The sequence below is a fragment of the Oncorhynchus tshawytscha genome, linkage group LG21 (genome assembly GCF_018296145.1).
Source record: "Oncorhynchus tshawytscha isolate Ot180627B linkage group LG21, Otsh_v2.0, whole genome shotgun sequence".
Lineage (NCBI taxonomy): Eukaryota > Metazoa > Chordata > Actinopteri > Salmoniformes > Salmonidae > Oncorhynchus > Oncorhynchus tshawytscha.
Genome location: NC_056449.1, coordinates 14,748,957 through 14,821,045, shown reverse-complemented (window position 1 = coordinate 14,821,045; position 72,089 = coordinate 14,748,957). Strand labels below are relative to the sequence as shown.

Here is a 72,089-nt window from a genome sequence, read left to right as displayed (position 1 = left end):
GGAGCATGGTATAGTTCTGATAGTTTGAGCATGGTATGGTTCTAATAGTTGGAGCATGGTGTGGTTCTTATAGTTGGAGCATGGTTTGGTTTCTGATAGTACAAGCATGATATAGTTCTGATAGTTGGAGCATGGTGAGGTTCTTACAGTTGGAGCATGGTGTGGTTCTGATAGTTGGAGCATTGTGTGGTTCTGATTGTTGGAAGATGGTGTGGTTCTGATTGTTGGAGCATGGTGTGGTTTTGATGGTTGGAGCATGGTGTGGTTCTGATAGTTGGAGCATGGTGTGGTTCTGATAGTTGGAGCATGGTGTGGTTCTGATAGTTGGAGCATGGTATAGTTCTGCTAGTTTGATCATGGTGTGGTTCTGATAGTTGGATCATTGTGTGGTTCTGATAGTTGGGGCATAGTGTGATTCTGATAGTTGGAGCATGGTGTGGTTCTGATAGTTGGAGTATGGTGTGGTTCTGATAGTTTGAGCATGGTTTGGTTCTAATAGTTGGAGCATTGTGTGGTTCTTATAGTTGGATTGTGTGGTTCTGATAGTTGGAGCATTATGTCGTTCTGATTGTTGGAGCATGGTGTGGTTCTGATAGTTGGAGCATAGTGTAGTTCTGATAGTTGGAGCATGGTGTGGTTCTGATTGTTGGAGCATGGTGTGGTTCTGATAGTTGGGGCATGGTTTGGTTCTGATAGTTGGAGCATGGTGTGGTTCTGATAGTTGGAGCGTGGTGTGGTTCTGATAGTTGGAGCATGGTATAGTTCTGATAGTTTGAGCATGGTGTGGTTCTGATAGTTGGAGCATGGTGTGGTTCTGATAGTTGGAGCATGGTGTGGTTCTGATAGTTGGAGCATTGTGTGGTTCTGATTGTTGGAAGATGGTGTGGTTCTAATAGTTGGAGCATTGTGTGGTTCTGATTGTTGGAAGATGGTGAGGTGCGTATAGTTATAGCATGGTGAGGTTCGTATAGTTATAGCATGGTGAGGTTCTTATAGTTTGACCATGGTGAGGTTCTTATAGTTGGAGCATTGTGTGGTTCTGATAGTTTGACCATGGTGAGGTTCTTATAGTTGGAGCATTGTGTGGTTCTGATAGTTGGAGCATGGTGTGGTTCTGATAGTTGGAGCATGGTATAGTTCTGATAGTTTGATCATTGTGTGGTTCTGATAGTTGGATCATGGTGTGGTTCTGATAGTTGGGGCATAGTGTGATTCTGATAGTTGGAGCATGGTGTGGTTCTGATAGTTGGAGCATTGTGTGGTTCTTATAGTTGGAGCATGGTGAGGTTCTGATAGTTGGAGTATGGTGTGGTTCTGATAGTTGGAGTATTATGTCGTTCTGATAGTTGGAGCATGGTATAGTTCTGATAGTTTGAGCATAGTTTGGTTCTAATAGTTGGAGCATTGTGTGGTTCTTATAGTTGGATTATTGTGTGGTTCTGATAGTTGGAGCATTATGTCGTTCTGATTGTTGGAGCATGGTGTGGTTCTGATAGTTGGGGCATAGTGTGATTCTGATAGTTGGAGCATGGTGTGGTTCTGATAGTTGGAGCATTGTGTGGTTCTTATAGTTGGAGCATGGTGAGGTTCTGATAGTTGGAGTATGGTGTGGTTCTGATAGTTGGAGTATTATGTCGTTCTGATAGTTGGAGCATGGTATAGTTCTGATAGTTTGAGCATAGTTTGGTTCTAATAGTTGGAGCATTGTGTGGTTCTTATAGTTGGATTATTGTGTGGTTCTGATAGTTGGAGCATTATGTCGTTCTGATTGTTGGAGCATGGTGTGGTTCTGATAGTTTGAGCATGGTGTGGTTCTGATAGTTGGAGCATGGTGTGGTTCTGATAGTTGGAGCATGGTGTGGTTCTGATAGTTGGAGCGTGGTGTGGTTCTGATTGTTGGAGCATGGTATAGTTCTGATAGTTGGAGAATGGTGTGGTTCTGATAGTTGGAGCGTGGTGTGGTTCTGATAGTTGGAGCATGGTATAGTTCTGATAGTTTGAGCATGGTGTGGTTCTGATAGTTGGAGCATGGTGTGGTTCTGATAGTTGGAGCATGGTGTGGTTCTGATAGTTGGAGCATGGTGTGGTTCTGATAGTTGGAGCATGGTGAGGTTCTGATAGTTGGAGCATGGTGTGGTTCTGATAGTTGGAGCATGGTGTGGTTCTGATAGTTGGAGCATGGTGTGGTTCTGATTGTTGGAGCATGGTGTGGTTCTGATAGTTGGAGCATGGTGTGGTTCTGATAGTTGGAGCATGGTGAGGTTCTGAAATTTGGAGCTTGGTGTGGTTCTGATAGTTGGAGCATGGTGTGGTTCTTACAGTTGGAGCATGGTTTGGTTCTGATAGTTGGAGCATGGTGTGGTTCTGATAGTTGGAGCATGGTGTGGTTCTGATAGTTGGAGCATGGTATAGTTCTGATAGTTTGAGCATGGTTTGGTTCTAATAGTTGGAGCATGGTGTGGTTCTTATAGTTGGAGCATGGTGTCGTTCTGATAGTTGGAGCATGGTATAGTTCTGATAGTTTGAGCATGGTTTGGTTCTAATAGTTGGAGCATTGTGTGGTTCTTATAGTTGGAGCATGGTGAAATTCTTATAGTTGGATTATTGTGTGGTTCTGATAGTTGGAGCATGGTGTGGTTCTGATAGTTGGAGCATGGTGTAGTTCTGATAGTTGGAGCATGTTGTGGTTCTGATTGTTGGAGCATGGTGTGGTTCTGATTGTTGGAGCATGTTGTGGTTCTGATTGTTGGAGCATGGTGTGGTTCTGATTGTTGGAGCATGGTGTGGTTCTGATAGTTGGAGCATGGTATAGTTCTGATAGTTTGAGCATGGATTGGTTCTAATAGTTGGAGCATGGTGTGGTTCTTATAGTTGGAGCATGGTGTGGTTCTGATAGTTGGGGCATGGTTTGGTTCTGATAGTTGGAGCATGGTGTGGTTCTGATAGTTGGAGCATGGTGTGGTTCTGATAGTTGGAGCATGGTATAGTTCTGATAGTTGGAGCATGGTGTGGTTCTGATAGTTCGAGCTTGGTGAGGTTCTGAAAGTTGGAGCATGGTGTGGTTCTGATAGTTGGAGCATGGTGTGGTTCTGATAGTTGGAGCCTATTGTGGTTCTGATAGTTGGAGCATGGTGAGGTTCTGATAGTTGGAGCATGGTGTAGTTCTTATAGTTGGAGCCTTTTGTGGTTCTGATAGTTGGAGCATGGTGAGGTTCTGATAGTTGGAGCAAGGTGTGGTTCTTATAGTTGGAGCCTATTGTGGTTCTGATAGTTGGAGCATGGTGCGGTTCTGATAGTTGGAGCATGGTGTGGTTCTGATAGTTGGAGCATGGTGTGGTTCTGATAGTTTGAGCATGGTGTGGTTCTGATAGTTGGAGCATGGTGAGGTTCTGAAAGTGGGAGCATGATGTGGTTCTGATAGTTGGAGCATGGTGTGGTTTATAGTTGGAGCATGGTGTGGTTCTGATAGTTGGAGCATGGTGAGGTTCTTACAGTTGGAGCATGGTGTGGTTCTGATAGTTGGAGCATTGTGTGGTTCTGATAGTTGGAGCATGGTGTGGTTCTGATTGTTGGAGCATGGTGTGGTTTTGATGGTTGGAGCATGGTGTGGTTCTGATAGTTGGAGCATGGTGTGGTTCTGATAGTTGGAGCATGGTATAGTTCTGATAGTTGGAGCATGGTGTGGTTCTGATAGTTCGAGCTTGGTGAGGTTCTGAAAGTTGGAGCATGGTGTGGTTCTGATAGTTGGAGCATGGTGTGGTTCTGATAGTTGGAGCCTATTGTGGTTCTGATAGTTGGAGCATGGTGAGGTTCTGATAGTTGGAGCATGGTGTAGTTCTTATAGTTGGAGCCTTTTGTGGTTCTGATAGTTGGAGCATGGTGAGGTTCTGATAGTTGGAGCAAGGTGTGGTTCTTATAGTTGGAGCCTATTGTGGTTCTGATAGTTGGAGCATGGTGCGGTTCTGATAGTTGGAGCATGGTGTGGTTCTGATAGTTGGAGCATGGTGTGGTTCTGATAGTTTGAGCATGGTGTGGTTCTGATAGTTGGAGCATGGTGAGGTTCTGAAAGTGGGAGCATGATGTGGTTCTGATAGTTGGAGCATGGTGTGGTTCTTATAGTTGGAGCATGGTGTGGTTCTGATAGTTGGAGCATGGTGAGGTTGTGATTGTTGGAGCATGGTGTGGTTCTGATAGTTGGAGTATGTTGTGGTTCTGATAGTTGGAGCATGGTGAGGTTCTGATTGTTGGAGCATGGTGTGGTTCTGATAGTTGGAGCATGGTATAGTTCTGATAGTTTGAGCATGGTATGGTTCTAATAGTTGGAGCATGGTGTGGTTCTTATAGTTGGAGCATGGTTTGGTTTCTGATAGTACAAGCATGATATAGTTCTGATAGTTGGAGCATGGTGAGGTTCTTACAGTTGGAGCATGGTGTGGTTCTGATAGTTGGAGCATTGTGTGGTTCTGATTGTTGGAAGATGGTGTGGTTCTGATTGTTGGAGCATGGTGTGGTTTTGATGGTTGGAGCATGGTGTGGTTCTGATAGTTGGAGCATGGTGTGGTTCTGATAGTTGGAGCATGGTGTGGTTCTGATAGTTGGAGCATGGTATAGTTCTGCTAGTTTGATCATGGTGTGGTTCTGATAGTTGGATCATTGTGTGGTTCTGATAGTTGGGGCATAGTGTGATTCTGATAGTTGGAGCATGGTGTGGTTCTGATAGTTGGAGTATGGTGTGGTTCTGATAGTTTGAGCATGGTTTGGTTCTAATAGTTGGAGCATTGTGTGGTTCTTATAGTTGGATTATTGTGTGGTTCTGATAGTTGGAGCATTATGTCGTTCTGATTGTTGGAGCATGGTGTGGTTCTGATAGTTGGAGCATAGTGTAGTTCTGATAGTTGGAGCATGGTGTGGTTCTGATTGTTGGAGCATGGTGTGGTTCTGATAGTTGGGGCATGGTTTGGTTCTGATAGTTGGAGCATGGTGTGGTTCTGATAGTTGGAGCGTGGTGTGGTTCTGATAGTTGGAGCATGGTATAGTTCTGATAGTTTGAGCATGGTGTGGTTCTGATAGTTGGAGCATGGTGTGGTTCTGATAGTTGGAGCATGGTGTGGTTCTGATAGTTGGAGCATGGTGTGGTTCTGATAGTTGGAGCGTGGTGTGGTTCTGATAGTTGGAGCATGGTATAGTTCTGATAGTTTGAGCATGGTGTGGTTCTGATAGTTGGAGCATGGTGTGGTTCTGATAGTTGGAGCATGGTATAGTTCTGATAGTTGGAGCATGGTGTGGTTCTGATAGTTGGAGCGTGGTGTGGTTCTGATAGTTGGAGCATGGTATAGTTCTGATAGTTTGAGCATGGTGTGGTTCTGATAGTTGGAGCATGGTGTGGTTCTGATAGTTGGAGCATGGTGTGGTTCTGATAGTTGGAGCATGGTGTGGTTCTGATAGTTGGAGCATGGTGTGGTTCTGATAGTTGGAGCATGGTATAGTTCTGATAGTTGGAGCATGGTGTGGTTCTGATAGTTCGAGCTTGGTGAGGTTCTGAAAGTTGGAGCATGGTGTGGTTCTGATAGTTGGAGCATGGTGTGGTTCTGATAGTTGGAGCATGGTGTGGTTCTGATAGTTGGAGCATGGTGTGGTTCTGATAGTTGGAGCATGGTGTAGTTCTTATAGTTGGAGCCTATTGTGGTTCTGATAGTTGGAGCATGGTGAGGTTCTGATAGTTGGAGCATGGTTTAGTTCTTATAGTTGGAGCCTATTGTGGTTCTGATAGTTGGAGCATGGTGAGGTTCTGATAGTTGGAGCAAGGTGTGGTTCTTATAGTTGGAGCCTATTGTGGTTCTGATAGTTGGAGCATGGTGCGGTTCTGATAGTTGGAGCATGGTGTGGTTCTGATAGTTGGAGCATGGTGTGGTTCTGATAGTTTGAGCATGGTGTGGTTCTGATAGTTGGAGCATGGTGAGGTTCTGAAAGTGGGAGCATGATGTGGTTCTGATAGTTGGAGCATGGTGAGGTTCTTATAGTTGGAGCATGGTGTGGTTCTGATAGTTGGAGTATGGTGTGGTTCTGATTGTTGGAGCATGGTTTGGTTCTGATAGTTGGAGTATGGTGAGGTTCTGATAGTTGGAGCATGGTGAGGTTCTGATAGTTGGAGCATGGTGATTTTCTGATAGTTGGAGCATGGTGTGGTTCTGATAGTTGGAGTATGGTGTGGTTCTGATAGTTGGAGCATGGTGAGGTTCTGATTGTTGGAGCATGGTGTGGTTCTGATAGTTGGAGTATGGTGAGGTTCTGATAGTTGGAGCATGGTGAGGTTCTGATAGTTGGAGCATGGTGTGGTTCTGATAGTTGGAGCATGGTGAGGTTCTGATAGTTGGAGCATGGTGTGGTTCTGATAGTTGGAGCATGGTGTGGTTCTTATAGTTGGAGCATGGTGTGGTTCTGATAGTTGGAGCATGGTGAGGTTCTGATAGTTGGAGCATGGTGTGGTTCTTATAGTTGGAGCATGGTGTGGTTCTGATTGTTGGAGCATGGTGTGGTTCTGATAGTTGGAGCATGGTGTGGTTCTGATAGTTGGAGCATGTTATAGTTCTGATAGTTTGAGCATGGTTTGGTTCTAATAGTTGGAGCATGGTGTGGTTCTTATAGTTGGAGCATGGTTTGGTTTCTGATAATACAAGCATGATATAGTTCTGATAGTTGGAGCATGGTGAGGTTCTTACAGTTGGAGCATGGTGTGGTTCTGATAGTTGGAGCATTGTGTGGTTCTGATTGTTGGAAGATGGTGTGGTTCTGATTGTTGGAGCATGGTGTGGTTTTGATGGTTGGAGCATGGTGTGGTTCTGATAGTTGGAGCATGGTGTGGTTCTGATAGTTGGAGCATGGTATAGTTCTGCTAGTTTGATCATGGTGTGGTTCTGATAGTTGGATCATTGTGTGGTTCTGATAGTTGGGGCATAGTGTGATTCTGATAGTTGGAGCATGGTGTGGTTCTTATAGTTGGAGTATGGTGTGGTTCTGATAGTTTGAGCATGGTTTGGTTCTAATAGTTGGAGCATTGTGTGGTTCTTATAGTTGGATTATTGTGTGGTTCTGATAGTTGGAGCATTATGTCGTTCTGATTGTTGGAGCATGGTGTGGTTCTGATAGTTGGAGCATAGTGTAGTTCTGATAGTTGGAGCATGGTGTGGTTCTGATTGTTGGAGCATGGTGTGGTTCTGATAGTTGGGGCATGGTGTGGTTCTGATAGTTGGAGCATGGTGTGGTTCTGATAGTTGGAGCGTGGTGTGGTTCTGATAGTTGGAGCATGGTATAGTTCTGATAGTTTGAGCATGGTGTGGTTCTGATAGTTGGAGCATGGTGTGGTTCTGATAGTTGGAGCATGGTGTGGTTCTGATAGTTGGAGCATGGTGTGGTTCTGATAGTTGGAGCATGGTGAGGTTCTGAAAGTTGGAGCATGGTGTGGTTCTGATAGTTGGAGCATGGTGTGGTTCTTACAGTTGGAGCATGGTGTGGTTCTGATTGTTGGAGCATGTTGTGGTTCTGATAGTTGGAGCATGGTGTGGTTCTGATAGTTGGAGCATGGTGAGGTTCTGAAATTTGGAGCTTGGTGTGGTTCTGATAGTTGGAGCATGGTGTGGTTCTTACAGTTGGAGCATGGTTTGGTTCTGATAGTTGGAGCATGGTGTGGTTCTGATAGTTGGAGCATGGTGTGGTTCTGATAGTTGGAGCATGGTATAGTTCTGATAGTTTGAGCATGGTGTGGTTCTGATAGTTGGAGCATGGTGTGGTTCTGATAGTTTGAGCATGGTGTGGTTCTGATAGTTGGAGCATGGTGAGGTTCTGAAAGTTGGAGCATGATGTGGTTCTGATAGTTGGAGCATGGTGTGGTTCTTATAGTTGGAGCATGGTGTGGTTCTGATAGTTGGAGCATGGTGAGGTTGTGATTGTTGGAGCATGGTGTGGTTCTGATAGTTGGAGCATGGTGTGGTTCTGATAGTTGGAGCATGGTGTGGTTCTGATAGTTGGAGCATGGTATAGTTCTGATAGTTTGATCATGGTGTGGTTCTGATAGTTGGATCATGGTGTGGTTCTGATAGTTGGGGCATAGTGTGATTCTGATAGTTGGAGCATGGTGTGGTTCTGATAGTTGGAGTATGGTGTGGTTCTGATAGTTGGAGCATTGTGTGGTTCTTATAGTTGGAGCATGGTGAGGTTCTGATAGTTGGAGCATGGTGTGGTTCTGATAGTTGGAGCATGGTATAGTTCTGATAGTTTGATCATGGTGTGGTTCTGATAGTTGGATCATGGTGTGGTTCTGATAGTTGGGGCATAGTGTGATTCTGATAGTTGGAGCATGGTGTGGTTCTGATAGTTGGAGTATGGTGTGGTTCTGATAGTTGGAGCATTGTGTGGTTCTTATAGTTGGAGCATGGTGAGGTTCTTATAGTTGGATAATTGTGTGGTTCTGATAGTTGGAGCATTATGTCGTTCTGATTGTTGGAGCATTATGTCGTTCTGATTGTTGGAGTATGGTGTGGTTCTGATAGTTGGAGCATAGTGTAGTTCTGATAGTTGGAGCATGGTGTGGTTCTGATTGTTGGAGCATGGTGTGGTTCTGATAGTTGGGGCATGGTTTGGTTCTGATAGTTGGAGCATGGTGTGGTTCTGATAGTTGGAGCGTGGTGTGGTTCTGATAGTTGGGGCATAGTGTGATTCTGATAGTTGGAGTATGGTGTGGTTCTGATAGTTGGAGCATTGTGTGGTTCTTATAGTTGGAGCATGGTGAGGTTCTTATAGTTGGATAATTGTGTGGTTCTGATAGTTGGAGCATTATGTCGTTCTGATAGTTGGAGCATGGTATAGTTCTGATAGTTTGAGCATGGTTTGGTTCTAATAGTTGGAGCATTGTGTGGTTCTTATAGTTGGATTATTGTGTGGTTCTGATAGTTGGAGCATTATGTCGTTCTGATTGTTGGAGCATGGTGTGGTTCTGATAGTTGGAGCATAGTGTGGTTCTGATAGTTGGAGCGTGGTGTGGTTCTGATAGTTGGAGCATGGTATAGTTCTGATAGTTTGAGCATGGTGTGGTTCTGATAGTTGGAGCATGGTGTGGTTCTGATAGTTGGAGCATGGTGTGGTTCTGATAGTTGGAGCATGGTGTGGTTCTGATAGTTGGAGCATGGTGAGGTTCTGAAAGTTGGAGCATGGTGTGGTTCTGATAGTTGGAGCATGGTGTGGTTCTTACAGTTGGAGCATGGTGTGGTTCTGATTGTTGGAGCATGTTGTGGTTCTGATAGTTGGAGCATGGTGTGGTTCTGATAGTTGGAGCATGGTGAGGTTCTGAAATTTGGAGCTTGGTGTGGTTCTGATAGTTGGAGCATGGTGTGGTTCTTACAGTTGGAGCATGGTTTGGTTCTGATAGTTGGAGCATGGTGTGGTTCTGATAGTTGGAGCATGGTGTGGTTCTGATAGTTGGAGCATGGTATAGTTCTGATAGTTTGAGCATGGTGTGGTTCTGATAGTTGGAGCATGGTGTGGTTCTGATAGTTTGAGCATGGTGTGGTTCTGATAGTTGGAGCATGGTGAGGTTCTGAAAGTTGGAGCATGATGTGGTTCTGATAGTTGGAGCATGGTGTGGTTCTTATAGTTGGAGCATGGTGTGGTTCTGATAGTTGGAGCATGGTGAGGTTGTGATTGTTGGAGCATGGTGTGGTTCTGATAGTTGGAGCATGGTGTGGTTCTGATAGTTGGAGCATGGTGTGGTTCTGATAGTTGGAGCATGGTATAGTTCTGATAGTTTGATCATGGTGTGGTTCTGATAGTTGGATCATGGTGTGGTTCTGATAGTTGGGGCATAGTGTGATTCTGATAGTTGGAGCATGGTGTGGTTCTGATAGTTGGAGTATGGTGTGGTTCTGATAGTTGGAGCATTGTGTGGTTCTTATAGTTGGAGCATGGTGAGGTTCTGATAGTTGGAGCATGGTGTGGTTCTGATAGTTGGAGCATGGTATAGTTCTGATAGTTTGATCATGGTGTGGTTCTGATAGTTGGATCATGGTGTGGTTCTGATAGTTGGGGCATAGTGTGATTCTGATAGTTGGAGCATGGTGTGGTTCTGATAGTTGGAGTATGGTGTGGTTCTGATAGTTGGAGCATTGTGTGGTTCTTATAGTTGGAGCATGGTGAGGTTCTTATAGTTGGATAATTGTGTGGTTCTGATAGTTGGAGCATTATGTCGTTCTGATAGTTGGAGCATTATGTCGTTCTGATTGTTGGAGTATGGTGTGGTTCTGATAGTTGGAGCATAGTGTAGTTCTGATAGTTGGAGCATGGTGTGGTTCTGATTGTTGGAGCATGGTGTGGTTCTGATAGTTGGGGCATGGTTTGGTTCTGATAGTTGGAGCATGGTGTGGTTCTGATAGTTGGAGCGTGGTGTGGGGTTCTGATAGTTGGGGCATAGTGTGATTCTGATAGTTGGAGTATGGTGTGGTTCTGATAGTTGGAGCATTGTGTGGTTCTTATAGTTGGAGCATGGTGAGGTTCTTATAGTTGGATAATTGTGTGGTTCTGATAGTTGGAGCATTATGTCGTTCTGATAGTTGGAGCATGGTATAGTTCTGATAGTTTGAGCATGGTTTGGTTCTAATAGTTGGAGCATTGTGTGGTTCTTATAGTTGGATTATTGTGTGGTTCTGATAGTTGGAGCATTATGTCGTTCTGATTGTTGGAGCATGGTGTGGTTCTGATAGTTGGAGCATAGTGTAGTTCTGATAGTTGGAGCGTGGTGTGGTTCTGATAGTTGGAGCATGGTATAGTTCTGATAGTTGGAGCATGGTGTGGTTCTGATAGTTGGAGCGTGGTGTGGTTCTGATAGTTGGAGCATGGTATAGTTCTGATAGTTTGAGCATGGTGTGGTTCTGATAGTTGGAGCATGGTGTGGTTCTGATAGTTGGAGCATGGTGTGGTTCTGATAGTTGGAGCATGGTGTGGTTCTGATAGTTGGAGCATGGTGAGGTTCTGAAAGTTGGAGCATGGTGTGGTTCTGATAGTTGGAGCATGGTGTGGTTCTTACAGTTGGAGCATGGTGTGGTTCTGATTGTTGGAGCATGGTGTGGTTCTGATAGTTGGAGCATGGTGTGGTTCTCATAGTTGGAGCATGGTGAGGTTCTGAAATTTGGAGCTTGGTGTGGTTCTGATAGTTGGAGCATGGTGTGGTTCTTACAGTTGGAGCATGGTTTGGTTCTAATAGTTGGAGCATGGTGTGGTTCTGATTGTTGGAGCATGGTGTGGTTCTGATTGTTGGAGCATGGTGTGGTTCTGATTGTTGGAGCATGTTGTGGTTCTGATTGTTGGAGCATGGTGTGGTTCTGATAGTTGGAGCATGGTGTGGTTCTGATAGTTGGAGCATGGTGTGGTTCTGATAGTTGGAGCATGGTGATTTTCTGATAGTTGGAGCATGGTATAGTTCTGATAGTTTGAGCATGGTTTGGTTCTAATAGTTGGAGCATGGTGTGGTTCTGATAGTTGGATTATGGTGAGGTTCTGAAAGTTGGAGCATGGTGTGGTTCTGATAGTTGGAGCATGGTGTGGTTCTGATTGTTGGAGCATGTTGTGGTTCTGATTGTTGGAGCATGGTGTGGTTCTGATTGTTGGAGCATGGTGTGGTTCTGATAGTTGGAGCATGGTATAGTTCTAATAGTTTGAGCATGGATTGGTTCTAATAGTTGGAGCATGGTGTGGATCTTATAGTTGGAGCATGGTGTGGTTCTGATAGTTGGACCATGGTGATTTTCTGATAGTTGGAGCATGGTGAGGTTCTTATAGTTGGAGCATGGTGTGGTTCTGATAGTTGGAGTATGGTGTGGTTCTGATTGTTGGAGCATGGTTTGGTTCTGATAGTTGGAGTATGGTGAGGTTCTGATAGTTGGAGCATGGTGAGGTTCTGAAAGTTGGAGCATGGTGTGGTTCTGATAGTTGGAGCATGGTGAGGTTCTTATAGTTGGAGCATGGTGTGGTTCTGATAGTTGGAGCATGGTGTGGTTCTTATAGTTGGAGCATGGTGTGGTTCTGATAGTTGGAGCATGGTGAGGTTCTGATAGTTGGAACATGGTGTGGTTCTTATAGTTGGAGCATGGTGTGGTTCTGATAGTTGGGGCATGGTTTGGTTCTGATAGTTGGAGCATGGTGTGGTTCTGATAGTTTGAGCATGGTATAGTTCTGATAGTTTGAGCATGGTATGGTTCTAATAGTTGGAGCATGGTGTGGTTCTTATAGTTGGAGCATGGTGTGGTTTCTGATAGTACGAGCATGATATAGTTCTGATAGTTGGAGCATGGTGAGGTTCTTACAGTTGGAGCATGGTGTGGTTCTGATAGTTGGAGCATGGTGTGGTTCTGATAGTTGGAGCATGGTGTGGTTCTGATTGTTGGAGCATGGTGTGGTTCTGATAGTTGGAGCATGGTGTGGTTCTGATTGTTGGAGCATGGTGTGGTTCTGATAGTTGGAGCATGGTGTGGTTCTGATAGTTGGAGCATGGTGTGGTTCTGATAGTTGGAGCATGGTGAGGTTCTGATTGTTGGAGCATGGTGTGGTTCTGATAGTTGGAGCATGGTGTGGTTCTGATAGTTGGAGCATGGTGTGGTTCTGATAGTTGGAGCATGGTGAGGTTCTGATAGTTGGAGCATGGTGTGGTTCTGATAGTTGGAGCATGGTGAGGTTCTGATAGTTGGAGCATGGTGAGGTTCTTATAGTTGGAGCATGGTGTGGTTCTGATAGTTGGAGCATGGTGTGGTTCTGATTGTTGGAGCATGGTGTGGTTCTGATAGTTGGAGCATGGTGTGGTTCTGATAGTTGGAGCATGTTATAGTTCTGATAGTTTGAGCATGGTTTGGTTCTAATAGTTGGAGCATGGTGTGGTTCTTATAGTTGGAGCATGGTATAGTTCTGATAGTTGGAGCATGGTGTGGTTCTTATAGTTGGAGCATGGTGTGGTTCTGATAGTTGGAGCATGGTGAGGTTCTGATAGTTGGAGCATGGTGTGGTTCTGATAGTTGGAGCATGGTGTGGTTCTGATAGTTGGAGCATGGTGTGGTTCTGATAGTTGGAGCATGGTGTGGTTCTGATAGTTGGAGCATGGTGTGGTTCTGATAGTTGGAGCATGGTGTGGTTCTGATAGTTGGAGCATGGTGTGGTTCTGATAGTTGGAGCATGGTGTTGTTCTGATAGTTGGAGCGTGGAGCGGTTCTTATAGTTGGAGCATGGTGCGGTTCTGATAGTTGGAGCATGGTGAGGTTCTGATTGTTGGAGCATGGTGTGGTTCTGATAGTTGGGGCATGGTTTGGTTCTGATAGTTGGAGCATGGTGTGGTTCTGATAGTTGGAGCATGGTGTGGTTCTGATAGTTGGAGCATGGTGTGGTTCTGATAGTTGGAGCATGGTGTGGTTCTGATAGTTGGAGCTTGGTGAGATTCTGAAAGTTGGAGCATGGTGTGGTTCTGATAGTTGGAGCATGGTGTGGTTCTGATAGTTGGAGCATGGTGTGGTTCTGATAGTTGGAGCATGGTGTGGTTCTGATAGTTTGAGCATGGTGAGGTTCTGAAAGTTGGAGCATGGTGTGGTTCTGATAGTTGGAGCATGGTGTGGTTCTTATAGTTGGAGCATATTGTGGTTCTGATAGTTGGTGCATGGTGTCGTTCTGATAGTTGGAGCATGGTATAGTTCTGATAGTTGGAGCATTGTGTGGTTCTTATAGTTGGAGCATGGTGAAATTCTTATAGTTGGATTATTGTGTGGTTCTGATAGTTGGAGCATGGTGTGGTTCTGATAGTTGGAGCATGGTGTAGTTCTGATAGTTGGAGCCTGTTGTGGTTCTGATTGTTGGAGCATGGTGTGGTTCTGATAGTTGGGGCATGGTTTGGTTCTGATAGTTGGAGCATGGTGTGGTTCTGATAGTTGGAGCATGGTGTGGTTCTGATAGTTGGAGCATGGTATAGTTCTGATAGTTTGAGCATGGTTTGGTTCTAATAGTTGGAGCATGGTGTGGTTCTGATAGTTGGATTATGGTGAGGTTCTGAAAGTTGGAGCATGGTGTGGTTCTGATAGTTGGAGCATGGTGTGGTTCTGATAGTTGGGGCATGGTTTGGTTCTGATAGTTGGAGCATGGTGTGGTTCTGATAGTTGGAGCATAGTGTGGTTCTGATAGTTGGAGCATGGTATAGTTCTGATAGTTTGAGCATGGTTTGGTTCTAATAGTTGGAGCATGGTGTGGTTCTGATAGTTGGAGCATGGTGTGGTTCTGATAGTTGGAGCATGGTGTGGTTCTGATAGTTGGAGCATGGTGTGGTTCTGATAGTTGGAGCATGGTGTGGCTCTGATAGTTGGAGCTTGGTGAGGTTCTGAAAGTTGGAGCATGGTGTGGTTCTGATAGTTGGAGCATGGTGTGGTTCTGATAGTTGGAGCATGGTGTGGTTCTGATAGTTGGAGCATGGTGTGGTTCTGATAGTTGGATTATGGTGAGGTTCTGAAAGTTGGAGCATGGTGTGGTTCTGATAGTTGGAGCATGGTGTAGTTCTTATAGTTGGAGCCTATTGTGGTTCTGATAGTTGGAGCATGGTGAGGTTCTGATAGTTGGAGCATGGTGTGGTTCTGATAGTTGGAGCATGGTGTAGTTCTTATAGTTGGAGCATGGTGTGGTTCTGATAGTTGGAGCATGGTGAGGTTCTGATAGTTGGAGCATGGTGTGGTTCTGATAGTTGGAGTATGGTGTGTTTCTGATAGTTGGAGCATGGTGAGGTTCTGATTGTTGGAGCTTGGTGTGGTTCTGAAAGTTGGAGCATGGTGTGGTTCTGATAGTTGGAGCATGGTGAGGTTCTTATAGTTGGAGCATGGTGTGGTTCTGATAGTTGGAGCATGGTGTGGTTCTTATAGTTGGAGCATGGTGTGGTTCTGATAGTTGGAGCATGGTGAGGTTCTGATAGTTGGAACATGGTGTGGTTCTTATAGTTGGAGCATGGTGTGGTTCTGATAGTTGGGGCATGGTTTGGTTCTGATAGTTGGAGCATGGTGTGGTTCCGATAGTTTGAGCATGGTATAGTTCTGATAGTTTGAGCATGGTATGGTTCTAATAGTTGGAGCATGGTGTGGTTCTTATAGTTGGAGCATGGTGTGGTTTCTGATAGTACGAGCATGATATAGTTCTGATAGTTGGAGCATGGTGAGGTTCTTACAGTTGGAGCATGGTGTGGTTCTGATAGTTGGAGCATGGTGTGGTTCTTACAGTTGGAGCATGGTGTGGTTCTGATTGTTGGAGCATGGTGTGGTTCTGATAGTTGGAGCATGGTGTGGTTTTGATGGTTGGAGCATGGTGTGGTTCTGATAGTTGGAGCATGGTGTGGTTCTGATAGTTGGAGCATGGTGTGGTTCTGATAGTTGGAGCATGGTGAGGTTCTGATTGTTGGAGCATGGTGAGGTTCTGAAAGTTGGAGCATGGTGTGGTTCTGATAGTTGGAGCATGGTGTGGTTCTGATAGTTGGAGCATGGTGAGGTTCTTATAGTTGGAGCATGGTGTGGTTCTGATAGTTGGAGCATGGTGAGGTTCTGATTGTTGGACCATGTTGTGGTTCTGATAGTTGGAGCATGGTGAGGTTCTGATTGTTGGAGCTTGGTGTGGTTCTGATAGTTGGAGCATGGTGTGGTTCTGATAGTTGCAGTATGGTGTGGTTCTGATAGTTGGAGCATGGTGTGGTTCTGATAGTTGGAGCATGGTGTGGTTCTGATTGTTGGAGCATGGTTTGGTTCTAATAGTTGGAGCATGGTGTGGTTCTTATAGTTGGAGCATGGTATTATTCTGATAGTTGGAGCATGTTATAGTTCTGATAGTTTGAGCATGGATTGGTTCTAATAGTTGGAGCATGGTGTGGTTCTTATAGTTGGAGCATGGTGTTGTTCTGATAGTTGGAGCATGGTGTGGTTCTTATAGTTGGAGCATGGTGTGGTTCTGATAGTTGGAGCATGGTGTGGTTCTGATAGTTGGAGCATGGTGTGGTTCTGATAGTTGGAGCATGGTGTGGTTCTGATAGTTGGAGCATGGTGTGGTTCTGATAGTTGGAGCATGGTGTGGTTCTGATAGTTGGAGCATGGTGTGGTTCTGATAGTTGGAGCATGGTGTGGTTCTGATAGTTGGAGCATGGTGTGGTTCTGATAGTTGGAGCATGGTGAGGTTCTGATAGTTGGAGCATGGTGTGGTTCTGATAGTTGGAGCATGGTGAGGTTCTGATAGTTGGAGCATGGTGTGGTTCTTATAGTTGGAGCATGGTGCGGTTCTGATAGTTGGAGCATGGTGTGGTTCTGATAGTTGGAGCATGGTGAGGTTCTGATAGTTGGAGCATGGTGTGGTTCTGATAGTTGGAGCATGGTGAGGTTCTGATTGTTGGAGCATGTTGTGGTTCTGATAGTTGGAGCATGGTGAGGTTCTGATTGTTGGAGCTTGGTGTGGTTCTGATAGTTGGAGCATGGTGTGGTTCTGATAGTTGCAGTATGGTGTGGTTCTGATAGTTGGAGCATGGTGTGGTTCTGATAGTTGGAGCATGGTGTGGTTCTGATTGTTGGAGCATGGTGTGGTTCTGATAGTTGGAGCATGGTGTGGTTCTGATAGTTGGAGCATGGTGAGTTTCTGATTGTTGGAGCATGGTGTGGTTCTGATAGTTGGAGTATGGTGTGGTTCTGATCGTTGGAGTATTGTGTGGTTCTGATAGTTGGAGCATGGTGAGGTTCTGATTGTTGGAGTATGGCGTGGTTCTGATAGTTGGAGTATGGTGTGGTTCTGATAGTTGGAGCATAGTGTGGTTCTGATAGTTGGACCATGGTGTGGTTCTGATAGTTGGAACATGGTGTGGTTCTGATAGTTGGAGCATGGTGGTTGTTACACCAGGATTGAGAGTTTGATTCTTGCTTTGGATCGCATATTGGCCTACTGAATTATATGTGAACTCTTGTATGGTCTTTTATTTGTGACTGTGATTTGATGTGCACTCTTCCTTCTCACTCACTTTGTAGCATTTACACACACAGTTTTAAACAAATGCATTTTCAGAATGCATTTAGTGTTGACCAAAACACAATTTTTACTCTCCACAGGTATAATCCTACACCTCCAGTCCTCAGAATTAGAGCCATGTGTGCGAGGGGGTATTTTGTATACAATGACCGTGAACAAACGTAGTTGAAAGCAGGTTTAATTGAATGTGTCCAAGTATGTATGAAGAAACATTCTGAGGCTTTGATTCCCAGCATTTTTATCCGGTTACAGAGTTGTACTGGCCTTCGGAGATAGGAAGTCATCTGTCATTGGAGCATAATCACTTCTCGTGGAGGATTGCTATGCCTGGAATGATTCCTGTTGTTATCGGCAGTGTAACTTGGCTGGTGGAGAGCGGATCAGGCTTTTTCCCACCCTGTTTTGATCAGGCTGAACTGATGTACTTTATTACTATACTGTATCCTGATTCTTTGTCTAAATTTTAAAAACATGCATAGATGTAACGTGTTGATATGCAAAAATTTGTGATCAGTGTGAGTTTCTCGCAATAGTTTTCTCCTGAGAGCAATTTAGACTGCTGTTATAACCTCATAACTTGAATATAGGTACCTGATTCCCCAATAACTGCAGTGTTTCTGTTCTGTGATGTTTTATAAACGTTTGAGAGATGTCAGCAGGAGGTTATAGTGGATTTTGTCAGTGTCCTCTGCTCTAGCTGTTTTTATACCTCCCTTCATCCCTTCATCCCTCCTTCTCTCCCCCTCCCTCCCTGTCTTTCTGCCATCAATCTAAGACTTCAGGTAGAACAATGGTGTTACGAAAGAGCCCGTCAACGCCTGCCCGACATGCCAAGCCAAGTATTTGCCTTTTGGGGTTCCGCCCCTCCCCTCCCCCCAGGATCCTTGAAAACAGGAAGTGTATCTTGTTAAGTGATGGATGGGCCCTCTGCTCTCGCTGAGAGGATCAGAAGAAAAGATGGTTCTTTGCCTCCAGGACAGTCAAATTAGTTTAGTAGTCTCAAAGCCCAAAGTGGATCTGTTTGTGTGAGCGCCTGGATACTTGGGAGCTTGCATGTGCAGCTTTTTGTATGTCTGGGAATGTGTATGTGTGTGTTTTTATAGTAAAAAAAGTTTGCAACTTTGCTTGTAGGGAATAGCCAGATAATTCGTTTTGAGCTAAATCTAGGGTTAACAAACGTAAATGGATCTCATGTTGAGCAACGCGCTCTTCCTGGTTTGTCCTGTTAGTGTATTTGTATTCCGGAGGCCCTGCAAGTTGTGTGTGTGTGTGTGTGTGTGTGTGTGTGTGTGTGTGTGTGTGTGTGTGTGTGTGTGTGTGTGTGTGTGTGTGTGTGTGTGTGTGAGTGTGTGTGTGTGCGCGCGTGTGTGTGTGTGTGTGTGTGTGAGGGGTCGGCAAGTTTGCGCTGGCATGCGGCCGCCACATACTTCCAGAGAGAGAAACTCAGGAAGTGTCCCTGGCACGTCCACAGTGGAGCGGAATATGCACTCCGGCGACAAACAACCACAGGCCCCGCTCCTCTGCCCCCCTCATGGGAAGGGTGATGACAAAGAAGAGAGAGCCTCTCATGTTTTTGTTCCAGACACATGTTGTCAAGCTACTCCGTCCCCCTGCGAGCATGTCCTCCTACTCACTGTTAGCTCATAGCAGGGCAGCACCAAGTTTAAGAATCTGGATGACACCCCCCCCCCTCGTGATACATCATTATTTTGTTATCCAGACTGTGGTTACTCAGGATACCTGCATAGGTCGATTTCTTTCCATTGGCAAATGCTCCGCTTTGGGGAAGCACAGACAGATTTCAAATATGTACAAATCTCTGGGCTTGAAAGTCCTTTGCATACCCAGAGCGTTTCAGCTGGGAATGTAAACAAAACGTTGAAAGGCGACAGGCTAGGCCGCTGCTTACCAGAATGTCAGACATGAATTTCCCCTCTGCCGGCCATTCTGTCTGCCTGTGCTGGGCAGCCAACCGTCCCTTTATGACATCAAGGAAGGGATTCATTAGTGTTGTGGTGAGGGAGGCTATTATGTTTGACCCTGATGATACTGTTGTGTTTAGTAACCATGTTTACATCCTGTCCAAAAATCAATATTGAGGGACTACATGCCATCCTAATCAACTAGTTCAGAGTAGGACAGCAGGCCCCTTCACCCTTTCTTTCTCTGAGAAAAAAACAAAACAATATTCTTACAGTACCTCTACTGCAAGACAACATGTTAGGACGGATATTCAGTTGAAATTCTTTCTGTTTCACATGGTAAACAATAGTTCAATTGTGCATTCATTCATCCAGTGGGGTTTTGCTATATCTTGGAAACTAGTGTATGGTGTGGACATTGATTGAATATTGTCCTGAGATAGCACACGGCCTCCATTTGGAATAATAATCTTCACGCTTGATATGAACTGAGGTAAATCGTGTAAATCAGGCCTTGCTTCAGGGCTAGTTTACCCCATCTGCAATTAATGCATGAAACTTTTCTAGTCTCAGGTTCCTAACGAGAGAAGGAGGGAAAGGGTACGAGAGAAGGATAGGTGGAAAGATGTATTGATTGATTGATTGATTGATTGATTGATGAAGACTATATCTTTGAGGGGATGTTTGTCCCAGAGCAGCAGAGACAAGAACACAGACATGACTAACAGCCCATCCCCCTCTCTTCTGTTTCCCATTTCCCAGGCTCTGATGAGGCCTAGTTCACTGGACCAGATAGTGTAAGTCCCTCTACCGGATGACTGGATAGTGTATGTCCCTCTATGATGGCACCACACAACAGGAGATCTTCACACTGCAGCTACACAGCATGCCAGTGGGCCAGGACGTGTGTCTAGATAAACTGTGACTTCAACAGAAAAGTACTTCGGAGTAGAGGTGAGACAAACCGTACCGAATATGGTTGCAACAACAAGTAGACTACAATAATAATTGTAGGGTAGAATACATAGAATATGTAGGATTTAATACACATGTTGAGTTGAATCCTAATGTGAGATCCTGGAGTGTAATTGAATTTTGCGGCAAATCTCCCATTGACATCAATGCACCTGCTGGATTTGCTCTTATGTAGCAACATTTTAAGTTCTGTTTTTTTTACATTGGATAAAAGTAGAGACTCAGAGGTACAAAATGGCATATCATACACTGCATTTAAGGAAACAATGGGAAAGTAATTCTGCTTTGAAAGTTGATCAACTTGTAAACTCACTTTTGAGAAAACCGTCTTTCAATGTTTTGGTACTACTATTGGAGAGCCCTTCTTTGTCTACACCCATTTGGCATTGTTCACACCCTCTTAAGCCTTAGCCCCACCCATCTCTTTAAGGGTTGATCCAAACGTTCTGTACTAACTTGCCAGCTACTTCCAGACAGCTCACTGAACATTACTCGCTCTATAGCTTTATCTGTGGTTTCTCGTTTAGAGTGCACACTGGACGCTCTGTCCAATAAGTAGGGTTGTTCCGAACGCTCTGACCTCACAACTACAGTCAACTCCCAAGCTAACTAGCTGACATTGGCTAGCTACTTCCAGACACATAATGAGAGAACACCCCACTCTGACCATTTTACTCATCCTAGCAGAGCTGGTTAGGCTTTTTTCATGTTATCCAGAGCGTTGATGACTGTAACTGTGCTGCTGGCAACAATTGAATTACACTTTGTTTGCCGACATTTACTGATACCAGACATATTCAACGGGTGTTGAGCGTTCAAAAATGCATCAAAAATGTTATTCTGTGCTCTGGCACACGAAGACGAGAGTCTTTTGTTCAGAAATGTAGCTAGATAGCTAGCTAGGTAAACAATGAATCCCAATGCAAGACGTAACATTAGTTAGCGAGCCAGCCAGCTAACAATAGCTAGCTAGCTAACAGTACACATTAACCTCTTGATTCTAGCCAGCCCGGATCCGGGATCGTGAATACAGCCTCAAGCTCATTACCATAACGCAAGGTTAACTAGTCATGAAAATCGCAAATGAAATGAAATAAATATGCTAGCTCTCAAGCTTAGCCTTTTGTTAACAACACTGTCATCTCAGATTTTCAAAATATGTTTTTCAACCATAGCAAAACAAGCATTTGTGTAAGATTATTGATAGCTAGCGTAGCATTTAGTGTAGCATTCAGCATGCAACATTTTCACAAAAACAAGAAAAGCATTCAAATAAAATAATTTACCTTTGAAGAACTTCAGATGTTTTCAATGAGGAGACTCTCAGTTAGATAGCAAATGTTCAGTTTTTCCAAAAAGATTATTTGTTTAGGACAAATCGCTCTGTTTTGTTCATCACGTTTAGCTACGAAAAAAACCTGTATCCAGGAGTGTAATTGTCCCCGCAGCTCATTAGCATAACACAACGTTAACTATACATGAAAATCGCACATGAAATGAAATAAATATGCTAGCTCTCAAGCTTAGCCTTTTGTTAACAACACTGTCATCTCAGATTTTCAAAATATGCTTTTCAACCATTGCAAAACAAGCATTTGTGTAACAGTATTGATAGCTAGCGTAGCATTTAGCGTTAGCATTGAGCAGGCAACATTTTCACAAAAACAAGAAAAGCATTCAAATAAAATCATTTACCTTTGAAGAACTTCGGATGTTTTCAATGAGGAGACTCTCAGTTAGATAGCAAATGTTCAGTTTGTCCAAAAAGATTCTTTGTGTAGGAGAAATCGCTCCGTTTTGTACATCACGTTTGGCTACCACAAAAAACGAAAATTCAGTCATCAAAACGCCAAACTTTTTTTCCAAATTAACTCCATAATATCGACTGAAACATGGTAAACGTTGTTTATAATCAATCCTCAAGGTGTTTTTCACATATCTCTTCGATGATATATCGTTCGTGGAAGTGTGCTTTCTCCTCTGAATCCCATGGGAAAATGCCTGCAGCTGAAGATTACGCACCAATTTAGACAAAGGACACCGGGCGGACCCCTGGTAAATGTAGTCTCTTATGGCCAATCTTCCAATTATATGCCTACAAATATGTCACAATGCTGCAGACACCTTGGGCAAACGGCAGAGAGCTTAGGCTCGTTCATGGCACATTCACAGCCATATAAGGAGACAATGGAAAACAGAGCCTCAAAAATTCTGCTCATTTCCTGTTTGAAGTTTCATCTTGGTTTCGCCTGTAGCATGAGTTCTGTGGTACTCACAGATAATATCTTTGCAGTTTTGGAAACGTCAGAGTGTTTTCTTTCCAAAGCTGTCAATTATATGCATAGTCGAGCATCTTTTCGTGACAAAATATTGCGCTTAAAACGGGCACGTTTTTTTAATCCATAAATTAAAAGAGCGCCCCCTATATCCAAGAAGTTAACTTGAAATTAAAATACGTTTGTCAATTTTAGAAACGTGTAATATCTGAAAATCTTACCAGTCTACATCATGATTAGACGTGTCTGTAACTGACAATTAACCTGTCAGTCTATGTTGTTGTTTTTTGTTTGAATTGTTTACCTGTTCGCTATGCGGGACAAATGGTATTAGAGTGGAGTCTTTTGTTAAGACATGTAGCTAGCTAGCTAAACAATGGACCATAATCACAACTCATGAATCTGCAGGTAGCTAACCAACCAGGTTCTATGGCTATACCTAGTCAAGCAAATGTGTCTGAGATACGAAGAATAAGATCATACACATAACGTTAGCTAATATCTGAAAATCTTACCAGTATACATCATGGTTGGACGCATCTGTAACTGACAATTAACCTGTCAGTCTATGTCGTTGTTTTTTGTTTGAATTGTTTACGTGTTCGCTATGTGGGGGATGTGGTAAAACAAGTGGAACTACATGACTAAGAACTGTTGTAATAGGGATTATTATCGTAGCAACACACTTTTGGAGGGAAGGCAATCCCACACTGTGTTAGCTAGGTTTTTAGTGTCTTCGGGTGTAGTTCGTAAAGGTTAGCTTCTTGCAACTCCAAACCCGTACCCGGGAGCGTAATCATAGCCTCAAGCTTATTACCATAATGCAACATTTCCTATTCATGAAAATCGCAAATGAAATGAAATAAATATATTGAAACACAAGCTTAGCCTTTTGTTAACAACACTGTCATCTCAGATTTTCAAAATATGCTTTTCAACCAAAGCTACACAAGCATTTGTGTAAGAGTATTGATAGCCTAGCATAGCATTAAGCATAGCATTCAGCAGGCAACATTTTCACAAAAACAAGAAAAGCATTCAAATAAAATCATTTACCTTTGAAGAACTTCGGATGTTTTCAATGACGAGACTCTCAGTTAGATAGCAAATGTTCATTTTTTCCAAAAAGATGATTTGTGTAAGAGAAATAGCTCTGCTTTCTTCATCACGTTTGGCTAAGAAAAAAAAAGAAAAATGCAGTCAACACAACGCCGAACCTTTTTCTAAATTAGCTCCATAATATCGACAGAAACATGGCAAACTTTGTTTAGAATCAATCCTCAAGGTGTTTTTCACAATTCTATTCGATGAAAAATCATTCGTGGCAGTCGGTTTCTCATCAGAGGCAAACAGAAAAATACTGCAGCTGGAGATTACGCAATAATTGCGACGGAGGACACCAAGCGACCACCTGGTAGATGTAGTCTCTTATGGTCAATCTTCCAATGATATGCCTACAAATACGTCACAATGCTGCAGACACCTTGGCGAAAACGTGGAAAACGTAAGCTGACTCCTAGCTCCTCCACAGCCATATAAGGAGTCATTGCCATGAAATTGCGGCACTTCCTGATTGGATTTTTATCTGGGTTTTTTCTGTAACATCAGTTCTGTGGCACTCACAGACAATATCTTTGCAGTTTTGGAAATGTCAGAGTGTTTTCTTTCCAAAGTTGTCAATGATATGCATAGTCGAGCAGCTTTTCGTGACAAAATATCTTGTTTAAAACGGGAACGTTTTTCATCCAAAAATTAAAATAGCGCCCCCTAGTTATAAAAGGTTCAAGTGTGTATGTTAGGATGGTAACGTTATAATAATTAAGGATGAAGCGTGAATTTATGCCAGGAATAAGAAGCGTGAAGTTTTGGATTTCCTCCCTTCTGTAATAAGCAGCCAATGAGGTATTTTTCCTTTATTCATGTGTTTAATCTGATACTGTTATATATCCGGCTAAACTGTTTTTATGTATGTAAGCATTTCAGAGTTATGTCAAGCTAATAAGTCACTCATAAGGCAAAAAAGTTGTCGAGTGTCCTGCAACTGTATTTTCATTTACTTTATAGTTCTCACGGGAGGTGATTATTCTGACTAAAACTACAGAATAAAACCTCCAGTTAAAATCAAGGAACAGTTGTGCTCGTGGTTACCGGAGGGAGCTACAGCATCTCCTGTCTGATGACAGGCATGGTTGCCTTAGTTTGACAATGTAATCCAGACCGGTGTTTTCTCCATCTTCTTAGCTATCATACTCGAATCCCACTGATTTCAAAACTCGTTCCTCCAGAAAGTGGAGAGCATACACATAGCGTTAGCTAGCGAGCCAACCAGCTAACGTTAGCTAGCTAACAGTACAATTTAACTTGACATTAGGTTTATGCGGTTTTACTACGTGATAAAAACATTTTTTAAAGCCACGTTCAATGCGATTACCTAAACATACTGACCAGCTCCAATAGACAGCCTTGTGCTATATGGTAGACCAATCCAAACTCATCTCTCGGTATGTCCAGCCCACTCATTATCTCAGCCAATCATGGCTAGTGGGAAGGTTGCTCACTTTTTCTGTGGCTAAACCAACTAGGCTCGTAATTTAATAATTGTATTAGTATTTACAGATGGCATACAAGTTTGATATTAAGGCACATGAAAGTTCACATGTTCGAGAAGGCATTTCTGCCAAAAAATGCATTTTGATAAAAAAATATGTTTTACGTTCAAATAGCTCTCCTGTGAAGACATGACTTGCGACATACGCCTCGTTTCCTGAATCGGGTCACATATGCAGATCTCAAGTTAGGGTTTAACCCATTGTGAATAGTATTGAAAATTTTAAAATAAAGTCCAGGAAAAACTCTTCCATTTGGTCATTTGTTTTTTTACTGGATAACAAGGTGTAACCAAATGATTGAGCAATTGAGTCCAGACTGAATTAATTCCTTCAAGTGAGATTGATCGAAAGCATCAGTCAAAAGAAGGATCGGCGATCTCAATGCGGAGACCTGGAAAGTCAAGTTCAACATGGAAAATAAAATATCTCTCAGCTCTCTCTCTCTCAGCTGTGTCTCTCTCAGCTCTCTATCAAATCTATGATGATGCAGTTAGATAATAATAGGAAAAATATTAATACTCAATGAGTAGTAACAATTAACAGGACACTACAGTAAGAAATAGTGAGAAAGACACGGGCAGCAATGTTATTGCTCTGGATGGTCGTTCCACTGGCTGTCCCTATGGGTGTGGCAAGAAGCTACATATTTTGCAGCTAATATGGCACAAAGGGGTTTTTCTCCCAATAGATACTGGATTTTATCCTTTGTTGTTTTGGTTTCAAAATGCATGATTGTTTTTCAATTTTGGGAAAGAAAATTGCCCGTAAGTCTGTATAGTTCTTGCATAGTGTAATTCTCTCTCTCTCAGCTCTCTCTCTCTTCTCATTGTTATGGTCTTAAACTCACCTTTTAATCGTTACAGGAAATACGAGAGAGGTGGCCAGCGTTCGCAAGGAGATGTTATTCGCCTTCTGTTGTGTCAGTATAATGTCTGTGCTATGTCAAAGCCCTCGTGATCTCATGGCCGGCGGACTCACAGCGGGTGCACAAACACTCCATTGTGTGACAAACTTGTCCCTTGGCATTGGGCTGGGATGTGAATCACGTTGTCTTGACAGAGAAACAGCGTGGTGCGGTTGAAGCCCTGACAAGCCCTATGTGGAGAGATATTTTTCATGATTTTGGTGGTTTAATGATGACACTTTACAGCCTTCAGGGGCTAGAAAATAGGGCTGCAAGTCTGCATGGGTTTAATGAAGAGGATTTGTCAATACTGTGTCTGACCTTTCAGCCACTAACTTCTCTCTGGCTTTTCTAAGGGAGATCTGATCAGAGGGAAAGAGGTTTTGAGGAATTTGCTTGTCTACATGAACTTTTGGGGATTTGTAGAGATCCGTTGTGTCTTATATTGTGAAAACATTTACCCCCTCCCTACCTATCTCCCTACCTCCCTCCCTATCTCCCCCTACCTCCCTCCTCCCACCCTACCTCCTTCCTCCCACCCTACCTCCCTCCCTCCCTACCTCCCTCCCTCCTCCCACCCTACCTCCCTCTTCCCTCACTACCTCCCTCCCTCCCACCCTACCTACCTCCTTCCTCCCACCCTACCTACCTCCTTCTCTCCCACCCTACCTCCCTCCCTCCCTACCTCCCTCCTCCCACCCTACCTCCCACCCTACCTCCCTCCCTACCTCGCTCCCTCCTCTTTCTTTCTTTCTTTCTTTCTTTCTTTCTTTCTTTCTTTCTTTCTTTCTTTCTTTCTTTCTTTCTTTCTTTCTTTCTTTCCTTCCTTCCTTCCTTCCATAACCCCCCCACCCAAAAGCCACTTAGAGCAGGCATACACCAGGAGACGGTCTGCGCTGGAAACTGACTCCTTTTACATCGGGGTGTGTGGGATAGAGCTTTCACCGACCAGTGGAACGTTTGCTATCTCTGTTGCCGTTCACTCTCTGTAACCCACAAAAAAAAGAAAATCTCTCTGTGAGAGATACACACTTAGTTGTTTCCAGGGCTTTTGTAGTACCTGTATGTCAGGGCATATTCCGAAGCCATTTTCATGCCCCTCAAGGCTCCAACTTATAAATAAGCCTGATAAACAGTCATATATATACACAGTAAGATATAGCAATTGGTTGAAACAGCTTGTAAATAGCTCTTGTGGTCCAGTGTCTCTTGGTGGCCATAAGGTGGGATGTATAGGTGGAATGGAGTGCTTAAAGACATCTAGTCTATACAATACTGTATTATAGCTCTCCTGAGGGTATGTGAATACTCCTTCTGGCCCGGTCATTAAAGTCTGCTGGAGTGCTATGCGTCTGTCTGAAATGCTGCTGAGCGGGGGTATTTATCTTGGCAAGGCTGCGTTTCTGCAGAGGGCGGTGAGGCGTGCCATGGTGGATGGGCATCGGTCGTGTATCAAGCCCACGCTTCCAGGGAGCAAGCTCGATGAGGAGCCCTCGTAAATCGCCCAGGCTCTTATTGAAATTGGAGGCCGGTCTGCCGAGTCAGATTTCTCTCTCTCTCTCTCTCTCTCTCTCTCTCTCTCTCTCTCTCTTCAGTACAACTGAAGTACTAGAAAGGAACCCTTGAGAAAATGAGCATGGACATTACTTATCAGTGAGTCTCACATTAGTAATCAGACTTTGTGAGGAGAGAATATGATTTTGGCTTACACTTTACATTAAGTTGCAACAGTGTCATTAAATTAATGTAAAGTGTTGCCTAAGTCCCTGTTTCATCCCTAGTCTCTTGAAATGCTTAGGGTTGAATGGATTGGGAGAGTGACAGACTGGTAGGTCTGGGGTCAGATGACTCCTCAGTCATGGCGGTTGGTCTGTCTATCTGCAGCACTGATTTTAATTGCATTTGTAGGAATTGAGACTTGTTCAGGGGAGCTGCAGTTGTGTCATCTCCGAGCCAGAAGCTTCCACTTCCACCCAGCAGGTTCCTGCCCCGCAAGTTTACACCCCACCACCCCTGTCTATCACCACTGCTCTTGCCTCCCCCACCCACCTTCAGCCGTCCCACGAAGTAACATTGGTTGGATACCGTAGTTGCTTTGTGTTGTCATAAATAGGGTTTGCTGCTAGTGCAGAGGGAAGGGTGACGCGTCTCTTTTTTTTATGATCAAGCCCTGACAGGAAGGACCTGAGGATTTATGTACCCCATCACAGGTTCCGAGTCAGAGAGAGGCCAGCTCCTCCAGCCCAGTGGAAACCTGTTGGCCCATTAGCTTTCATAGAGCAGGCGTCTTTACTAGCAGTCAACATTGTTTTCACTGCAGAGGGATGCACAGGGTGCCCGTCAAAAAGGACTCTGGAAACTTAGTTTACTTGTAAATGGGGAGAGGTGCATTGTGGGGAGATCATTTAGGGTTTCATTGTGCTTGATTAAATGGATTTCATGTATATGGAAGTTAATTTCTCCAAGAAATCTCTTGCTGTCAAAATATCCACCTCCATGTGTTGTATTCAGACGAAATGTAAAGATTGCTTGACATAACCAGCCAACCAAAACCAATGTTTGGCTCCGAAATATCAAAAGGCCACATATACTCTTTCAATCTGTAGGTGAAAAGTGTTTGAAATAATAACATTGAGATGATATGGAGGGGGAGGAAGAAAAGCACAAAACCACCATGTTCTTTTTTTTCTGAGCAGGAAGACAAATGGCTTCCTTTTAAGACCTGTTGTGGTTGTTCCTCTGGCCATGTTCCCCGCCAAAGATTTATGACCCCATATTTGTTGTTGCAAAGAGTGTTATCACCTTGGACACCCAGCAAAAATGCATCAACACAGCTGTTGCTATTTGAATAACAGTAAGATTCAATGTTAAGACTCAATGACGCAAGTGTACGTCTGGCCTACATCAGGCAAATGTTGTGGTTGTTCGAGGCCAAAATATAGGTGAGAGCTGTAAATCTGCGAGCTTGTTTTAAATGAACAGTATAATTTTGCCATAGTGAGCCACTATTGTTTTTACATTTTCTGACCATAGGAAAAATAGTACTGTATGTCAGATTTGCAATTGTCTCTGGAAGGAATAGCCGTTTACCTCACTAATTGTCTCTGGAAAGAATATCCATTTACATCACCAATTGTCTCTTGAAGGAATAGCTGTTTAAACACCTCACTAATTGTCTCTGGAAGGAATAGCCGTTTATCTCACTAATTGTCTCTGGAAGGAATTTACCTCACTCATTTTCCTCGTGAACTTTTCTTTATCCTTTTCAAGTGAGAAGCATTTCAGAGTCCTGGCTGTCAAAATGAGAGATGTATGAAAAGGAAACACTTCCAGCTCTCCATTTTTTATGTGACCTTTATTTCACTAGGCAAGTAGGGTTAAGAACAAATTCTTATTTTCAATGACAGCCTAGGAACAGTGGGTTAACTGCCTGTTCAGGGGCAGAACGACAGGTTTTTACCTTGTCTTCTCTGGGATTCAATCTTGCAACCTTTCGGTTACTAGTCCAACGCTCTAACCACTAGGCTACCAGCCACCCCATATAAAGACCTTGCTGTGGTCTCGGTCCAAGTACACGTGTGGAGCAAATTGAATTTTTCCTGGGAAATATGAACCACTCATGTGTACCCATTGTAGTGTTTCTCTTGGCTTGGAGTAGAGGCAGGAGGGAGGGAGGGTGAGCGAGCGAGAGGGAGAGAGAGGGTGGTTTACTCCCCCAGCATTAAGGAACCAGTGAAAAAACATCCTAGGACTCTTTGCCTGGAAGAGGAGAAAAGAGAGATTGAGAAAGAGAGAAAAAAAAGGAAAGAGAACCAACAATAAAGAACTCCAGGAACTAGTAAATAAGGTTATAGGGTTGGCTCCCGGATCTTCATCTCCTAACCCTGGCCTTAGGCACCATAGGCTGCTGTCAGGAGGAGGTGTGCCTGTTTTGGGGGCCCACAGGGTCCTTCAGGACAGGGGTATGCAGTTAAACACTGCACTGAGGGCCCTTTTGTTAAACAAGCAGCCAAACAGGAAGGCCAGTCTCTCGTTTAACACCTTGCAAACGACTGTGGATTGGCCACTCCTTTGTCTTGCGGCGTCATTTCCCTCTCCACCTTGAACTCTTGCTATATGGATGTATATATGGTGCAACTGTAAACCAGTAGCCCACTGTTTGGGGGGAGGTTTCCCTTGGCACTTTGTTTAGGTGTGTATATTAGGTGTGTATATATTGGGATTGCACCATTCCCCCTATTCCTAGACAAAACCACAACCAATGTCAACCAATATCAAGGTTTCCGTGACTCCAGTCAATCATCCTGAGGTTTGTGCCACACATTGGTAGTAGACGTTACCGATGTTGCCCATACAACTTAAAGCAATTTTAGAACAGAGGAGGGGCACAGATGTCCTGAACCTTGCTTACCTTGTGAGCATGACTGTACACACATATGAGCACACACTCACACACACTCAGAGTAGTGCACAAGAATACACACGCACACACAGAGCGATAGAAAGCGGTCTCCGGGTTGCTCCAGTGCGGGTATGTTTAGTAAATATGCCATCTCTTCCTTCCCAGGGCTGGGAAGAATGTGCCGCTTTCATTCGCCTGATTAACGGGCGAGGACAAATATGCCCTTTAAAAGCGAGGCCCTGTTTTCCCTCTAACATGCCACGGCTGCCTCGTCCCAGAGTCGCGACACAGGTGCTATCCCACACGGACCTTTCCAAAACAGCAGGGAGGTGAGGAGGGGGGTGAACCTTCTGAAAGAGTTTCGTCATCTCAACTGATTGGTCCGCATCATGGGTTAGCTATGACGGCGTTTGTATCGGTTCTGGATAAGCACAGTTGTTCTTAATGTGGTCCACAGAAGCCCAGTTACCACTGATTTGAAAGTTACTCTGGGGGGGAGATAGAGAGAGAAACTAACACTGTCTTGTCTTGGCAACGTTAGCACGCGCAGGTGAAACAAGCACACGTCCCACCTTTCAGCCATGTTTTTAATGGAATCTGAATTCCTTGACTCAATCACTGCATGCCAAGAGACCCTACCCATTCTCTTTATGGTCATGTGTGATGTTTCCATTCCCCCACATGACTTCAAAACCCCCCAACACACACACACTCCCCGCCGTTCTCCTCCCCCTTATCCTCAACTTAACCAGCTGCCCCCCTCTTGCTTTGTCATCTTAAATAGGTTTCACATGGGGCTGTGGTCAGGCCTTATTTCTCTTGGCAGTCTGCTGTCACTGCAGACACTTCCTCTTTGCCTTCTTGGAGGATGAAACATTTAATTTCTGGTCGGTGCTCGGGCCGTTTGATTTCTATAGTATTTAAAGTCGGATGCAGTGGGGCCTATATTTTCTTAAAGTCAATATTTTTGGTGTTGGCCTAAGAACGTCTTCAAGAGCCAATATCATCACTGGCACTAGATGTCAGCCTGATTAGAAGACATACACAGGCAAAGTGTGTGTGTGCGTGTGTACCCCTGCGTGGGGCTGGTGTTGGCGTAATGCAGAGTGCCAGGGAGCTTAGCCCAGCGCTGTTCCTGTAAATGTAGCCGTTTGTGTGGGCAGACTGGATGCAGGCTGCTGAGGACACAGGGAAGGATTGATAGTAAACACCCCATCTGGGCTCGTTGATCTGCTGCAGGAGCAGGTAGCCACCCAAAAAGTCCCTCATTAAGGCTTTTTGATACTGCGACTGAGTGGCTTTGTTGAAGTAGGAAGCGGCGGCATACTAGGTGGATTTGGCTTGAGCCCTTTGGTATGCGCTGCCAGTTAGCTAGCGCAATTTCTAACTTTTTCATCCGATCTTGAAAACATTTTTGAGCACCCTTATTGACTGAAACTAAAATGGAAAATAGAATATTATTGAATGTTACAGAGAGAAAAAGAGAGAGTTTTGTCATTCAACTGACACTTGACAAATATGAGAATCTGTGAAGATACATTTATATGTATCGGAACAGACAGAATCCCAGTGAATAAACTGTATTAGTGTGTGTGTGTGTGTGTGAGTGTGTGTGTCCAGGGAGAGGGTCTGAAGGTCTGTGAATGTGTATTGAGTGTTAGGCAGGTGTGACTTCCATTACAAGGCAGGGAATGGGATGGGCACAGCACACACAGGCAACAGCCAGTGGAGGAAGTGGTTACAGGAGCATGTCCAGAGGCCACTGACGTTTCTGGGGCTCGTGTTGTGGCCCTCTATTGACTCCGAGCATGGGAAGCAAGAAAAGCCCCAAGCCTGGAGGGAAAATGTCTGTGCACGTGCCAGTGCTCATCTCATGGCGTTAAACAGCTCCTCACAACAGCACAGAGGGCCTCTCTCGCCGCACTGGGCTGAAAAGACCAAGCTTAGCCCTCTGCCATTTAAGCTGGAGTTTTGGGAGCAACGAAAAAAAGCAGCGGAACCAGTGGAAACAAGGATGTGGTCGGAGTTCAGCTAGGCAATTGTGTGTCTATCAGTTGTAGACACTGTACTGCAGCGCCAGCTGTGCCATCAGAGACTCTGGGTTTGCGCCCAGGCTCTGTCGTAACCGGCCGCGACCGGGAGGTCCATGAGGCGACGCACAATTGGCCTAGCGTCGTCCGGGTTATGGAGGGCTTGGTCGGTAGGGATGTCCTTGTCTCATCGCGCACCAGCGACTCCTGTGGCGGGCCGGGTGCAGTGCTCGCTAACCAAGGTTGCCAGGTGCACAGTGTTTCCTCTGACACATTGGTGCGGCTGGCTTCCGGTTTGGATGCGCGCTGTGTTAAGAAGCATGACTTTCAACCTTCGTCTCTCCCGAGCCCGTACGGGAGTTGTAGCGATGAGACAAGATAGTAGCTACTACAACAATTGGACACCATGAAATTGGGGAGAAAAAGGGGTAAAAAAAGAAAAAAAAAGAAAGTGATATTAACATGTTACAGAAAGCGTATATTTAGCTTATGATCTAATTGGTGAACAAGAACTTGTGATTGGACAGATACATTTTTAAAGCTAGATTTAGAACTAATGCCCGGGCTTACTCTGTATCAACTACTCTTTACAGTTGACGTTTTTGATAGAACTGGTTCTAAGTTGTCATAAATCTGAGCGTTACACCTCAGCAAAGTGAAACACTGCTGTTTTCTTCATTTAGTTTGACTCTATGATGACTGTTGCTGCACTGCCAGGCAGCCAGGTCTCCAAAACTACCGTCCCACATCTCCAGCTAACGGCTGTTGCAATGCATCAGTTTAGTCCCTCCATATATTTAAGTGATTGCTGACATAATTTATGAAGGGAATGAAAGATAAAGTCTGCATTGCAATAAAACCCTTGATCCGTAATTTAGCCTGGGCTGCCACAGTGACGGCCCCCTTCATTTCATTTCTGTGCATTTGCAGTTTTTTCGCCCCTCTCTCTCAAGCAGGGGGCCCAGCTTTAGGGGGTTGTGTTGGCTCAGGGCCTGGAATGCCTTCACATTTCCAAACAAACTGCCTTTTGCTTATCCTGTTTTCCTTTGTGGCTTTTCGAATCGCACAAGGTAAACACACAAAAAACACTGGTGTATTCAGCAGCGTGCTGTATAAAGACCCCTCCTAAATGAGAAAGATGAATATGTCAGTCGGCAATTGTTATATGAGTGATTCTACAGAAGTGGTCATAAAAAACTACACTGCTCAAAAAAATAAAGGGAACACTTAAACAACACAATGTAACTCCAAGTCAATCACACTTCTGTGAAATCAAACTGTCCACTTAGGAAGCAACACTGATTGACAATAAATTTCACATGCTGTTGTGCAAATGGAATAGACAACAGGTGGAAATGATAGGCAATTAGCAAGACACCCCCAATAAAGGAGTGGTTCTGCAGCTGGCAACCACAGACCACTTCTCAGTTCCTATGCTTCCTGGCTGATGTTTTGGTCACTTTTGAATGCTGGCGGTGCTTTCACTATAGTGGTAGCATGAGATGGAGTCTACAACCCACACAAGTGTCTCAGGTAGTCCAGCTCATCCAGGATGCCACATCAATGCGAGCTGTGGCAAGAAGGTTGCTGTGTCTGTCAGCGTAGTGTCCAGAGCATGGAGGCGCTACCAGGGGACGTGGAGGAGACTGTAGGAGGGCAACAACCCAGCAGCAGGACCGCTACCTCCGCCTTTGTGCAAGGAGGAGCAGGAGGAGCACTGCCAGAGCCCTGCAAAATTACCTCCAGCAGGCCACAAATGTGCATGTGTCTGCTAAAACGGTCAGAAACAGACTCCATGAGGGTGGTATGAGGGCCCGACATCCACAGGTGGGGGTTGTGCTTACAGCCCAACACCGTGCAGGATGTTTGGCATTTGCCAGAGAACACCAAGATTGGCAAATTCGCCACTGGCGCCCTGTGCTCTTCACAGATGAAAGCAGGTTCACACTGAACACGTGACAGACGTGACAGTGTCTGGAGATGCCGTGGAGAACGTTCTGCTGCCTGCAACATCCTCCAGCATGACCAGTTTGGCGGTGGGTCAGTCATGGTGTGGGGTGGCATTTCTTTGGGGGGCCGCACAGCCCTCCATGTGCTCGCCAGAGGTAGCCTGACTGCCATTAGGTACCGAGATGAGATCCTCAGACCCCTTGTGAGACCATATGCTGGTGCGGTTGGCCCTGGGTTCCTCCTAATGCAAGGCAATGCTAGACCTCATGTGGCTGGAGTGTGTCAGCAGTTCCTGCAAGAGGAAGGCATTGATGCTATGGACTGGCCCGCCCGTTCCCCAGACCTGAATCCAATTGAGCACATCTGGGACATCATGTCTCGCTCCATCCACCAACGCCACGTTGCACCACAGACTGTCCAGGAGTTGGCGGATGCTTTAGTCCAGGTCTGGGAGGAGATCCCTCAGGAGACCATCCACCACCTCATCAGGAGCATGCCCAGGCGTTGTAGGGAGGTCATACAGGCACGTGGAGGCCACACACACTACTGAGCCTCATTTTGACTTGTTTTAAGGACATTACATCAAAGTTGGATCAGCCTGTAGTGTGGTTTTCCACTTTAATTTTGAGTGTGACTCCAAATCCAGACCTCCATGGGTTGATACATTTGATTTCCATTGATCATTTTTGTGTGATTGTCAGTACATTCAGTTATGTAAAGAAAAAGTATTTAATAAGAATATTTCATTAATTCAGATCTAGGATGTGTTATTTTAGTGTTCCCTTTATTTTTTTGAGCAGTGTATTTAATAAACAGTTAAGTCTCCAAATTTAGGACATTTATTTACATTCTAATTTTACCTTTGTCATTTAGCAGACACTCTTATCCAGAGCAATTATGTGCTCAAGGCACATAGACATATTATTTCACCTACTTGGTTTGGAGATTTGAACCGGCAACCTTTTGGTTACTAGCCCAACACTCTTAACTGCTAGGCTTCCAGTTCTAATTTAATCCAAGGCAATAACAAACATATTGTTACATTATTATAGTACAAAGTCATTGTTTATACACCTTGTAACGCTCCGGGTGTCGTGGGTGTGGAGTCAGACGCAGGAAACAGAGAGTGCAATGCTGTGCTCTTTAATGCACAAACGCAACACAGGGTGCTCACAACCAAACTGCCCCAAACACGGGGGACGAAAATAGTACAACCGAAATACACGACCAGGAACAAACACGTTCCTCTACTACAGAACCGAAGGTCACAATAATTAATCCCGCACAAAGAAACAGGCGGGCCGGCTGTCTAATAAAGCCCAACTAATGATTCACGAACAGGTGCTAACAATAAACATACAAGGAGGGGGAGGAAAGACAATCAGTGGCAGCTAATAGGCCGGTGACGCCACCCGACCGGGAAGGGAAGCCACCCTCGGTCGGACTCGTGACACACCTATTTCTATTGAGAGGTGGCTGTCCCAAAATCTGACTCCTAAACTTTTTTTTTTTTTTTACTTCAACAGAACATCTTAAATTGTTCTATTATTATACTGAACAAAAATATAAACGCAACATGCAACAATTTCAATGATTCTACTGATTTACAGTTCATATAAGGAAATCAGTCAATTTAAATAAATAAATTAAGCCCTAATCTATGGATTTCACCTGACTGGGCAGGGGTGCAGCCATGGTGTAACGGCTGTTGGTGGAAGAAGGTGAGGACCAAGGTGCAGCGTGGTACATGTTCATCATTATTTAATAGAACAGAACACTGAATGACAAAACAACAAATAGAACAACCGAAACAGTTCTGTCTTGTGCAGACACAAAAACAGAAAGCAACTACCCACAAACACAGGTGGGAACAGGCTACCTAAGTATGGTTCTCAATCAGAGACAACGATAGACAGCTGCCTCTGATTGGGAACCATACCAGGCCAAACACAAAAATACAAAACATAGCATGCCCACCCCAACTCACGCCCTGACCAAACCAAAAATAGAGAAATAAAAAAAGGAACTAAGTTCAGAACGTGACAGTACCCACCCCAAAGGTGCGGACTCCGGACGCAAAACCTGAACCTATAGGGGAGGGTCTGGGTTGGTGTTTCACCGCGGTGGCAGCTCTGGTGAGGGACGTAGACCCCACTCCACCTTAGTCCTGGCCCACTTATGTGGCGCCTCTGGAGTGGCGACCCTCGCCGCCGACCTCGGACTGGGGACCCTTACAGTGGGCCCTGAATAGGCCGGAGACTCTGGCGGCGCCGGACAGGCGGGAGACTCTGGCGGCGCCGGACAGGTGGGAGACTCTGGCGGCGCCGGACAGGAGGGCGGCTCTGGCGGCTCCGGACAGGAGGGAGACTTGGTTCTGGGAGTAGGCACAGGACTCACCAGGCTGGGGAGACATACAGGGGGCCTCTTCCTTGGCCGAGGCACCGGATACACAGGGCCGTGGAGGCGCACTGGCGGTCTCGACCGCATAGCTGCCCCGTCCCCCGTTCTGGCTGGATGCCAGCTTCCACCCGGCAAATGCGGGAAGCTGGCACCGAGCACACCGGCCTGTGAATACTCGGCCGAGACACAGTGCGCATCACCCCATAGCACGGGGCCTGACCTGTCACCTGCTCACCCTGGTAAGCACAGGGAGTGGGCTCAGGTCTCCAACCTGACTCCGCCACACTCCCCGTGTGCCCCCCCAATTTATTTGGGGGGGCTGCCTCTCAGGCTTCCTTGCCAGCCGTGTTCCCTCATACCGCTGGTTTCCCTTTCCTGCTGCCTCCGCTCTCCTGGCTGCCTCCACCTGTTCCCATGGGAGGCGATCCCTTCCAGCCAGGATCTCCTCCCATGTGTAGGATCCCTTGCCGTCCAGGATGTCCTCCCATGTCCAGTCCTCTCCTCCACGCTGTTAGTGAATTCAAACACAATTTCAACCAGGGACCAGGGAGGTTTTCAAATGCCTGGCAAAGAAATGCACCTATTGGTAGATGGCTAAAAAAATAAATGCAGACATGAAATATCCCTTTGAGCATGGTGAAGTTAGTCATTACACTTTGGATGGTGTATCAATACACCCAGTCACGACAAAGATACAGGTGTCCTTCCTAATTCAGTTACCAAAGAGGAAGGATACCACTCAGGGATTTCACCATGAGGCCAATTGTGACTTTAAAACTGTTACAGAGTTTAATGGCCGAGATGAGCTGAGGATGGATCAACAACATTGTAGTTACATTGTAGTTACTCCACAATACTAACCTAGAAGCCTGCACAGAATAAAAGAAAGAAGCCTGCACAGAATAAAAATATTTGAAAACATGCATTCTGTTTACGACAAGGCACTAAAGTAATACATAATTTTTTTTTTGTTGTTGTCCGGAACACACAAGTGTTATGTTTTGGGCAAATCCAATACAACACAGTATTGTACCACTCTCCATATTTTTTAAGCTTAATGGTGGCTGCATCATGGTATGCTTGTAATTGTTAAGGGCTGTAGAGTTTTTCAGGATAAAAAATAAACGTAATGGAGATAAATACAGGCAAAATCCTAGAGGAAAACCTGGTTCAGTCTGCTTTCCACCAGACATTGGGGTATTAATTCGCCTTTCAGCAGGACAATAACCTAAAACAAGAAGACAGTGAATGTTCCCGAGTGGCTGACTTACTGTTTTGACTTAAAGCTGCTTGAAATTCTATGCCAAGACCTGAAAATGGATGTCTAGCAATGATCAACAACCAATTTGACAGAGCTTGAAGAATTTTGAAAAGAGTAATGGGCAAATGTTGCACAATCCAGGTGTGGAAAGCTCTTAGAGACTTACCCAGAAAGGCTCACAGCTGTAATCGCTGCCAAAGGTGATTCTAACATGTACTGACTCAGCGGATTGAATACTTATTGTCCAGTATAGATTGATTGAATACTCGTTTTATATTTCATAAATGTTTTAGAAATGTTAGACATTAAAGAGTATTTTATGTAGATCGTTGACAAAGAAATGATAATGAAATACATTTTAATCCCACTTTGTAACACACCAAAATGTGGAAAAAGTCAAGGGGTTCGAATACTTTCTGAAGGCACTGTACTTAGGAGCAGCTCTTTTGGTTTGTCGAACTAGGGGGGCAACCGGGTGTAAACAACCAAATGATTTGATGTTGAGTCATGAGATTGAGACATGAGGCCCTTAACATGTCCCCTTACATTGGAACAAAGTAAATAAAGAAATCGAAGACGATTGTTTTTTTTTTGTGTACTTGTTGCATGGAAACGTCCCTCAATCATGTTGTTGAAGTAACATGCACCCCCCCCCACTTCCCCTCTCTTTCTTTCAACATTCTCTCTCCTTAATTGAGGCCTGTGTTGCATGCCTTCATTGTTTCACATCACCACTGACAACAAGTTCAATTATTTGAAGACAATTATCCCTGGCCTCTGTTTACAGTGTCTAAATCATGTTGTTCGGCTGGCCCCGAACAAAGAAATAGCTTACTTTCTAACATCTGCCTAGCACCTGCCTTAGCCAAGCCATCCCTGCCTTACACAACCTACATACCTCATTGTACATACTCATCTTAAACTCCTCTTCCTGTTGTCAGATTTCCAACCATGCCATCCCCGCCAAATATGTCCTGTCACTCCTTATGTATGATAGGAAGTACTAGCTACTGTAACATTTTGGTTAATTCTGTTAAACCTCTCAGGAGATATTAAATGTGTCTCTGTGTGCGACTTAAGAATTGGCTTCTCTTTCTACTCAACTGTGAAGTTGATCTTGCAAAAATAGGCAAACAGTGCAGAAACAGACGTTTTGTGAGTCATCTGAGTGGTCAGCTGGTAGCCAAAATTGATACTTATTGGTAATTGCCCTGGTGGATTCTGGTACTACAACTAATCTGTCAAAACAAGCAGAAACACTCTTACAGTACTCTCTCTCTTACACACAAACACATACACACACACACACACACACACACACACACACACACACACACACACACACACACACACACACACACACACACACATATATATACACAGGCGAAGTGGTTAAGCAGTTATGGAGTTATTTTGGTACGAAATTCTCTTTAGCTACAATTATGTTATTTTTTCTAGTTGGCCGTTGCAACCAAGCCCTCCTTCAAGGTTTTTTAAAAATAAAAAACAACATGTGACTGTATTTTCTTCATAATGGTTAAAAGATTAGGATCTGAGATCTGTACCTTTCGTCTACCATTACCTGGTAATGTCTGGCAATGGCAATAGTCTGCCATCTTGTTGGCAGCCTCTGTGCCATGGATGAGCTCAAAAGGAATCACCATTTTTATTTTCTCCCCCTTCGACCTTCCCATTGCAATAAGGTGGTTATTCCTTCTAGGAATATGTATTTTTATGCCTCCCTAGACTCCTTAATTGTAGGGTACACATTTGTTCTGTGCCCTTCTTGGACTAGGGAGAAATATACTCCTTTGTAGCTCAGTTGGTAGAGCACTGCAGTTGTAATGGGAGGCTAGTGGGTTTGATTCCTGGGACCACCCATAAGTAAATGTATGCACGCATGACTGTAAGCCGCTTTGGATAAAAGCGTCTGCTAAATGGCATATGTTATGTCATGTAAATATGCCAAGGGAATTTGTGAGGTCACCTTCCAAATGGTTCAGTTTCCTCTGCTTAAAATAAATGTAATACATTCGCAGCTCCGGCAGAGAAGGAGTGCTGATCTAGGATCAGATCCCCCCTGTCCATACAATTGTATTAATGGTGATTAAAAAGGCTAAGCTGATCCTAGATCACCATGCATACTCTGGGAGCCTTTATGAATATGGGCCCAGATGATTTGTGGAGTAGACCAGGACTGCGTGTGGGCCTCGGTTTAGAAACAGGATGGGCATCCCCGGTCCTGGAGGGCCACAATTTGTGCAGGCTTTTATTCCAACACCATACTAACCTACCTCCATTGAGATTTCCCTATATAGGTCTCATTTTCTAAACACATTGAGGCCTTTGTGGATTCCCCTGGTGTGACGGGAGGTGATGGTGTCAGCAGATCCTGTTTTACAATTTCTCCCTGAATTATGCAACAGTGACATGCCTACGGCCCGGCAACTTTTGGGGGAGATTGGCCAGCGATGGCTGATGAACGCCAGATGCCTTTCTCCCAGCCACATCACCACCTCCTCCAGAACTATCATTCTGTTCTAAGGCATGACTTGCCGACGGCGACTTATGCAATCCGCCCCCCTAAAATCTCTAACTGAACCAATCTGTATTTTCCAGTGACTGATAGCCCTGTGTGATGAGATTTGCAGGATATGCACCGTCAGGTCACTCCACGGAACGACCTGAACCCTAAGCAATGTAAAAATGTCAACTGCTGTGATGGAAAAGGATGGAAGTGCAGGATTGGGAATACTGCATGTTGGTTGAGATTAAACAGAATGCATGGCCCTCACAAGTGTTGTCATTTATTTCCCTTGAAATCAAATGTGCAATCTGAATTCATTCAACATACTGATCTGTTGTGTGTGTTATCCAAATCAGATACTTTTTTCTACTCTGTGTGTGTGTGTGTGTGTGTGTGTGTGTGTGTGTGTGTGTGTGTGTGTGTGTGTGTGTGTGTGTGTGTGTGTGTGTGCGTGCGTGCGTGCGTGCGTGCGTGCGTGTGTGTGTGTGTGTGTGTGTGTGTGTGCGTGTGTGTGTGTGTGTGTGTGTGTGTGTGTGTGTGTGTGTGTGTGTGCGTGTGTGTGCGTGTGTGTGTGTGTATAACCTTGTAATAACTATAGGCTGTATGTATTATAATATTTATTGTTTAGTATTATACATGACTTAATACAAACTGTTACAAATGTGTAAATTCATTTCTAAATATCCATATGTTGTTCCAATTATCATGATGGGGTCAACCTCTTTGTCAGGGGTGTAAAGTACTTAACTAAAAATACTTTGAAGTACTACTTAAGTAGTTTTGGGGGGCATTTGTACTTTACTATTTATATATTTGACAACTTTTACTTTTCCCTCAACGTCAACAAAATGAAGGAACTGATCGTGGACTTCGGGAGACAGCAGAGGGAGCACGCCTCCATCCGCAGGTGAAAAGCTTCAAGTTCCTTAGCGTACACAACTGAAATGGTCCACCCACACAGACAGTGTGGGGAAGAAGGTGCAACAGCGCCTCTTCAAACTCAGGAGGCTGAAGAAATTTGGCTTGGCCCCTAAGACCCTCACAAACTTTTACAAATGCACCATTGAGAGCATCCTGTCAATCTATGTCACCGCCTGGTACGGCAACTGCATCATCCGCAACCGCAGGGCTCTCCTGAGGGTGGTGTGGTCAGCCTAACACAACACCGGGAGCACACTGCCTGCCCTTCAGGACATCTACAACACCCGGTGTCACAGGAAGGCATAGAAAATCATCAAGGACCTCAGCCACCTTAGCCACAGCCTGTTCACCCCGCTATCATCCACTGGTCACTTTAATAATGTTCACATGTTGTTTTACCCATTTCATATGTATAGACTGTATTCTCGTCAAGTCCATCATATTCAACAATGGCTGTACATATACGATTCCTCAGATATACTACACATTCTATCCACATACTGTCCATAATGTCTATATATTCCATCACACACACACACACATACATATACAATTGAAGTCGGAAGTTTACATATACCTTACCAAATACATTTAAACTCCGTTTTTCACAATTCCTGACATTTAATCCGAGTAAAAATTCCCTGTCTTAGGTCAGTTAGGATCACCACTTTATTTTAAGAATGTGAAATGTCAGAATAATAGTAGAAAGAATGATTTATTTCAGCTTTTATTTCTTTCATCACATTCACAGTGGGTCAGAAGTTTACATACACTCAATTAGTATTTGGTAGCATTGACTTTAAATTGTTTAACTTGGGTCAAACATTTCGGGTAGCCTTCCACAAGTTTCCCACAATAAGTTGGGTGAATTTTGGCCCATTCCTCCTGACAGAGCTGGTGTAACTGAGTCAGGTTTGTAGGCCTCCTTGCTCGCACACGCTTTTTCAGTTCTGCCCACACATTTTCCATGAGATTGAGGTCAGGGCTTTGTGATGGCCACTCCAATACCTTGACTTTGTTGTCCTCAAGCCATTTTGCCACAACTGTAGAAGTATGCTTGGGGTCATTTAACTTCATTTAGCTTGGGGTCATTTAACTTCCTGACTGATGTCTTGAGATGTTGCTTCAACATTTTAACATAATTTTCCATCCTCATGATGCCATCTATTTTGTGAAGTGCACCAGTCCCTCCTGCAGCAAAGCACCCCCACAACATGATGCTGCCACCCCCCTGCTTCACGGCTGGGATGGTGTTCTTCGGCTTGCAAGGCTCCCTTGTTCTCCAAACATAACATCAGACCAGGGGACATTTCTCCAAAAAGTTTAATCTTTTTCCCCATGTGCAGTTGCAAACCGTAGTCTGGCTTTTTTTATGGATGTTTTGGAGCAGTGGCTTCTTCCTTGCTGAGCGGCCTTTCAGGTTATGTCGATATAGGACTCGTTTTAGTGTGGATATAGATACTTTTGTACCTGTTTCCTCCAGCATCTTCACAAGGTCCTTTGCTGTTGTTCTGGGATTGATTTGCACTTTTCGCACCAAAGTACGTTTATCTCTAGGAGACAGAACACATCTCCTTCCTGAGTGGTATGACAACTGTGTGGTCCCATGTTGTTTATAATTGCGTTCTACTGTTTGTATAGATGAACGTGGTACCTTCAGGCGTTTGGAAATTGCTCCCAAGGACGAACCAAACTTGTGGATGTCTACAATTTATATTCTGAGGCCTTGGCTGATTTCTTTTGATTTTCCCATGATGTCAAGCAAAGAGACACTGAGTTTGAAGGTAGGCCTTCAAATACATCCACAGGTACACCTCCAATTGACTCAAATTATGTCAATTAGCCTATCAGAAGCTTCTAAAGCCATGACATAATTGTCTGGAATTTTCCAAGCTTTTTAAAGGCACAGTCAACTTACTGGATGTAAACTTCTGACCCACTGGAATTGTGATGCAGTGAATTATAAGTGATATAATCTGTCTGTAAACAATTGTTGGAACAATTACTTGTGCCAGGCACACAGTAGATGTCCTAACCGACTTGCCAAAACTATAGTTTGTTAATTAACAAGAAATTTGTGGAGTGGTTGAAAAACGAGTTTTAATGACTCCAACCTAAGTGTATGTAAACTTCCCACTTCAACTGTACTTCGGTCTCTGACATTGCTCATCCTAATATTTCAATGTTTCCTAATTCCATTCTTATACTTTTATATATGTGTGTATTGTTGGGAATTGTTTTTAGATACTACTGCACTGTTGGAGCTAGGAACACAAGCATTTCGCTACACCCACAATAACATCTGCTAAACCTGTATGGACCAATAACATTTGATTGGATTTTACTCCACTGCATTCCTAAAGAAAATATTTACATTTACTCCCATACATTTTCCTTGACACCCAAAAGTACTTGTTACATAATTTTGAATGCCCAGGCAGGACAGCAATATGGACCAATACACACACCTATCAATATAATGCGTTGTCATCCTTACTGCCTCTGATCTGGCAGACTCACTAAACACAACTACTGCGTTTGTAAATGATGTCTGAGTCTGGGCGAGTGCCCCTGTCTGTCCATAAATAAATAAATAAACAAGAACATTTTGGCTTCTGGTCTGCTTAATATAAGGAATTTGATGTATTGCATTTACTTGTACTTTTTAGTTTTACTCAAGTATGACAATTGAGTACTGTTCCCACCATTGTACTTCAGTACATTTTAAAACATGACACTTTCAAGTTGTATTTTACTCGGTGACTTTCACTTTTACTTGAGTCATTTTCTATTAAGGTAAATTAACTTTTACTCAAGTAAAACAATTGAGTACTTTTTGCACCACTGCTTTTTATAGAAGTTCATTGTTGACCTACTCACCACAGCCCTAGTGGCTGTGGATGCTCACATAACGCAAGGTGGTCGAGATCTGGCTGTCTGACAGCCCTATCTGTATCTGTCGCAGATAGCGGTAGTATGCAGAGAGGCTGCCCTGCTGGCCCTGCAAGAGGACATAAAAGCACAGCTCTTCATGGGAAGACACTTTGAAAACGCCGTGAAGCCTCGCGTTCCAGACTCTCTAGTCTAGTCCTATATCAACTATCAACAGCAACGCGGCTTGAGTTTTTCTGACGTCACAGTGGAAAAATGCCAACGCTGCGAGACTTTTTTTTTTTTTTACCTTTATTTAACCAGGTAGGCAAGTTGAGAACAAGTTCTCATTTACAATTGCGACCTGGCCAAGATAAAGCAAAGCAGTTCGACAGATACAACGACACAGAGTTACACATGGCGTAAAACAAACATACAGTCAATAATACAGTATAAACAAGTCTATATACAATGTGAGCAAATGAGGTGAGAAGGGAGGTAAAGGCAAAAAAGGCTATGGTGGCAAAGTAAATACAATATAGCAAGTAAAACACTGGAATGGTAGTTTTGCAAACTCTTTGCGGACCGACTGCAAATGTTATCCATAAATGCAGTAATCCACTGGAGTCGCAAGGGTTTGCTAATGGACATTACATCAGTGAATAGCGAGAAATAATAGACTAGAATAGCCCATGTGATTTAATCAATAGGCTACTTTTGAATGTGCTCAGTAGGCCGAATTGTTAGTCTCCCTAAATAACCAATCTTAAGGCACAATTCTCTGCAAAAGTGTTGTTTAGAAACCTGTTCTACCTAAAATGCAATATTAGGCTACAATGTAATAAATTCATTGTTTCTCTATATGATTGTTAATGCTTTTTAAAATGTTATCTTCATAAGACAAATCGATTATATTAGGCATGGTAAAAATAAAAAAAAGAAGATTACAATGCAGAAACATAGCCAACGTCAATTAATTTAACCAAGGGTCTTTCTTAGGCTATTTTCAAAGCATGAGTTATATATAACGAACGCAACACAGATTATTGAATGGGGTGAGAAGTTTGAAGGAAACGTTTGCATTCATCTTTAATAATGTGCACTTTCCATTTGCTTTGCATTTGCTTATTGGATATATCCAGGGTGAAAACAAGCACGGATGGTATATTAATAATTTCATCCATGGAAATCTGTTAATTGCTGTAGGGTAACCGTAAAATGTCTGACTTCTCTCCGCACTTCTGACCACTATGAAGAGGTTCCCATCTGTCGTTTGCGAATCCAGCAGGAATTGCTTTATCATCAAGCCTTAAGCTTCCAAACTATTTTTGTTGTATATATATATCCACCCAAACACCAGAGGCATATAGGCCTACAGATGCATTTATCAGTCCGTTATATGTAGAAGTTTTGCACAATTTGCTGACCCGAGATTGTATTGAGGTCATTCATCTATTGATTTTTCCATTTGAAGAGGATAAATTGACTCTGTATTGAACTTCCTTTTCTCGTGGATCCGGATGTAGCGCATCCGCGACACCAATCAAACCAGACAGTCAAGAACAGAGGGGAGGCGGTGGGTGGGGGGAATCTTTCCCCTTGCTTGTGGGGTGCCTTTTTCTTAAGGGGGCTCCAAAGTTAAGTTTACTGAGCCACTGGGAAAATAAAACAAATGAGTGGTGGAGGGATTTCCATTTCATTTTCTATATCGGCCATTTTATTATGGTATTTTAGATATAGACTTTAGGCCAACACTATTACATACTGAGGCTACATTCTTTTCTTCCCAGAGTTTTATGCGCATTTGTGTATTTCTAACTCTGCCATACGTAAATGGAATGGTGAGATACCGTGGAATGCATAAAATAAAACAACGTTATCGATTCAAAGGGGATCATTTTGTTGCCACTGTTCAATAGTTTTGCAACCACAAGAACGGAAATGAGTTTATCGGCTATTGTAAACCGTTCCACCTTAACTGCTGCACACATCTCTATCGCCCGGCCTTACACATCTGCCCAATGAATTAAGAGCGGATGCGATGTATCCTTTTTCAGTGGCGTGAATGGCCAATGGGAGTTGGCTTGTCGAGCAAACACTGAGCCCTACATTCTCATTCATTCAGTGCTCGACAGTCCTGCAGTGTTGATGAGAGCACGTCTTCGACTAGCGCTTGCTTTTGAGCATTCCGCACAACACAAATCTACTTTTACTATTCTCCAAGCAGAATTTGAAGACTGAAAACCATTGGATATATAATTATTTGTCTTCAAATCGTGAATTATTGTGCTTTTAAGAATCCTAAAGCTTTTCCCTGCAATTGTTATTCTGCTCTAGGACTAATAAACAGTGTTGTCTGACCAGATCGTTCTCAAGTGCGCAACTTTTAGGCTATTTGGTACCTATTCCATAAAGAAACGTTGATTTACCGTTTCTGGAGCACATTGGTGTAATGCACCATATTTTGAGAAGGAATAACGAAAGAAGATACAACATCCGTATTTGGATTTAAAGCCGTGGTCACATTTTAAGAGCTAATTAAAATACGCTTGGACTATTTCCTTGGATGGAGTTTTGGTATATTGGTTGATGGATTCGACGTTATGGATGGTTACAGATGGGTGCGTATCTCCCCTCAATGATACATGTTGGAAATGTCTGGTTTGTTCATAGATTCTTTGTTGCTAAAATGTAGACTGGATGCAACGAACATTTCACAACTAATCTTCCTCGGATAAGTAGGCTAATATGCGCATAGGCTTCAGAACTCCGGCTCTGGAAACATTGTTGCCAGTTGCATGGACTATGTTTTCGTTAGTATATGTCGTGATAGATGGCCTTGCGAACACACATCATCTGGTGCTTGAATCTGTGGAGAGTTCGCTTCTTATTGTACATGCTTGCTTGTGTCCTCTACTCGGAATGCCTATTTAACACAGACAATTCGACTCCCGAAGGGAATCAAAACGGTCATAGTTTGGTTCAGAGGGGAGCGCGATCACTCCGACGCGCAAACAAACACCCCACCCCCACCGTAGCCTAGTTTTCATTCATAAGCTTTTCCCCCTTGTTTTGCTATTCATCTCTAGATCCGTTGATTTGATCCTCTGTGGTTTCTATCACATGGGACGTCTCTCGGTCAACTAAACCCTAGGGCATAGCCTACACTAGGACTGTCGGTGTATTTGTCCTTTTACAATACAACAATTAGGCCGCCCGTCTATCTACTGGCTTAACCTATTTACTGTGCTCGGTGTAAACTACTGTGGGGTTTCATGAAGTCAATCAATTATAGGGCTCTGCTTATAAGCAAGCTGTCTTCGCGCATATGCCTATCTGCATATTGTATCCGTTTTTAAACTTGTTTGTATGTTTGCGTCATGTTGATTAGACTGACCGAATGTGTTTATGCCTATTGTGTAGGGTCCCGTTTGTGTTACAGTTTCAAGAGATACGTCTGGCTTCTGATATTTTAAACCAGTAATGGTATTGGCTTTAATTCAGTTGTGTGCTTGAAATGATATGGACATAAAGTTGACACTATTTGTCGGGTTCTGTCGTGACCTTAGTTTTGTCACCACATTTCCTTCCAACCGTCTTTCATTTAGTAATCGAATAATACGCGAGGCAGCTCATTTTGTCCTATTGGATCGTGGCCTCGTTCCGTCGCCTTGGCACATTTTAAATGTTAACCAGTCATACAAATGTAAATGAGCACGGGAAGTGGCCTATTTGTACTGAAGTTTGGATGTGTGCATATTGAGGAAGGTGTGAAAAGTAACAATAATAGTCTACTTTTTTTCCCACGGCTTGCATAAAAAAACTAGCAGGGCTATGTGAACATGTTCTTAATTAGTTAAAAATATTGCACTTGGCTTTTCCTACTAGCACTGACTTTGCTGATAACTTAACTTATTTGAAGAAAAATGTACATATTACGACTGATGTGGTTGTCTAACCTAGCTATTTTAAGATGAATTGACTGACTGGATAAAAAGCGTCTAATACTAAAATCGGAATGTAAGCCCAAAATAGCATACTCAACTCTCAATAGACTGTGCTCTTAACCCGTTTCATAACTTTGATGAAATATGATCTTCAATTAACCATATTTGATCTATAAATTGAGACCATCCAAGGATCTATTGATGGTTCTACCTTTTCAGCTCTTTAGCTTTTCCAATCAAAAGTTGAATCTAAATGAAAAGGGAACAGTTTTCCAAAACGCCACCACCCTGTATTTCTCATTTGCAAATGACATCCTTGTCTTTACTGATGTCCCTTTCCCGTGTCTCTCTTGCTGTCCCTTGCAGGTTTTCCGATGCATGCCAAGCCCATGGTGAATGTCGGAAGTGGTGATCACCCCAGATGGCGCTCCAAAGTCAACATGGCCCTGGCGGTTCATTAGTGGTGATTCAGCAGCCTTCCCTGGAGGACCGGCAGAGGTCGGATTACGAGCGGGAGCTCCAACATGCCGCTATCCTTTCCCTGGACCAAATCAAGGCCATCCGCTCCAGCAACGAGTACACAGAAGGCCCCTCGGTGGTCCGGAGGCCCCCTGCGCCCCGTATGGTGCCCAGGCCCGACAAGCAGCAGGAGAGGACTCACGAGGTGATTCTCGTCAATGTGAACAACAACTACGAGCACCGGCCGGTAGGGCAGGGCCACCACGGTGGGGTTGTAGTAGTGGCCGGGGGCCAGCAGTGTAGCACCAGGGCCCCGGGCCTTAATCGCTCCACCAGTACAGGCAGTGCGGCTAGCTCAGGGAGCAACAGCAGTGTATCTTCTGAGCAGGGACTCCTGGCCCGCTCGCCTCCCTCTAGGCCAGGGATGGTGGCCCTCCACCAGCACCACCACAGAGCCGAGCGTGCTCAGCCTGTTCGGACTCAGCCCAAGGCGCTGCTAGCCTCCCAGCAGGGCTCGCACCCCCTGCCGCCACTGGAGGCACCGCTCAAGCCCTCAGGGAAAGGGGACATGACCTCTGGCCACCAGTTCATCTGCGAATGCTGCGGGAAGTGCAAGTGCGGAGACTGCACAGCCCCAAGAACCCTACCCTCGTGCCTGGCCTGCAACGGCCAGTGTCTGTGCTCGGCGGATAGCGCCCTGGAGCATGGCACGTGCATGTGCCTGGTCAAGGGCATCTTCTACCACTGTTCCAACGACGACGAGGGGGACTCGTGTGCCGACCACCCCTGCTCGCTGTCACGCTCCCACTGCTGCTCACGCTTCCTCTGCATGGGATTACTGTCGGTACTGTTCCCCTGTTTGCTGTGCTACCCGCCCGTCAAGGGGTGTCTGAAGGCGTGCCAGGGCTGCTACGACCAAGTCAACAGGCCCGGCTGCCGCTGCAAGAACTCCAACACTGTCTATTGCAAACTGGAGCGCTGGTCCCACCAGGCCCAGGAAAAGCCTTCCTGATCTTGTATGTGTGTGTGTGTGGGTAGAGGGGCGGACAGTCGTTCCCCTGTGTGGTTTTGACAATGATAATGATGATAACCATAATAGTCACTATTACTATTGATGTTTATCAAACATTTTAAGCACCTCCCACCCACTTCCTTTTCTCCTGATAGGAGTAAAGCACGGAATATGAAAACCACTCACTTTTTTTCCTTCTCCTTCCTTTTTGCAACAGGACCATGTTTTTACAGACCAGTGTTTGTCTTCAATGGTTGTTGTTTTTTGTCTCTTTTCAGCTACTCATTAACACTTTTTTATAAATAATTTTCTGTTAGCTAGGCAGTGTTTACCTGGTGCTTTAAGCTTCAAGTGAGAGCAGCCTCTTACCAAATCTGTGAAGGACTATCTAGCTAGGCAATATGTAGCTGTTACCACGTGTTCATAGCAAACAAGGATTGTGTGAATTCCCAGTTGCTACCCACACTCAGACCATGGATAGCTGGGTTTCTGTGCTCGAGTTGCATTGTGGAAAGCACATCCATCTCATAGTATTCTGTTGGATATGTTTCTCTCCCTTCCCCACTCATCATTCACACACATTCTGTGGCATTCTTTCCCTTGTTTTTGTTTTGTAAATTGTATTCTCAAATCCATAAGAGCGATCTGGCTTTAAAAAAAAAAAAAAGGAAAATGATTTTTCTTTTTTTTTGTAAAAATATTTATTATGTGAAGCTCTATTATTTTATGATATTTATTGCAAAAGACAGTCTTACATTTACTCATGTCTGAATATAACAATATCAATACTTACTGAAAAATGAAAGGGTGGCACAAAAGAATAAACTATGTTAACTTTAATGCAGAAAATATATTAATTAATTAAAAACAATGTCTTGTGTCTTGATTATCCTCGTTACATTGACCCTTGGGAGTGTTTAACTCTGGTTTGAAAGCTTTCTGGGTAATAAGGCATTTCATAAGCAGTGATTGGGTCCAAGTTTAGTTCTTGCATCATTTCTTTGCGTAACGTGGAATAGTTTGGTCAACACCACTTTGCTGTACACTCATTTGTTCATGTGTGGAATTCTGGTAAAAAAATGTACTTGAAGTGAGTCAGAACCACTTTTAACCTGAATGTTTCAAGCCTGTTATTTCGGGATTCTATTTATTGGCTTGATTATTCTTTAAACTGATAATGTAAAATAAGCCTACATCTGAATGCAAAATGGCCAGCAATGATACTAACTGGAAGTTCCAACACTTGATAAACTTCATTCCAGGCAAGCGGTCACCCACAAACTAAGCAATAGCTTTAATCCCTGGTTTTAAAAGTTGCTACAGTATATCAGAATCTTCCCAACTCTCAAATGGTCTCCATAGTGTGAGGCCACAGTGTGTGTCTGAGAAATGAGAGCCACCTTTACAACTACCCAGGTCCACCTGTTCAAAGATAATAAACTGCTATCAATGCCAAGCTTTTATGGCACGGTTCCCTCACTAGAGGTAAAGATGGGGCAGATACAGCCCCCATTTGCCTGCCTTTTTTTGTCAGTGAATTTATCACTCTGGAAGTTTGCTGACCCCCCAGGGGATGAGTCTTCACTTCTAAAGGTCAGTGAGTCTGAAATAACAGAGCGGCAACAGGAAATGCACTAAAATACCAGGGTTTAACTTTGAGGGGGCAATTAGTATTTCAGACAATCTCCGTTTTGAGGGAGTTGGAAACTTGACCTCAGGAATAAAACAAGCACAGTTGTTCAGGGAGGTAAAGGCTAATGTGGATAATATAACTAGGCTGGGTGGTAAACATTGAGTGGTATTTTTGTAGAAAACCAAAGAAGTGGCATTTTGTGATTTATCTGGTTAAGCTCTTGCAGGGAACAACCTGTAGGATTTCCTGTCACTGTGGTTCAACAGTTTGCATGAACAGAACATGGCTCCTTTTTAACGCGGATTTCCATTTTGTTGCTGGAATGTACCGTTTGTTCCTCTGAGTGGTTGAGTGGGTTAGCGATTTGTCAATTTCCTGTTACCTTTCAGTGCTGCAATTCGAGACCCATTTGCTTCTGGACAATCGCAAACAATGGGAGGCCTCTTTTTTCAGGTTTCACTTTAGATCCCTGACACAGGACAGAGCTAAAATGTTATTCAGGAGGCGGCGAACAGGAAGCAAATGTTTACTTCATATTTTCCAGTCTGACCCAAATAAGGAAATATATATTTGCTTGCCATTTCCAGGTCTCAGGTTTTAACAAGAGTCCCTTAAAAGCCTTGTTTTCCCCCCCAAATTAAATGAAATACCAAAATAAGTTTTAAGTGTCTGAATACTAGTTTCCTTTTTTAAAAATATATATCAGATTCCGCTCCATGAAATGATTTGTCATCACCCCTACAAGCTTCCATATTCATCATCATTGTGTCAAGTGCAGCAGTCTAAGGCACTGCATCTCAGTAAATAAAAGAAATGGTTAAAAGTCAACCTGAGTCACTATTAAGTCATTCCATGGCACAAGTGGCAGCAAAGCGAACTGGCTCCCTCGCACTTGTTGCAGAGTAAATTTAGCAGCGCCACACGCCCACGGGGTGCTATTTTGGAGTGTGTAAAGCTTGGCGGCCCTACTCCCGGGGCCCTCTGACAGCATTGGGGCCTTGCGAGTGCAAACACGCATGATTACCCTGTGAGTCACCATGGTGGAACCTCCAACCCACAAGCTCTGCTGCCGGCCAGGGCTGTCCTTAGCTAGGGCACTGCTGCTGACGCTGAAGGTCTTCTATAAACCCTCCCCGGAGGATTTGTCACCAAAGGCAAAGCTCCGCTTTCAGTTTGCCTAACCTCAGCGGATTTCCCTTATTTTCCTAATACCGTCTAAATGGAAATTCGCTATGAGGGACTGCAGAGATGGGTTTGAGGGACAGGATGAGGGGTTTCTATGCCTCTCACTGAAGTTGGTTTGGTTTGCTTTCGTTATGTTGAAAATGTTTTTGCTCTTTGTTGGGCGAAACTGTTTCTGAGAAATAGAGAGAACCATCTGATGGTGAATACAGAAAAGTTGCTATAAAATCATCTAAACAGAGCAAAAGTTTAAAAAATAACAACATATAACTCCTGCTACATCCAGGTTTCTATCTCAGGCTGGTTGGCAATGAGGTAAACACTCATTTACTTTAGTGACCTTTTATAATTCACATGAGTAATAAACAATGTTTTATCAGGTGCTGGGACTACTTTGGCAGAGGTGTTCCATTGGAACCAAGCCTCTGCATTTGCTCCATGGTTTCACACACAGGGCCAGGGTGTAAACCCTTCACACATCGTCCTCAAGTGCCATGCGTCTATGCGGCATTAATGCCATCTAATACCACACATTTTTCCCCAAGCCCCTCTTCCTGTCTTTGTCAGGCATTTTATGGACAAAGGCCAGTAGGGGATGTGGAAGAGAAGGCGGGGCCTGAGTGAGAGGACCAATACCCAAACCCTGGCAATCATTCAGGGGGATCCTATTGTAATTAATGGCCAGGCGTGTTTGAGAGATGAGCTTTGCGCTTTTGCTCATAGCCAATGGATGTCGGTGATTATGTGTTCTACTAACTGAAAATTCAATCAAAGGGAAGTGGCCAATGCCCACAATTGGCCCAGCGTTGGCCGGGGTAGGTCGTCATTGTAAATTGAAATGACTTTCCTAGTTAAATAAAGGTTAAATAAAAAATAAAAGAAATGTAACTAGAGGTTGAAGAATGCTTGATCAGAGGGAGCTGTCAAGAATTGCTCATCTGGGAACGTAAGGAAATATAATTACATTTAGATCATTTAAAACAACAGTTGGATGACAGTGTTCTGAAAAAGTACACCAACAAAAACTCCACCTTAAGGCCCTGCTACACTACAGCCATCGGTTGTCCGGCATTACCATCAGCCATCAGCCATATAGGAAATACTTCCTTGGAAATCAATGTAAGCTGCTATACTGTCCACGTTGCGTCAAGTCCAATGGCAGCGTCCAAGCTCAAGAATTGCTGAGGTTCAATTCTCGATGGCTGCCGCTCGCGTTCATTCCATCTTGTGTGAATTGAAATACTGAGAAGTCGATTTTGGTTGGTTTCTGGTGTAGCAGGTAGAACGTTACATTGACACGATGCTGATGGCTGAAGTGCTATTCTCTCAAACGTTGCAGGCTAAAGAAATACAGTAAAGTATACTTCATATTAGCTATACTGCTCTCCCTTCTGGTCGGACGGGCCCACATTGATAAGATCATGTCCTATCTTAACAGCCCCCAGGGAGAGGTCTGTATGAGCGATGTTCAATATGCCCCCCGCTCCTTCCCCTTTTCCTTGATATCTCAACCAAGGGAAAAAAATTACTCCCAAAACGTTATTTTAAAAAAAAAGAGCTTAAATCATTCCTTGGATGCAGTGGGCCCTCTCGGAGGGTGTGTGTTTGGTGGGTGGGGGTGGGTGGAGGGTGGGGTACCTCACCCCTCCCAGTCTCTTTTTAAAGATTATACTACCATCTAGCCAGATGGTTCCCGTCTGCTGGCTTTTTTTCAATTCACTTCCTCTCCTCACAGACAGCCTGCACCCCTCCCCCATTTTCCCATCTCTCTCCTCCCCCTACCCTCCCTTCTTCCTCCCCTCCCACCCTCCCCAACGGCTCCTCTGTTATGCGGCAGGAAATAATCTTTTATAGCCCGGTTGTTCGGAAGTGACCTCCTGCCCTTGATTAGATAGGGCCAAGTCCTATCACACGATTGTGTTTGAGCTGGCAGTCCCCCCCCCTCCCCCATCCACCCCACCTCTCCTCCCCCTTTTTCACTGGCAGGCTCGGTGATCCTGTATAAGGGACAACAATGGGAGGCTTTAGTCCGTCCGGCTCTCGGCTGGGGGTCATGTCAGTTTTTTGTTGTTGGTGGGGGGTGGAGTGGTGGGAGGGAGGGAGATGGAAGGCCCCTGCTTTAGTTAACCTCTCCATTGCTGTTTGCCCCTCCTCCCTTCATTTCCTCCCTCCTTCCGGTTGACCCTCAATAGGGGCCTTTAAAGGTTCCCTTTAATCTCTACTATCAGTGGATCCTTGAGTCAACTGAGTAGTCAACAGGTGAGCAACAGTTCAGTGATGGCTGCTCAGGGCCTTTCATGGGTCTCTATCGGGTTACTTAGTTTAACTGATCTGCGTTAGCACCTTGTTAAGAACTCCTATTTCCTTCAGCATTGATCACAGGGATTCCACATCACTGCTCTGTCAGGAGTGGAATTCCAAATACCAAAGCACTTCTTTAGAGGATCAAGAAAGAGGTTTAAACAGTGAGTTAGTCACTAAATGCTTGCTCAAAATTAGTTGATTGGGTTCCTTCTAAAACCAGTACAAAGCGAGTTTCTCAAATGACAAAGGTACATATTTTATGGATAACCACCAAGTGATCTATGACTCCTGAGACTATCTATGACTCCTAGTGTACCAACCAGGACGCATTGCAAAAAAACAACAGTGCTACGAACCCTGACAAAGTGCTACAAAATAGGTTTGGTGGAATTTAGTGTTTTCTAGTTCTATTAGTTAGACACAAAAAAATAGCATTTGGCTGTTAGAAAATGTACTACTTGGTAGTTTAACATTTGAGGCATGAGTCAAGCAGACATGACTCTTTTTTTCTCCCTTGTTTGTCTCCTTCTCTTATGGGTACTATAAACCCAGAACAAAATAGTTGACAATAGACCCTACCGAATGTAAAATTAAAACTACATAGCTACATTTGCTAGGCTAACTAGCTAGCTATTTCTTAAAATGCAATGTACACAAAATGTCTGATGTCGACCTACTGGTAAGTTAGGGAGCGGTTTGCAGGGGGGTCCCGAACAGGAAGCACTGAGTCCCCCTCTTCCCTAAGTGATTGAAGGGACCCCCAGATCAAAGGCGAGGAACACAGAAAAGCCTTATCTGTTGTTGATAGTGAAGCACAGGGTTCTAGAAATGTGTAATTACAGGGCCAGATCATAGAATCCCTCTTTTCATCTTGTTATGCTTCTGTTCTTCGAGTGCTTTGAAACAGGGCTCCGCTCACTTTTTGATGCCTTTAGGAACAGATGGAAATGTACAGAATGGTTACCTGAAGTAAAATAGGGGAGGGTCATGCTTTTTCAATTTCAGTCAAGAGGAGGGTTTAGTATTTTTTTTAAAATCTAGTCCAGAGGAGGGTCATGTAATTTGTAATTGATGAAATGTCAATATTTCTCAGTGTTTTTTGAATTAGTTGCTTATTAGGTTATATATCGATGTGTGCCCGATGCAGCCCCTCATCTCTCATTCTCCTCTGGGAGTGCAATATCAAGTACGCCTATTGGCTCTTTAGTGTGGTCTCGATCAAATGATCCAAAGCCTGTAGGCTACGAATTGCAGGCTCGAGAAGCACAAAGCAAAGTTATATTTCTAAGATAGCTGCTGGGATGGTGTAAATAAAACTAGGCTGCATTACACCCTGCAATGGGTATTCCAACCCTGAGCCCCAGCCTGCTCTGCATTTGCTGATCTAAAACGTTTTGTTTGTGTGTCTCCTGCCTAACCAATGGCTGTGCTGTGTAGGCTTACGGTGGCAGTTCAGGAGTCAAAGGTTTCTTCCAAATTTTAAAATTTCATCAACAAAATTCACTCTCTTGAGCGTGGACTAGCCTATAGCCTACTGCATGTTCTGTTCAGTTTGAGAAGGAGAGCACGAAGATGAGGAGGACCGGCGGTCAACTTTGATAGCTTCCTAGTACTATAATTGATTTGCTTAAAAACAATATATTTCTTTTTAGTTAGTGACCTTACAATAAACCAGATGCTAAAAACTTACATTGTGGTGTTGAAACTTGAAGCAGCAGCTGTGGCACAATCAATCAGAATGGACAGCTCATGGTGCTGAAAGTGGACACTTTCAAGTAGGCATAATTCATTTCAACCTTATTCATTTTAATGACACTTTACTAAAAACAAGAGGGCTTTGTGTTGGAGCCTATTTCTTCCTAATTAAGAAATAAGAGGTTGGTCCACCTGTTTGACAGACGAAATTAGGCTATATGCTGCTATATCCATAAATGTGTTGGTCAATTCCTCCACCCACCATGCACTCTTTAAGTAGTTTACCGCCATGTCAGTGAAGGGGTGTTAAGTTAAAACCAAGACTCGAATTGAGGGTATGCCATATGTCGACCTAATATTAAAGAAAATGGCAAAAAGCACAGGCCTACCCCTTCTTAGCTTAATACTATGAAGACAATAAAACGGATCCGATTATATAAAGTTATATATAGAATCCCTTTGGTCCGCGATTCTCTATGCTAGAGACAAGCTGTAAAAACAACCCGGAAAAGACATGACTCCGAGGCATTGGGATGTCATTGTTTCCTTTCTTTGACATTCAGAGACGGACTTTACTTGGGAAGTAGGCCTAATCTAATTCTTTCACTGTCAATTGATTAAGCAATTCCCTATCTGTACAATAGAAGATGTTTAAACCCAGAAAGCTTTTACGGAAACATCTGTGACCTTCTCTCGTTGGGTTAAGCTATGGAAGACGAATAGGCAGCTGTTAATAGTTACATTTTTCTGCAGTTGCTAGGCCTACTCTGTCTGGGTTGGAAAGGTAGGCCTAACTTTTGAAAGTCAGCCAGCGAAGTACTATGCTCAGAACTATTTGCAAAGAGGGACAGTTTCTTTGCAAACAAGACACAGTGATTTGGCATTGGAGAAATATGATAAGATGAACACATAGGTCTATCTGTCTTTCCATTCTTAGCCTGTAATTTCGGTCATTTGTGTGGTATGAAAGAAAGATTCGTTAATATGTAAAATTATGAAGAATTGCATGGAATGTTTATTAAAGGCAATTTTTCCGGCACCTGCAAATACGATGATAGATTCATGCAATGCTTTTACTATAAAGCAGATCTTTCCACCCCTACTCTTGTCTACGGTGGTCTGCGAACCCACAACTTTCTGGCCCTGTGCCCTGTGCCCTATCAAAATTCCTGCATTGCTGTGCAATGCTTTTAGGATGAAGAACAGTCTCTGAAACTGGATATATATAAGGCTCTTGTTTGGCCAAGAAGTCAGGGTAAATGGCAGACATGTCTGGCATACACTTTGTTTGAAGGATTATTTTTTGGTGAAGGGGAGGGTCACCATTTTCATTTCAGAGCGGTCTGATTTTCTTCATGTAACCCTTATTATAAATAACGTTCACTCCCTTAAGTGTACGTTCAAAAATGACAGAGAGAAGACGATAAGTAAAAAGCCTTCACAGGCAACGAAGAAGTGGCTTCACCAAAAACGAATTTCCCGGACTGTAGAAAAGTTAAATGAATAATGACAACCAAGAGGCATTTCAATGGAGTTTTGTTCTGGAATTCCTCAATACTGAGCACAGTTCATATGGTGGCTGGTGTGTAGGCTAGGTGCAGCAGGGTCCAGTTCCATATCTCTCCCCTCATAGAAGAGTTGAATTAAGTTTTCAATTTCAAACTCTGCAAGAAGCTCGGTTCGATCTCTATTGCGTTCAATAGTTGCGTTATGTTGGAGGGGTAACAGAACCTGGACGACAGCCTTTCTCCTTGCTGTAAATTCGTATTAACTTCGCCCCCTCTATAATACGGCCCAGCTTGACTTGTAGAGACCACATCCCCTTCATAGAAACAGCCATGTCAATCATAGCCAGGGCTCCACTTGGTCAAAGTACACTGCCGGATGATTGATGCCTTAGATTATGTGTGTGGACTTCTATAGTGGGAGAGCCTATAGACCCTGCAGTTAGCCCACCAGCAGGGCAAATTCTTTACCTGTGTGGTTTGTTTATCTAAATTGGAGATCCTGAAATTTGCAGGTAGAACGAACATGTGACACGTTGAATAACTAACCTAAGATGTTGATTTTCCAGTTAAATACTTACATCTTTGTTGTGTAGAGATATCATTATTTAAAATATAAATATACTTCACAACCAAAGGTATGTGGACACCTGCTCATAGAACATCTCAATCCAAAATCATGGGCATTAATATGGAGTTGGTCCTCCCTTTGCTGCTATAACAGCCTCCACTCGTCTGGGAAGGCTTTCCACTAGATGTTGGAACATTGCTGTGGGACTTGCTTCCTTTCAGCCACAAGAGCATTAGTGAGGTCGGACACTGATGTAGGGCGAATAGGCCTGGCTCGCAGTCGGTGTTCCAATTCATCCCAAAGGTGTTCGATGGGGTTGAGGTCAGGGCTCTGTGCAGGCCAGTCAAGTTCTCCACATCGATTTCAACAAACCATTTCTGTGTGGACCTTGCTTTGTGCACGGGGGCATTTTCATGCTGAAACAGGAAAGGGCCTTCCCCAAACTGTTGCCAAAAAGTCGGAAGCACAGAATCATCTATAATGTCATTGCATGCTGTAGCGTTAAGATTTCCCTTCACCTGGAACTAAGGGGCTGAGCCCAAACCATGAAAAACAGCCCCAGACCATTATTCCTCCGCCACCAAACATTACAATTGGCGCTATGCATTCGGGTAGATAGTGTTCTCCGGGCATCCGGCAAATCCATATTCATCCATCGGACTGCCAGATGGTGAAGAGTGATTCATCGCTCCAGAGAACGAGTTTTCACTACTCCAAAGTCTAATGGCATTGAGCTTTACACCACTCCAGCTGACGCTTTGCATTGCGTATGGTGATAGTAGGCTTGAGTCCGGCTACTCGGCTGTGGAAACCCATTTCATGAACGTCCCGACGAACAGTTCTTGTGCTGACATTGCTTCCAGAGGCAGTTTGGAACTGGGTAGTGAGTGTTGCAAACAAGGACAGACGATTCTGTGAGCTTGTGTGGCCCACCACTTCGCGGCTGAGACGTTGTTGCTCCTCAACGTTTCCACTTCACAATAACAGCACTTACAGTTGACCAGGGCAACTCTAGCAGGGCAGAAATTTGACTTCTTGGAAAGGTGGCATCCTATTATGGTGCCATGTTGAAAGTCACTGAGCTTTCAGTAAGGCCATTCTACTGCCAATGTTTGTCTATGGAGAATGCATGGCTGTGTGCTCGATCTATTACACCTGTCCGCAATGGGTGTGGCAGAAATATCAAAATCCACTAATTTGAAGGGGTGTCCACATACTTTTATATATATAGTGTATCTCAAGGAATATTGCTTTAGCCCTTTTCTTTGAGGAAGAGTCAGTTTGACTTCATGCTTATTTTAAAATGCTTGTTATAATTTTAGAACGGAGTTATAACGAGGTTCCAGTAGTATATGGGGGGGCTTGTTCAACACAATATGGTTTCTGTGGCTGTTATGCCTAGGATTCAAATCTAACATGCTTCAAATCAAACAGGCTTCAAATCTAAAAGGCTTCAAATCAGACAGACTTCAAATCAAACAGGCTTCACATCTAACAGGCTTCAAATCAAACAGGCTTCAAATCAAACAGGCTTCAAATCTAAAAGGCTTCAAATATAACAGGCTTCAAATCAAACAGGCTTCAAATCAAACAGGCTTCAAATCAGACAGGCTTCAAATCAAACAGGCTTCAAATCTAACAGGCTTCAAATCAAACAGGCTTCAAATCAAACAGGCTTCATTCAAATCAGACAGGCTTCATTCAAATCAGACAGGCTTCAAATCTAACAGGCTTCAAATCTAACAGGCTTCAAATCTAACAGGCTTCAAATCTAGCAGAGAGCAAAAGGCTTTCCCAGACGGGCCTGTTGATCTGCATCTGTGGTGCTCTTGAGGAGCACAGCTGGGTGGGTTATGTGTGGGTGAGAAGTTGAAAGGCAACTCCCGCCACCCTAGCCTGCGAATCTCACACCACCACTCAGGATGAATGGAATGGGAACGCTTTGGAGAAACAAAAGGAAAAATAGAGAGAGAGAATGAAAGAGACAGGGAGGGAGAGAATGAGAGGAAAACAAGTGAAACCAGCTGTTCGGAAGTGCCTTGTCTTTACGACGTTGCAGCGACGTGGGCTCATAACCGAGGCCAAGTTTTGCCACAATCAAACGCTCCATTTGCCTTTACAGGAATATTAGAGATGTTATGCGGTGGTCTTTCTCGGGGTATTGTGGGGGGGGGGGTTGTCGTGTATTTACACCCTCCAATATATATGGTGTGTAGGTAGTGAAGCTTTAGCTCTAGACAACAAAGGGTTCTCTAATGTTTTCCTCCCCGAGGGAATACTATAAGCTGGGCCCACATCAAGCCTCCAGTCTGCTCCGCTCTGCCATGCTACGCAGGTGCACACTTAAAAAGGCCTTTGGTGGGCGAGCCCCAAGCCGGGCCTGTACTAAAATAGCCCCCACATCAACACTGGTGGTGTTTGGATGGATGGGCTTTGGGATTGGGAGGTTTAGAATTCTGGCTATAGGTTCAAAACAGTGTTCGCTCACCACAGGCCTTTCCTTTACTCTCTATCCATGGCACTAAGCTTTCCCTGGAACATGTGGAACAAGTGATCATGGGGCTCAGAAAGTATTGTTGCGCTGCTAAAAGGTGACTTTCTGTTACAACTTCTTGAAGACATACTGTGTGGAGAAATGTATAAGTGTGACTTAAAAGTTAGGTACACATGGGGCAAAATTCTTTGGACTTTCTGACTACCTTCCAAAGGTAATTATGTAAGTCGTATAGATAAGAAAGCTGTCAAGACCTGTAAAATGGCAATAAATCCGCTTCCTGATTATGGAAAATGATTTGCATTCGTGCTAAAGGTCATTTCCTGCTTACAGGCTTATCAAAGTTGTCTTTGCTTATCTGGAGCCAAAATCCTAACTGTGGGTAATCCTTATGTGTTAATGAGTCAAATTGAACGACAATCAGTCAACTTTCATTTGGCCAAAGTTCATACTTTTGCCAAGGAAGTGCACTGCAATCCTCAATCTGGTATAAAGCCTGGAGGTCATGGGTGGGGTTGATAGTTTAGAGCCCTGTAGATGCTGATGAGTACTTCCTCCATGCTTTTGCCAAGGAAGTGCACTGCACTCGTCAATCTGTTGTAAAGCCTGGAGGTCATGGGTGGGGTTGATAGTTTAGAGCCCTGTAGGTGCTGATGAGTACTTCCTCCATGCTTTTGCCAAGGAAGTGCACTGCACTCGTCAATCTGTTGTAAAGCCTGGAGGTCATGGGTGGGGTTGATAGTTTAGAGCCCTGTAGGTGCTGATGAGTACCCCCCCCACACACACACACCATCTACATGTGAATGGAACCTGCTCGTTGACTTGTTATATTCCACCACCGCGGAGGCCCCTGGGTATAAGAGTGTAAGCTTTCTTGTTTTCATTTGTTTTCCTCCCCTCCTCAGTTCTGATCAAGTCAGCTAGGCTCCTTCAGGAGGGGGGCCCTTGCTTGGGGGAGAAGAGTAGAAGGGGAGGGAGGGGATTTGGACACATTGAGTTTGCTAAGTCAGGCAGAATGCTCGACAGGAAGGAATGAATGAAGAAAGGAAGGAAGAGAGAAAAAACGTTCCCCTAAGTGCCATTGTTTAGGTGACATGGCTTGAGCAGCCAAAATGACCATTTCGGACCGGTGGGGTCCTCTTCAGGAATGACCCACTTCTCAGAGGCAGATGAAGGCAGATGACGTTCTCAGGCTGGAGAGGGATGTGGTCTCTGGGATTCTTTCAGAATGCCGTTTAGAATACAAAATGCATCACACTTTGTTTATTAGGCAGACTCCTAGGTTTTAATCTCTCTGGGAAATAACAGGTTAACAGATGGATTGCACTAGAGCAAATGCAACTCGTTGTAAGTGCAGATGATAAGAAAAGAAGAACCTAAGCTCGTTTGAATGAATTGAACATTTCCAACATATTCTCAGTGATCTGGTTCGACGTGATTTGTTTAGGCAGTCCACGTGTATTTCTGGATGACAGAGGGGTTGTAGACTTACAATACATTCGGAAAGTATTCAGGCCCCTTGACTTTTTCGCCAAAAATGTACGTTAAAGCCTTATTCAAAAATGGTTTAAATTGTTCCCCCCCCCCCCCTCATCAATCTACACACAATACCCCTTAATGACAAAGCAAAAACAGGTTTTAAGAATGTTTGAAAATTTATATTTTTATATATATATATATATATAAAAAGATATATATCACATTTACATAAGTATTCAGACCCTTTACTCAGTACTTTGTTGAAGCCCCTTTGACAGCGATTACAGCCTCGATTCTTCTTTGGTATGACGCTACAAGCTTGGCACACCTGTATTTGGGGAGTTTTATTTATTTTTTATTTTTTTATTTAACCTTTATTTAACTAGGAAAGTCAGTTAAGAACAAATTCTTATTTTCAATGACAGCCTAGGAACAGTGGGTTAACTGCCTTGTTCAGGGGCAGAACGAAAGATTTTTTACCTTGCCAGCTCGGGGATTCGATCTAACCTTTCAGTTACTGGCCCAATGCTCTAACCACTAGGCTACCTGCCGCCCCAGTTTATCCCATTCCTCTCAAGCTCTGTCAGGTTGGATGGGGAGTGTTGCTGGACAGCTATTTTCAGATCTCTCCAGAGATGTTTGATCGGGTTCAAGTCCGGGCTCTAGCTGGGCCACTCAAGGACATTCAGAGACTTGTCCCGAAGCCACTCCAGTGTTGTCTTGGCTGTGTGCTTAGGGTTGTTGTCCTGTTGCAAGGTTAACCTTCGCCCCAGTCTGAGGTCCTGAGCACTCTGGAGTAGGTTTTCATCAAGGATCTCTCTGTACTTTGCTCCGTTCATCTTTCCCTCGATCCTGACTAGTCTCCCGTCCCTGCTGGTGAAAAACATCCCCACAGCATGATGCTGCCACCACCATGCTTCACCATAGGGATGGTGTCTTTCTGGAAGGTTCTCCCATCTACACAGAGGAACTCTGGAGCTCTGTCAGAGAGACCATTGGGTTTTTGGTCACCTCCCTGACCAAGGCCCTTCTCCCCGATTGCTCAGTTTGGGCGGGTAGCCAGAGTCTTGGTGGTTCCTAACATCTTCAATTGAAGAATGATGGAGGCCACTGTGTTCTTTGGGACCTTCAATGCTGCAGAAAGGTTTTGGTACCCATCCCCAGATCTGTGCTTTGACACAATTCCTTTGACCTCATGTACTGTTGGACATCATATAGACAGGTGTGTGCCTTTCCAAATCACGTTCAATCAATAGAATTTTCCACAGGTGGACTCCAATCAAGTTGCAGAAACTTCTCAAGGATGCACCTGAGCTCAATTTCGAATCTCATAGCAATGGGTCTGAAAACCTATGTAAATAAGGTATTTCAATTTTTTTGGTCATTATTTTATCATTATGGGGGTATTATGTGTAGATTGATAAGGATTTTTATTTATTGAATCCATTTTAGAATAAGGCTGTAATGTAACAAAATGTGGGAAAAGTCAAGAGGTCTGAATACTTTCCGAATGCACTGTACACAGCTAGGCTACATCTGCACACCAGTCCACTTGTAGAACAAATGTCTGGCTCCATCGTGCTTTTGGCCCTGTCCTTTCTGATTGAAGATCAGCCAGATAACATTATCTGCTGACTAATCAAAGGCTTGGATCCCTACCTCATCCCACAGGTGGGCTTTCCAAGAGGCTGCTGGAGGAGAGATTGCTTTTATTAAAAGCCAACCAATCAAAAGTCATAGAGATGATCCAATCCTGTGGTGGGCTAACCTAGGGCTGTGCTGTTTGAGTGGTTGCTTGGAGGGGGATATTACCATTATTCATTCTACTGGCCCTGGACAGCCTGAACGTCACGTAACCTTCTCAAAGATTTTCAAAACATTATTATTTTGTGAAAATATTCACACTATGGCCAAATAGACTATTGCTATTCCTACTATTGCCAAATATGTTGATCTGTATAATCATTTTGACATGAGTTGCATACCAATTATACTATACTTACATAGAGGTGTATAGATGCTAGACAGTTTGTGTGTTAGTTATACTAACTATACTATATGTCTATACTAACTATACTATAATGTCTATACTAACTATACTATAATGTCTAATGGAGCAGCAGCAGAAACATGTTTCTTGCCAGTTGACTGAATGGACAGTTTGTATTAGTTTCCCCTGGGTCTTTCCTGATTGCACGACCAATGCAAATTCCGGTCTCGTTCTAATCTAGCCCATTCCCGGACCCAAATGAACAAGAAACCCATTTGACACACATGCTTCCACTTTCCGTGCGGCCTCTCGTTCGCTTAATTCGTATAATTTTGCCTTCATTAGGCTAGTCTTCAGGCTGTAGGGTACAGGTAATGTAAAGCATTTGCCCCAATTTGTATGCCCAAGCCCCGGTTGAGAGGAAGTGGAAGAGCTTCAATTGCAGCCATTTCCTCGCCAGTGTACTGAGAGGTCTTATTACAGCATTTAGGTGTCATTACTCACAGCCAACTTCCTCCGCGAGTAATGAATTAGCTGTTGCCAGGGGAGATGAGTATGAAGGGGATAATTATGGCATGTATTGTAGAGGGGATGTATGCTAGCTAAGGCTGCCAGCCGGGTGGCTCAGCACTTTGTCATGTGTAATGTTGCCGCTGATGACAGAGACAGCTAATGTCAAAATATGCCAAGATGTCGTGGCCCTGGACTGTGGCTAGTCATGCTAACTCCTTTTTGTCGGGGTTTATGTGCATAAAGTAAATGTTGAGTCTTAAAAAGTACATGGTCAGACTGATAAGAGGTTTGTGTGTTCATGGAATGAATCTTCAGTCGGACATTGATCTTTTCTGTTTACCCTCAAATAGAGTTGACATATCTTTTCAAAACAAATAATAATACTCAACAACAGTTGAAACAGGAAGTGATACACCCTAAACATTCAGACCGGCATTCATTTCCCCACAATAAAATGTCTTTGCTTATACAGAGAAATCATAAAACAACCATTGATTTAACCATAAAATGTGTTGTAAACAGCTATTACAACTTATTTCACAGTATCCATCAACCTGAGGGGAAGGCCTAAAAGAACCTCAATCAATATGGATTCATTCATTTGTGTTTGCACTCCATGGACAAGTTTCCTTTTGAACACAACAAGACAAATGACCAGGCCTGAAAAATATATTTAAGACTACTTTCCTGAAGAAAAACAGGACCTAAAACCAAGGCAACCGAGGCATCTTAGCACTTGCTGTTAGTCAAGCAGAAAGATGAGTGCCATGCTTGACGACGGAAGAGCCTGCATATTTTCTCAATGGGGAGTTCAGCCTGCAATAGGAACCCTGCCAAAAAAAGCATTTACCAAAACAGAGAGGCCAGGAGGAAATAATACTGGTCGAGGCTTGTTTGGCGGTCTATTGGCTTAATTCCAAGATGCTGTAGGTATCTATAAGTCTTTTTTAGTGGCACCCCCCCCAAAAAGGGGCCCAATGGAGGAGAGAGGAACCTTTACATTTCAGTTTGAATGGGAGGTCTGCCAGTGGCTGAGTTTAAAGTGCAGGTTCCACACATTTGATTGAACTAGTTTGCATTTGATAGGGCAAGGGAGAAGCCTGTGACCTAAAGTAATATTTCCTAAATTCTTAACTTTTTCTGCAGCTTATGCAGAGGGCGGGACAAAGCAGTAAGAGTGCCCCCCCCCCCCAATCTAACCACACCTTCTCCTCTTCTCTCTCTCTGTTCCATCCCCCCACCCCTCTCTTTCTCTCTATCTTTCTCTCGCCCTCCTCTCTCTCGCCCTCCTCTCTCGCCCTCCTCTCTCTATCTCACCCCCTCTCCTGCCCCCTCCCTCTCTCTCTCTCACCCTCCTCTTGCTCTCTCACCCTCCTCTTTTGCTCTCTCTTTTACCCTCCTCTATCTCTCTCAAGGTCCTCCCTCATCCTCATCCTCCTCTCTCTCTCACCCCTTAACTCTCTCACACACTTCTCTTTTGTCCTCCTCTCTCTGGCCCCACTCTCTGTCTCGCCCCCACTCTCTCTCTCGCACCCTCCCCTCTATCTTTCACCCCCTCTTTCTCTCTAGACCTTCTCTCTCTCTCTTGCCCTCCTCTCTTTCTCACACTCCTCTCTCTATCGCCCTCCCCTCTCTCTCACCCCCTTTCTTTCTGTCTCTCTCTCTCTCTCTCTCTCTCTCTCTCTCTCTCTCTCGCCCTCCTTTCTCTCACCCTCCTCTCTCCCTCTTCTTCCCCTGTCTCCCTCTCTCACCCTCCACTCTCTCTCACCCTCCTCTCTCTCACCCTCCCCTCTCTCTCGCCCACACTTCTCTCTCTTGCCCGCCTCTCTCTCTCTTGCCCTCCTCTTTCTCTCACCCTCCTCTCTCTCAAGCCCTCCTCTCTCTCGCCCACCTCTCTCTCTCTGTCTCTCCCACCTCTCTTTCTCTCACCCTCCTCTCTCTTTCTTGCCCTCCTGTCTCTCTCACGAAGACTTCTCTCACTCACCGCCTCTCTCTCTCTTGCCCTCCTCTCTCTCTCTGTCCCTCCTCTCTTTCTCATCCACCTCTCTCGCCCGCCTCTCTCTCAAGCCCTCCTTTCTCTCACCCACCTCTCCCTCTCTCACACCTTTTTCTCTCTCTTACCCTCATGTCTCTCTCTCACCCTTATCTCTCTCTCCCTCTCTCACACCTTTCTCTCTCTCTTACCCTCATGTCTCTCTCTCTCCCTCATCCTCCTCTCGCTCTCTTGCCTTCCTCTCTTTCTTGCCCTCCTCTCTCTCTCGCCCGCCTCTCTCTCTCATTCTCCTCAATCTCTCGCCCTCCTCTCTCTCTCTCACCCTCCTCACTCTCTCTGACATTCCTCTCTCTCGCTCACACTCCTCTCCCTCTCTTTCTCTCTTCCCCCCTCTCTCTCTCTCACCCTCCTCTCTCAATCGCCCGCCTCTCTCTGTCTCTCTCTCTCTCTTTCACCCTCCTCTCTATCACTCACCTCCCTCTTTCTCTCTCACCCTTCTCTCTCTCTCTCTCTCTCACTCTCTCACCCACCTCTCTCTCTCACCCTCCTCCCTCTCTCACCCTCCTGTCTAACTTGCCCTCCTCTCTCTCTCACACCCTCCTCACTCTCAATCTCTCTCCATCATATCTCTCACCGGCCTCTCTCTCGTCTTCCTCTGTCTCTCTTTCTCAACCTCCACTCTCTTTCTCTTTCTCTCCCTCACCTTCCTCTCTCCTTCTCTCTCACCCTCTTCTCTCTCTCTCTTCTTCCTCTCTTCTTCCTCTCTCTCTCTCTCTCTCTCTCTCTCTCTCTCACCCTCCTCTATCTCTCTCCCTCTCTCTCTCTCTCTCTCTCTCTCTCTCACGCGCTCTCTCACCCTTCCCCCACTCTCTCTCTCTGTCTTTCCTCTCTCGCCCACCTCTCTCTCTCTCTCGTCCTCCTCTATCTCTCGCCCGCCTCTCTCTCACCCACTCCTCTCTATTTTGCCCTCCTCTCTCGACCTCCTCTCTCTCTCTCCGTCCTCTCTTTCACCCGCCTCTCTCTCTTACGCTCTTCTCTCTCTCTCTCCCTCTTATCTCTGTCTTCCTCCTCTCTCTCCTTTTCTCCCTCCTCTCGCTCTCTCTCTCTCTCTAGCTCTCTCTCTCCTACTCTCTCGCACTCCTGTCTCACCCGCACTCCTCTCTCTAAACTCACCATTCTCTCTATCTCTTCTTCCTCTGTCTCTCTCTGTCACCCTCCTCTCTCTCTCTCACCCTCTCTCTCGTCCAGCTTTTTCTCTCTCTTGCACTCTTCTTTCTCTCACCATCCTCTCTCTCAAGCCCTCCTCTCTCGCCCACCTCTCTCTCTATTGCCCTCCTCTCTCTAGCCCTACTCTCTCTCTTGCCCTTCTCTTTCTCACCCTTCCCCCTCTCTCCCTCCCCTCCCCTCTCTCTCGCTCGCTCGCGCTCTCTCTCTCTCAACCTCCTCTCGCTCTCTCGCCCCCTCTCTCTCGTGCCCTTCTCTCTCTCTCACACACTCCTCTCTCTCTCTAGTTCTCTCGCCCTCCTCTATCTCTCTCACCCTCCTCTCTCTCTCGCCCTCATCACTCTCTCGCCCTCCTCTCTCTCTCTCTCTCTCTCTTTCACACTCCTCTCTCCCTATATATCTCTCACCCTCCTCTCATTCTTGCCCTCCTCTCTCTCTCTTGCCCTCCTTTCTCACACACCTTCCTCTCTCTCTTTTTCTCCCTCCTCTCTCTCACCAACCTCTCACTCTATCTCTCTCTCGCCTTCCTCTCTCTCTCTCTCTCTCTCTGACCCTCCTCTGTCTCTCTCTCTCGGTTCACACACATCTATCTACATCTCTCTCACCCTCCCCTCTCTCTTTCACCTTCCTCTCTCTCCCTCCTCTCTCTCTTTTTCTCCCTCCCCTCTCTCACCAACCTCTCACTCTCTCTCTCTGACCCTCCTCTGTCTCTCTCTCTCTTTCACACTCCTCTATCTATATCTCTCTCACCTTCCTCTCTCTCTCCCTCCTCTCTCTTTTTCTCCCTCCCCTCTCTCACTAACCTCTCACTCTCTCTCGCCTTCCTCTCTCTCTCTCTGACCCTCCTCTGTATCCCTCTCTCTCTGTTCACACTCCTCTATAATTTTCACCCTCCTCTCTATCTCTCTCTTGCCCTCATCTCTCTCTTTCACACTCCTCTCTCCCTCTATCTCTCTCACCCTCCTCTCTCCCTCACACTCCTCTCTCTCACCCTCATCTCTCTCTCTCTCCCCCTGCTGTCTCACACGCCCTCCTCTCTTTTTTTCTCCCTCCTCTCTCTCACCAACCTCTCACTCTCTGACCCTCCTCTGTCTCCCTCTGTCTTTCACACTCCTCTATCTATATCTCTCTCACCTTCCTCTCTCTCTTTCACCCTGCTCTCTCTCCCTCACCCTCCTCTGTCTCTCTCTCTCTTGCCCTCCTCTCTATCTTTCCGTCCTCTCTATCTTGCCCTCCTCTCCCTCTCACCCTACTTTCAATCTCTCACCCTACTCCCTCCTACTTCCTCTTCTCTGTCTGTCACCATCCTCTCACGCTCTCTCTCGCCTTCCTCTCTCTCCCGCCTGCCTCTCTGTCTCATCCACCTCTCTCTCTCACCCTCCACTCTCTCTCACATTCCTCCACTCTTTCTTTCTCTTCTCTCTTCTCTTTCTCACCCTCTTCTCTTTCTCTATCCCCCTCCTCTCTCTCTCTCTCTCTCTCACCTTACACTCTATCTCGCCCTCCTCTCTCTCGCTCCCTCCTCTCTCACCCTCCTCTATCTCTCTCACTCTCCTAACTCTCTCACCGTCCACTCTTTTGCCCCCTCTCTCTCTCGCCATATTCTCTCCCTCGCCCTCCTCTCTCTTACCATCCTATCTCTCTCGCCCTCCTCTCTCTCTCTCTCTCTCTCTCTCTCTCTCTCTCTCTCTCTCTCTCTCTCTCTCACCTTTCTCTCTCTCGCCCTCCTCTCTCTCTTTCTTTTCATCCTCTATCTATCTCTCACCCTACTCTATAGCTCCATCCTCTCTCTCACCCTCCTCTCTCTCTCCACCCTCCTCTTTCTCTCACCCTCCATTTTCCCCCTCTCTCTCTGGCCCTCCTCTCTCTGATTGTAAGCATACTTCATTAACCTTTTAGCAGAAACTCACCTGCAAAGATATGATTGTTATGTTGTTGTTACTATACTGTATATATTGCTTCCCACTGTTGTTTTCTCAAAATCTACACATGGTATCAGTTTGGTTCTGGATGTGCACATACCAAATCCATACTGAATTTATGGGAGAATCTCAATTGCATGCAGAGCGGCGGGACCTCTGGCTTCCTCATCCAATGGGTTTTGAGAAGGAAGCAAGGAGAGAGAGAGAGAGGATGCGAGGAGTCTGCATTTGAGATTTTCCGTTTGTGAGCCAAGCTCTTCCCTTTTGCCTCTTTGGTGAGCCACTGTAGATGTTAGTTGGTCAAATGACCCCACACTAGTGATTAAACCTGTTGGGCACCACCTGCTGGTTCCAGTCTGGTTTGTTGCAGGTTGGGGACCTGAAAAACACGTGTGGATTTCAATATACCTGTAGATGTGAGGCATAGTGTGATTTCCACATGAAATGTGAAATTAGATGAAACTGAAAGAAATATAATGTATGTATTCCTCGGTAAAAACGAATGGAATGTGTACGGTACCATTACATGATTCATATGCCACCAGGTTGAAATACTGTTGATTGGTCAAAATTAAACATATCACTTTAAGTATGGGGTCATGTGATTAGGAAAGGGTTGATCGAAATAGCCGCTATGGTGTGATAAACAATTCATGTCATGTTTGTTTTAAAACTTTGAAAGTTAATAGTTCAGTAATTGTAATGCAAGAAACCTGCTCCTTTGGATAATTTGCTTGGAAAAAGGTAATTACTGGACTTGTCTCAAATAGAGACTTCCTATCAAATCAAATCAAATCAAATCAAATCAAATTTGGTTACACATGGTTAGCAGATGTTAATGCGAGTGTAGCGAAATGCTTGTGCTTCTAGTTCCGACAATGCAGTAATAACCAACAAGTAATCTAACTAACAATTCCAAAACTACTGTCTTATACACAGTGTAAGGGGATAAAGAATATGTACATAAGGATATATGAATGAGTGATGGTACAGAGCAGCATAGGCAAGATACAGTAGATGGTATTGAGTACAGTATATACATATGAGATGAGTATGTAAACAAAGTGGCATAGTTAAAGTGGCTAGTGATACATGTATTACATAAGGATGCAGTCGATGATATAGAGTACAGTATATACGTATGCATATGAGATGAATAATGTAGGGTAAGTAACATTATATAAGGTAGCATTGTTTAAAATGGCTAGTGATATATTTACGTCATTTCCCATCAATTCCCATTATTAAAGTGGCTGGAGTTGAGTCAGTGTCAGTGTCAGTGTGTTGGCAGCAGACACTCAATGTTAGTGGTGGCTGTTTAACAGTCTGATGGCCTTGAGATAGAAGCTGTTTTTCAGTCTCTCGGTCCCAGCTTTGATGTACCAGTACTGACCTCGCCTTCTGGATGATAGCGGGGTGAACAGGCAGTGGCTCGGGTGGTTGATGTCCTTGATGATCTTTATGGCCTTCCTGTAACATCGGGTGGTGTAGGTGTCCTGGAGGGCAGGTAGTTTGTCCCCGGTGATGCGTTGTGCAGACCTCACTACCCTCTGGAGAGCCTTATGGTTGTGGGCGGAGCAGTTGCCGTACCAGGCGGTGATACAGCCCGCCAGGATGCTTTCGATTGTGCATCTGTAGAAGTTTGTGAGTGCTTTTGGTGACAAGCCGAATTTCTTCAGCCTCCTGAGGTTGAAGAGGCGCTGCTGCGCCTTCTTCACGATGCTGTCTGTGTGAGTGGACCAATTCAGTTTGTCTGTGATGTGTATGCCGAGGAACTTAAAACTTGCTACCCTCTTCACTACTGTTCCATCGATGTGGATAGGGGGGTGTTCCCTCTGCTGTTTCCTGAAGTCCACAATCATCTCCTTAGTTTTGTTGACGTTGAGTGTGAGGTTATTTTCCTGACACCACACCCCGAGGGCCCTCATCTCCTCCCTGTAGGCCGTCTCGTCGTTGTTGGTAATCAAGCCTACCACTGTTGTGTCGTCCGCAAACTTGATGATTGAGTTGGAGGCGTGCGTGGCCACGCAGTCGTGGATGAACAGGGAGTACAGGAGAGGGCTCAG

General features: G+C 44.4%; 1 protein-coding gene across 2 annotated transcripts; it reads left to right on the top strand.

Moving 5' to 3' along the window:
• Positions 1–46,174: 46,174 nt before the first annotated feature.
• LOC112221016 (protein sprouty homolog 1) lies at positions 46,175–50,398 on the top strand. Of its 2 annotated transcripts, none has more exons than XM_024383058.2 (2): positions 46,175–46,721; positions 48,414–50,398. In XM_024383058.2, the coding sequence occupies exon 2, from the start codon at positions 48,469–48,471 to the stop codon at positions 49,516–49,518; it is 1,050 nt and encodes a 349-aa protein (XP_024238826.1). In that variant the 5' UTR covers positions 46,175–46,721; positions 48,414–48,468; the 3' UTR covers positions 49,519–50,398. The 2 variants fall into 2 exon arrangements, with proteins under 2 accessions (XP_024238826.1, XP_024238828.1); XM_024383060.2 differs by lacking the exon at positions 46,175–46,721 and adding an exon at positions 46,754–47,868.
• The last annotated feature ends 21,691 nt before the right edge of the window (positions 50,399–72,089 follow it).

Excerpts from the sequence above, each read along its gene's own strand:
- LOC112221016 (XM_024383058.2), top strand. The coding sequence starts at position 48,469 with ATGGCGCTCCAAAGTCAACATGGCCCTGGCGGTTCATTAGTGGTGATT.